This window comes from Apodemus sylvaticus, chromosome 4 (genome assembly GCF_947179515.1).
Source record: "Apodemus sylvaticus chromosome 4, mApoSyl1.1, whole genome shotgun sequence".
In the NCBI taxonomy this organism is placed as follows: domain Eukaryota; kingdom Metazoa; phylum Chordata; class Mammalia; order Rodentia; family Muridae; genus Apodemus; species Apodemus sylvaticus.
The window spans coordinates 38,879,539-38,951,627 of NC_067475.1; positions in this window are offsets into that span (position 1 = coordinate 38,879,539).

Here is a 72,089-nt window from a genome sequence, read left to right on the forward strand (position 1 = left end):
AATTTTTAGAATAGAATCTGAAATACTGTCACTAAGTGCCAAATTCTTGTTTTTGTTAAAGTATTAGGTTTAGACTTCATTCAAATCATAGATAAGAATAGAAAGTATTTCTCTTATGTTAAATCACCACGAATACCAGTGTCTTGCTCAGTTCCTTATAATGTTATTGCTGCCATTAACTTGACTCTGAAGCAGGAACTGTCACCTTGTCTTATATCAGTTGTCTGAAAACACAGTTGACCACTGGAGTTGCTTTGTTTTTCTTTATTCATCACTATAGACCAGTGTTTCTCAGCCCTTTGAGATTGAATGACATTTTCACAGGGATTATCTATCACCATCAGAAAACAGAGATAGCTATATTGGAATTCATAACACTAGCAAAATTACAGTTATGAAGGAGTAATAAAATAATGTTATGGTCGGAGGTCACTACAACATGAAGAACTGCATTAAAGGGTCACAGCATTAGGAAGGTTGAGAAGCACTGTTACAGACCATTGTACAGAATACATCCATAAAACAAAAGAGCCAAAAGTATGCTAATTTCCATGCCTAATTTTAGGTAATGCATTATTCCTTGAAAAACCTAAGATATATTTGATGAGCAATAGCACATAGCCAAAAACCCTGAGGAGAAGGGGTTGGCAGTTACCTAAACGTAAGCCTAATGACAGTATCTGTCTCACTATAAACCATAATTTGACATTTCTTAATATGCCAAGCAATGCCGAGCTTGTATTTACTGTCCTTTCAGCTATCCACTGCAAGGGTTAAAAAAACAAACAAACAAAAAGCTTCAATTTCCAATTCGAAGGAAGAATATTCCATTTTGTGGGCAGCACATGCTTCTCAGACACCCTGTTATCTGCTGTTAGTTGGTCCAACACTGATTAAATCCTCAAACTATATGTAATGAATTATGAGATAGCCACTTCTAAACCAGAAGAAGAGAGGGTATATTGAAATTTAGGAAGGTAATAAAGAGTAAATTCAAACTATTGCAAGTATGAGTATAATTAAATGGATATGAATAAAGTTAAATTGATATGGCCACATTTAAGCACACTCAAGCGGTCCCTTGCATAACACCAAGCTTCTTCCTCATGAAATCCAAGGCTCTTGCCTATTTTGAAGAGAAGGAGACCTTTTGTTTGGAATTCAAAAACAATTATATGTGAATTTTGCCCTCAATAAGCTTTTGAGTATATTTACATGAAATTTAAACAATGCTATTAAGAGGACAGAGCAGGGTAAGTCAGGGAGGGAGGAAGGAAGGGAGAGATAGAGGGATGAAGGGGGAGGAGGGAGAGATGGAGGGATGGAGGAGGGAGAGAACACTTATTTTCTCTATCTTTTATAGTTACATATTTCTCTGTTCCCTAGAATGCATCTGTAACTCCCAAACCAATATTATAGTCAGCTCTAATGATATTTGCAGAGTGGCAGAAAATTTGAATTACCTCACACTCTCTCAGGTGAGGTCAACCACGGTTACACTAGCATATTTTATCAGCTGTCTATTGTACATAAGTCTTTTAATCATCTACTTAGCAGCATACTTTCCTGGTTTGTGTTTTTGTTGATTATGCTATTTAAGAGTGCCCTCAGACAGTAATAAATAGAATCTAGCACAACACTGCAATATGTCTTTCAGAGAAAATGTGTTAGATAAGCTTAATTCAGGCATGAATTATGATGATGTTCCTCATTAATTTAGCTTTAATGAACCAACCAAAAACCTTATCTAGGAAAAAAGAGAAAATGTGTTTTGTATAATAAGAATATTCTAATAATTACTAACATATAATCCGTAATCAAAACCATTGAAAATTTGAACATTTGTTAGTTCACAGGGTTTGTTTCATTAGAAACAAAAAACGCAATGAGATAAAATGTCAAAAAAATTCAGATGGTCTGCTATCTCACACCATTCCAAAGGTAATATGATAATGAAAACCATAAGCTTACAAGCAAAGCAAAGGAAACTGTAGAAAAAACTGTTGTTACATGGGGAAAGAATCATGTAGAAAACAAGTTCTAATGCTGAGACTGGCACACGTCTATGCACTTCTGCAAAAAAACTTACATAATTTACATGGTGTCCAAAGCCATGTCTGACTGTTGTTTTGGAATGTTTGAATCTCTGAATGATTCAAAGACATTACAATGATTTTTAAAAGCTATATAAGAAGCACAGCTTAGAATAAGCATTGGAGAAACAAGGACTGTCAGTCAGGTGGGAGTATTTTCTTCAACGGACAGAAGTGAATGATTCACGGTCCCCTGGAATGTCAGAGTGAAAGAGGTCCATCAACCGGGTGACTTTTTGCCATTCTATTGGGAGCCAGCATCCACCTGAATCCCCCAATATCCTGAGCATCTTTAGGCCCTGATTCTGGGGTAACTAGAGCATATCCCTATAAAAAGGCCCCATATACTCTGCGTCCTCCAACAACGGAGTCCATCTGTATCCTTATCTCAGATCTTCCCTCTAGACTCTAGCCCTGACCTCTGCTTATCAGCCAATACAATTAATTTTATTGGGTTTTTGTTTCTTTGTTTGTTTGATTTATTGGTTATTTTATTTTTTTACATTTCAAATGTTTTCCACCTTCCGGGTCCACAAATCCCCATCCCATCCCCACTTCCCTGTGCTTTTATAAGGGTGATCTCCCACCCACCCACCCTCTCATATCTCACCACCCTAATTCCTCTACACTGGGGCATTGAACCTCCACAGGAACAAGGGCCTCCCCTCCCATTGATCCCAGATAAGGTTATCCTCTGTTACATATGCAGCTGGAGCCATGGGTCCCTCCATGTGTACTCTTTGGATGATGGTTTAGTCCCTGGGAGCTCTAGAGTGTCTTGTTGATATTGTTGTTCTTCCTATGGAGTTGCAAACCCCTTCAGCTCCTTCAGACCTTCCCCTAACATCTCCTGGGGTCCCAGGGCTGGTCCAATGATTGACTGCAAGCATCCAAATCTGAATTGGTCAGCCTCTGGCAGAGCCTCTCAGGAGATAGCTACACAAGGCTCCTGCCAGTGCTTCTTGTAAAGGTCACGAGTCACAAATTCTACTACAATTAAGTGTGTTGAAGAAGTCAACCCAGAGGTCAGTCCCTGGAGGTCTTGATCAAATGACTTCAAAGATGGTACTGCCCTGAATTTCATTCTTCACCTCTTCTGTGGGTCATCACCCCACAGGCTGTGAGGCATGAGGGGGTCCCTGACAGAGCTATGTATTAAACATATCATTAAATACAACACAGAAAGCAAGATAATAAACTAATCTGCTGAGGAAATGCCAACACCAAGCACAAAAGAACCAAATCATGTTTCCCCTTGAAGCAATTGTTTCCTTTTTGCAGATGTGTTTATAATGTATTTACTTACATAGGAAATACCTACCAGAATAACACAAGAATTGACTACTCTTAACCACTGAACTTAATACTTAACTACATAAACAATTGTACTGTTATTAGAAATTCTGGACAATCTCAGTCTCAGGAGTCTTGAACATTGGGGTCTGCTCTTGAGGTTCTCAGTCTCCTTATTGAAAGGATTTATGAACAGAGTTAGATGAAAGCTTAAGAATAATTTTCTTGGACTTAAAGAGAAAGACTCCAGGGCAGGCAAACTGTAAATCTCAATAGCAGCCCAGGGAAGGAAGACGAAGAAAAGGATGAGAGAAAGCTATGACATTTGAGTTAAGTTGGCATGAAGGTCAATCATAGAGCAGATAGATAGCTACAAGGAAGGGAGAAACACTTTAAAAATGACTAAGTATAAAAAAGAAAAAGTATAATAATTAGACTAACCAGTGTTCAAAAGAAAAAAACAGAAAATAACAAAAAGGATAATAGTATGCATTTCTAAGAAAGATGGGCAGACCCTACAAAGTCTTATAGCAGTTTGTAGGGATTTAGCCAAGGGTAGGAATTCTGAGAATATCATTTATCATTTAGTTAAATAACATACATTATTTAATTAAAAAAATTGTCTTCCACTGAATGGTCCTGCCTCCTGCTATCAGGAAGAGTGGTACCCTGACATGATCATTAACCTGCCCAACTAGAATGGATGCTGGGGGTTTCACTCTCTTCACCAAGAGGAAATAGTTTCCTTTAATAGACCACAAATGCTACTTAAACATTCATGCCTCTGAAGAGGGGACCCTAAAATCATTTAGAAAACAAATCAGGGATAACCCCTCAAAACACTTGGGAATTTCTAGCTTCCACCCAAGACAAGTCAGAGGACTTTTTCAACCTAGAGATTTTCACCTGAAGAAATTCAGGTGGCTGAGAAGCACCTTAAGAAATGCTCAACATCATTAGTCATTAGGGAAATGCAAATCAAAACAACCCTGAGATTTCACCTCACACCAGACAGAATGGCTAAGGTTAAAAACTCAGGAGACAGCAGGTAGTGGCAAGGATGTGGAGAAAGAGGAACACTCCTCCACTGCTGGTGTGGTTGTAAGATAGTACAACCACTTTGGAAATCAGTCCGGCGGTTCCTCAGAAAACTGCACATGACACTTCCAGAGGATCCTGCTATACCTCTCCTGGGCATATACCCAGAGGATTCCCTAGCACGCAATAAGGACACATGCTCCACTATGTTCATAGCAGCCTTATTTATAATAGCCAGAAGCTGGAAAGAACCCAGAAGTCCCTCAATAGAGGAAGGGATACAGAAAATGTGGTATATTTACACAATGGAATACTACTCACCAATAAAAACCAATGAATTCATTAAATTTTTAGGCAAATGGTTGGATCTGAAAAATATCATCCTAAGTGAGGTAACCCAATCAGAAAAGAATGCACATGGAATGCAATCTCTGATAAGTGGATATTAATTAGCCCAGAAGCTCTGAATACCCAAGGCACAATTAGCATAACATATGACTCCCATGAAGAAGTAAGGAGAGGGTCCTGATCCTGGAAAGGCTTGATCTAGCATTGGAGGGGAGTATCAGGACAGAGAAAAAGGAGAGAGGTGATTGGAGAAGGGATGGAGAGGAGAAGAAGGTTTATGGGACATATGGGGAGGGGGGAACTGGGAAAGGGGAAATCATTTGGAATGTAAACAAAGAATATAGAAAATGAAAATATATAATAAAAAGACATAAATTAGGACCCAATCCTTTAACTGCTAATCTTATTTTTACTTCCTATCCTCATTTCCCACTCTGGAAGAGCTAAGACTTCCCCTGGTCGGGGTAAACAGATCTTGCAGGAGCCTACCTACTCCAGCAGGCCTATCTAGGTAGGGGACCTCAAAAATTCATCAATGGTTACATTAGTGTAACAACCAGGTATTGGAAGAAAACTAAATCCTTGACTGGGGCCTAGGATGGAGATGAGAGGGAGAAACAAAGGCAAAGATATTAGCATTGCAGGCAATAACTACACAGGAAACATGAAAAGCCAAAAGAACAGACATTTTTAAATATTAGTGTCTCCTCATGGGCCAGTAAGGCATTCCTTCATTGGGCCTCTTCACATTGTTTTACCTTTAGCACCCAAGACTGAGCTTTAGGGTGATGAACACCAGGAGCTTACTTCAGGAAAATCTATAGTTGTTAGAATGGCCAGAATCACAAGCTGAGGGCCCCTCCCCCAAGATGGCTTCAAAAGAAGGAGAAAGAGAAGAAATTTAACTACTACTGATTTTTTTATATTAAAGCAACAACGTTCTAATCTAAAAATTTAATGCTGACCTGGTCTAATGTCATAATGTCCTATATATGGAGAACAATTGCTTTAGTAAGAAGAAAATCATTAGTGAGAAGAGTTCTATAAATACTATGTTAGACAGATTAACATCCCGTGGACTGTTATAGAGACATATCAATCATTTAACACAAAGCAGACAACAAGAATTAACCATTTTTCCTGTCTGTGTGTATGTGTGTGTGTGTGTGTGTGTGCGCGTGCATGCACACACGTGTAGGTTTCAAGGCCAATGGAGGATCTGATCTATGGAAGTCATTTGAGCTTGGGAAAAAACCTGGCTTCTTTAACCTTTTTCTCTTTTTCCTTATTTTTTCCAGTTCCATCTATAGATAAGATTAGCAAGAATATATCAACAATTGATAAAAATATTAAGTAGAGACAAAGGTTCAAAGTTAAAAGTGAATTGTGAAATTGATGGCCAGTGAGATTCTGAAGTTTCCCAAACATTACAGACTTTTACCAGTGCTTCTGGTTACCCTCTGGAATTTGATGGTAAATAGCTCAGCCATCTCCTAGGAGAACAATGGTGTATAGAAGTTTGGGAATAAAGATATGGAGTTGACAATAAAAAAATAAAAATTAAAAAAAAAAACCTTCCTATGCTTAACCTGTACATAAGCCTGGGCATCCTAGAAAAGTCAGCATTTTCAGGACACAATAATATAATCTGTATCACTTGAAATCTTAAATGCTTTTGAATCTGTATAAATAATGAAATTTTCTAGTTGCCAGTCAGTTGGAGTTGCAAAGCATTGCAGTCTTGGTGTGTGACTTAGCCTTCTCCTTGCCTGATCCGTACCTCCTCTCTGGAACCCATTCGCTGCTGGAACTGGCCCCTGGCAATAAGACTCTATTGCTGAAGACATTACATACTTGAGTCACAGAACACAAAGAAACTAAGGCGCCACTGACAGAAAGGCAATATTTTTCTGCCAGTTTTCATAGTATTGAAAGTGCTATGCATGATACTGGAAGAGAAAAGAAATTTTCAAGCTTATCCAAACACGAATGCTGCAAACTACAATAATGAGTACTCTGGCAAGACAAACCCACAGTGCAATTGTGACATAAATATCATGGGGACAACAGACCCCTCTTCTACTGAATTTAAGGCCAACTTCATATGATGAAACCCTTACCTTGCACCATTATCATCAGCCCAAAAACCATGGCTAACATGCTTATAGATCATAAGAGATACACTATTACTAATATTCTGCTAAATAAACATATCATAAAACCAACTTCTAATGACTTGTTATACTCATAGATTACTGCATCTCTCAACCCTCACCAAAGAATCTTATATTTGTAGTAAATGATTATCAGTTCAGAGACCTACAACTAGCCAAGGACTAGAAATAAGGCCCCAGAATGCCCATCCCTAAATTTAATGTATTTGTTACACAATCTCCTCCAAAGGGTCAGCGATCATTGCTGAAGGAAGGCAGAAATGCTATTAGACCAAGAGGTAGCAGAGAACTATAAGGTAACAGTGTCTTATAGGCACAGCAAGGCAGCTGAACATATGAACTCATAAAGGTTGTGACAACACGCACAAGATCTGTCACACCCATGTCTCCCCAAAACCTGGCATGGGAAGGAGAGTTGCAAACAAAATCCCAATGCTTGCAGCTTACAAAGTCCCATAGTTTAATAATATGAACACAGATAATTATAATGTATCATATCATGCTATGTATGGAGTTTATTTTTAACTTTTTCTTAATAAAATGTTACAGTTATTTACTAATGCCAATAGTCAAAGAGCCATTGGCAAACATTAGATGCTTAGGAATGGAAGAGCAGCATTCTCTAACAGTATATTCCCAAGTAAGGTGACCATACCCGAGAATGTCATTCAAGAAAATTTGAGCAGTATGAATTAGTCTTGGTGGGAAAAATGAATACAGAGTTGATTTGGAAAGCTCTTTTGTTCTTGTTTCTCCCTGTCACAGATGCAAGACAGCAGTTAGACTCAGATCAGGTAGCTTCAAAGGAAACCTTGGGACTTGATTGGGTATGAAGTGAGAACGCTAATTCCCAGCTCTAGTGTGAGCGGCTCGGTGAACTGAAATAGCACATGACAGTTTGTCAATATATTGTACTCACAAAAGCATTTCCTCCTCTGTAAAGGTGAATATACCTAACTAACAATTACTTTTTAAATCATCAGGAAAATGGAGAATGAGCTTAGTAGTTTACACTGGACAGATTTACTGTGGATCCATGACTGGATCTAAAACACCTGTTCTTCTTGTAAGCTGTATATCAAATATTCTTATTGACCTTATAGATTTGTCCAGATGAGTCTTATCATCTATTGGACCACACACCAAGAGTGGGATTGACTAGAGACAGAGATCATTTTTACCTTTGGAGCAGTGGCTCTCATCTTGTGGGTCATGATCCTTTTGGAGGTCTAATGACCCTTTTACAGGGATTATTGCCTAAGGCCATTGCAAAACACATGTGTACATTATGATTCATGACAGTAGCAAAATTACAGTTATGAAGTAGCAACAAAATTAATGTTATGGCTAGGGGTTACCACAACATGAGGAACTCTATTAAAGGTTGGAAGCATTAGAAAGGTTGAGAACCACTCCAATAGAGTATTATCAGAAGTGGAACACTTCATTTTTACAGGGTGATCCTATGATATCTTTAAACTGTTTAAGGTTAAAGGTATCATAGAAGCCAGAGCCCATGTTCAAGGAGGATCAAACTGGCAAATGTAGCTATATTTACTCATATCTATCTTGAGTTATATGTTGGATATACTTGGGGTGAGAGTCTGTACTCACAGTCAGGTACCATGTGTCTGTAATGGAGGCAGACAGCTTGAAAACTTAATGAAGGAAGAACCTCTCTCCTACCATCCCCCAAAATAAAATAAGATCGACATTTCCCAGACAGGTCAATTTTTTTTTTTTTTATTTTCCCATCCAACTTCAGTCCAGGTGTGTGCATATAAAGTCATCCAGCACTTTCAAGTTCTGGACCAAAATGTTACACTTACATGGACGCTGAATGACCTAATGTAGGAGCATATATTAGAATGACTTTAGGATCTTCCTTGTTGTCCCCTCCAGAAGGATCTCTGGAGATTTGCTTATCTCTCTTTTCTCTCCTGTGAGTTACCAGAGAGGAAAAGAGGAGACTTGTGGTATGACTCTATATGATGCTAATTCCCAGTGACCTTGACGAATCCTTTCTGAAATTTGTTTGGTTAATCTTATCTTGACTGTGCAGGATTCACCATGCAAAACAAATCTTTAAAGTAAATATTGACTTTCAAGCATTAGGGAATTTAGCCAAACTTAATGAATACAGGAGTATAGGAGGGTCTCTGGTTCCTTGTGTTTTGAATATATTTTGAATGTTTACTCTTATCCTTTACCTCAAATTTATAATTTGTTAGTTCTCGTTATATTCCTCAATCTAGATAGCACATAAGAATAACAGTCCACAGAGCAAATTCTCCATTTAAACAGAGTTTTCAGGATGCATGGATTAGGAGAGATTCTTTGTAATATACTCATGTAACTCGAATTTATGGCCTCATAGTCTAGAGCACCAGTTTTCAACCTGTGGGTCATATCCATTTGGGGGGCGGGGGTGTCATATAACAGATATCCTGCATATTAGATATTTGCATTATGACTTATAGTAATAGAAAAATTACAGTTATAAAGTAGCAATGAAATAAATTTAGGAATGGGGGTACCACATATGGAACTGTACTAAAGGGTTAAAGCATTAAAAAGGTTGATTACCACCCTTCTAACTAATTATTCCCTGGACTAAACACAAATCCTAAGAGTGTATAGAAAAACTCAAAAGGATGGCACCTGAATGTTCTTTTTTCCTAACCATTTTAATAGCAACTGGAAAGGGAAAACCATGGGTATCCAAGGATACCCATTATTTATCCAGCATAAATAAGAGCAGTGGAAAGGGTTGGCACAAATGGATGCTAGATGGGAACAAGTAGAACAGAATACTCTGTCTCAGCTCAGGGCGACAAGGCAGAAGGAGCAGTCATTAAAGCCTACACTTTCCTTATGCTGATCCTACCTCAGCTGCCCCAGCCTCCTGCTGGCAGCAATTTATTTACCAACCGGCAATCCATCATTTGGGTCTCAGTGGGGACTGAACTTTTCCCACTCAGCCCTGGGCTGCAAAAAATTTACATGAGCTTCCCAAATCTCACCACCTCAAGGCATAAGCTCCCCTTGGCAATTGATCAATGTTAGAGGCACATATCAGAGGAATCTTCAAGTTCCCTTTAAAATCTAGCAAAGAACCCACCATGGAATCGGATATTACCTCCTTAGTCTGATATAAAAATGTACTGAGCTTATCTTGTGGCAATAGGACCCATAATAGATGATAGATAGATAGATAGATAGATAGATAGATAGATAGATAGATAGATAGATAAATAGATAGATAGATAGATGATAGAGAGAAAGATAGAGAGACAGAGAGATGAGTAAAGACTTATATGTGACTGAATGCCTATCGCACAGGAAATTGTAGTAAATGGTGATTGCTGTAAGGCTTGATTGTCCTGGGAAATAAATTGCTAGAATAGTGCTTCTTAATTTTATTCTGGGTCTTCTGCATCAATTAAATCACCACAAAATGTTGGTCAAGTCACATAGCTGTTTTCTGCCTTGTAAACTCAGTTCCATGACAAAAAGATGACTTCAGAATATCTCACACATTAAACGTGGACAGTCAATGCTTTTTCGTAAAAGAAAAAGAAACATGAAAGTGGGTTGGTTCATTACAGAGACAACAGGAAGAAGTGAGCAAAATAGAACTGAGGAGTAAAGAGAAGCCAGGCATACTTACATTCAGCAGTGTAGGACTCAAAACCAGGGAATACCTCTTCTTCTTCTTCTTCTTCTTCTTCTTCTTCTTCTTCTTCTTCTTCTTCTTCTTCTTCTTCTTCTTCTTCTTCTTCTTCTTCTCCTCCTCCTCCTCCTCCTCCTCCTCCTCTTCCTCCTCCTCCTCCTCCTCCTTCTCCTCCTCCTCCTCTTCTTTCTCTTCTTCTTTGTCAATGATTTTATTGGTTATTTTATTTATTTACATTTCAAATGTTGTCCACCCCCTTTCCAATCTCCCCTAGGCAAACCCCCTATCCCATCCCCCTCCCCTTTGCCTCTATAAGGGTGCTTTTCCACCCACTCACCCACTTGTGCCTCACCACTCTAGCACCCTCCTATAGTGGGGCATCAAGCCTCCACAGTAACAAGGGCCTCCCCTCCCATTGATGCCAGATAAGGCAATCCTCTACTACATATGTAGCTGGAGCCCTGGGCCCATCCATGTATACTCTTTGGTTGGTGATTTAGTCTCTGAGAGCTTGTGTGTGGGGGTCCAGTTACTTGATATTGTTGTTCTTCTTATGGGATTTCAATCCCTTTCAGCTCCTTCTGTCTTTCCCCTGGATACAGAAAATGTGGTGCATTTATACAATGGGGTACTACTCAGCTATTAAAAACAATGACTTAACAAAATTTGCAGGCAAATGGATAAAACTAGAAAATATCCTGAATGAGGTAACCCAGTCACAAAAGGATACACATGGTATGCACTCACTGATAAGTGAATATTAGCCCAAAAGCTCAGAATACCCATAATACAACTCACAGACCATATGAAGCTTAACAAGAAGGAAGACCAAACTGTGAATGCTTCAATCCTACTTAGAAGGGGGAACAAAATAATCATGGGAGGAGACAGAGAGAGGGACCTGGGAAGGAGAGCATGGGGAGGGAAAAGGAGGCAGATCAGGTATGGGAAGAAGCAGGAGAGAAGTCCAGAGGGTCAGGAAAATGAATAGAAGAAATATGGAGCGCTTGGGGGTGGATAACAGAGGGGAGTCACTAGAAAGTCCCAGATGCCAGGAATAGTGCTTCTTAATTTTATTCTGGGTCTTCTGCATCAATTAATATAATCATGATAATCTTGCTGATTTAGACAGTCTCTCATTGAGACTCAACTTTAAAAGTTTTCAGAGTCTAAAACTTCTAACATAATTCTAGGTCTGTTAACTGTTAGCTCCTATATAATAAAAAGTAAGCTATGCATTTCCAATATATAATGGCACAGAATAAGCATTCCATTTCAAAGTGAAAGAACAAAGACATAACAAACAAAAAAAGTGAACTTAAGCAAAACAAATCTTAGCAGGTTGAAAGCAAATTGATATTGCCACATCTAAAATCTAAATTCTTAATGCAATCTTCTGAGCTCCAAAGGGCATGGACAGACCTCCCACTGAGCTTGGCCACCTGCTACACAGGCAGCTTCTCTAGTAAACAGGGGGGATAGGGACTGTGGGGGTGACAGGAAAGGGGAGAAGAGAGGAGGGGAGGAGAGGGAAGGAAGAGAGGACTGAAACACCTGAAACTCACTTCTTGGTTGGGTATTCTCTTATCAATTACTATGATCCATACCATAAATAGTCCAACATCCCAATCTGATCTAGACATCCTGTCTTATATTCCTAGATTTTATCAAGTTGGCAATTAAAACTAACCATCTATTACATTAAATAATTTTGCTACTTTAAAGTCTGCTCTTAATACAACCTTAATTCTAGATACAGCTTTAATTTCCCTTGGCTTGAGCCTAATATATTGACAGTCTTTCAGTAGTAGGAAATGGAGTCATTAGGGAATCATTATTCTGTCTAAAATAGTAATAGCTAATATTCAAATTACATTTTTTTATTTCATGATAACCACAGCAAAGAGATCTTATAAATGACCACCATGCTAAATCCTATCATTAATGCACCATTTCTGTAAGATAAAAAAAAGGTTTTCTTAATAGTATTTGTTGAAAACATTTTATCAACAAGGTCTTTAGTATAAAATGGAGAATGTTATGATGAACCACGGTATCACATCACAGTTCACCTCTCCTACAAAGGGAAACTAATTATACTTCATATGTCTTTCATTGGCAGCAAAGCTTGCAAAGGCATATCATTAAACATTATTTTAAAGACTCTTCTCATTTGAAAAATGTTCTTCATGCTGAGTCTTTGCCTTACTCCAAAAACTCTTTTTGACTTAATTAGAGCTCTGGTGACAGGCTATCAATGAAGAAGCTCATTACCAACAACAAAAAAAAAAATCTCTGCCACAGAAAATTTAAGCAAACCCACTATTTTTATATACCATTTATTTATCTTTTAGCTTTATTATGTGATTCTTGTTTTTTAGATTTTCTACCCTCTTAATCGAAGTATGTCAATTTCCCCTCCCCTTTCTTCCATCCAACCCTCATGACTCCTACTCTCAAATTGATAGTCTCTTTTTCCTTTATTAATATTGCATATATGTGGGTATATGTGTATATATATATATATATATATATATATATATATATATTCCATTGCCTCTATTTTTCTTGTTTGTATGTAGTATAAGCCTAATTACCTTATACTGGATAACATTAAGGGGACTCCTCCCTGAGAGAGGCTGGTTCTCCGTCTCCCAGCAGTCATTAGTGGCCTGTAGTTCTTCCTCCAAAACTGTGACCCTCTGCCATTTTCCCCCTTTTGCCATTGTTCTGGCCTTATTCATGCAGCCATTTATAGGAGAAGCTGTTTCACAGCAGACTTTCTGGTGTTCTGGCTTTCGCCATCATTTCATCTCCTCTTTCATGATGCTACCCGCTCCATAAATACAGAAGCTCTGGTGTAGATGCATCAGCTGGGTTTGGGCTCCCTGTGATCTGCTGAGCGTCTTGTCATGGTTTCCTATGATGGTTTCCATTTGCTGTAAAAGGAAACTTCTGTGACGAGGGGTGGCAGTTATCTTTGGGTATAATGATAACAATTAGAATGTAGTTAAAGAATCGCACTATCTAGCAAAGTGCCAATAGTAGACTCTTTTCTAAGATCCATGACTTCATTATCCCCAGGACGTTGCCTAGGCTTCTAGTACCTTGCATAGTTTACCTCTTGATGAGTGGACTTTAAATGCAATTAAACAGGCTGTTGAGTATCACCAACATGTGCATAGCAGATATTTTGGAACGCGGGCCATTGTTGTGATTCATTGTCATTTGCAGGACTATCAACTGCTTCTCTCTCTCCCTTGGACTCCTCCATAGTATTTTCTGGTACCATGGAAGCCAGACCACAGAAAGGAAACTTTCACAGGTTAAATCCACATCAAATCGTCCAAGCCCCATGTTCTAAATATGCATTATCTTCAGCAATAGGGCTGAAATTCAAATAAGAACTGAAGCAATAGTCTATATTTTGAGAAAAGTCATTTGGACTACCATGAACAATCATTTGAGCGGAGGTACTGAAGTTTTTGTTAGTCTATGATTTTTTTTGGGATCATTGTAAACCTAAGTGGCATAACTTCCTTGATGCTATAAAAGATAGAGAGAGAGATAGCTGGATGAGTGGGTGGATGGATGGACAGATGGATGGATGGATGGACAGGTGGACAGACAGACAGATGGATCAATGAATGGATATGTGGATGGATGGATGGATGGATGGATGGATGGATGGATGGATGGATGGATATAGAAATATGTGTGCTATGTTTAAATGTATCTACCAACCTTGGTGCTGCACCTCATCCCTACTTCCCCTTCTGTCTTGGTCACTCTTCACCCTCCTCCCTAGCTGGTGCCTCCTCGTTTTCCTAATTTTCAATTCCATTCCTGCAGTTGCTTTCTTCCCCCTCATTCTATGGTCACAATATGCTTTCCTGGTGTCAGTGGTTACTTAATATTGTATAAAGACATCTGAAGATTTGGAGGTGTAAACCAAAGAAAGGAGATAGCATATGATGTTTGGCTTACCTCAAAGATTTTATAATGTTTTAGGCTCATTCATTTGCCTGCAAATCATAATTTCATTTTTCTCTACAGCTGGATAGTATTTCATTGTGTATATGTACCACATTTTTATTAACGATTTGTTGGGTAAAGGAAATTTAGGTTGTTTCCATTCCCTAACTATTGTCAATAAAGTGGCAGTGAACATGGCTGAGCAAGGATCTATGGAGTATGATGCCTACTCCTTTGCCTATAAGCCGAGGAGTCACATATCCGGGTCTTATGGTAGATTAGCTTAGATTTTTGAGGATAGTCACTAAGTCTTGAAATGCCTCTTTCTATTGTAAACATGTGGCAAACTCACGTTAGTGTAACTTAATCAAAGAATGTAATTTACAAAATGAAAGTGGATAAAAATTATATTTACAAAATACTATAATACAGGACTTCATTAAATGTTCCTTTTTGGTCCAATAAATGCTCTAATGTGCTGTACTGAAATTTCTTTTAATTTTTTAAAATTTATTTCTTTTATGTTTGCTGATTTTTGTCTGATTGTACTCTAAAGAAACGGTAATGATTTCCAATTTGTATCCCTTTGACCTCCTTATGTTGTCGAATTTGCAGATGACATGATAGTCTACCTAAGTGACCCAAAAAACTCCACTAGAGAACTCCTACAGCTGATAAACAACTTCAGCAAAGTGGCAGGTTATAAAATCAACACAAGCAAATCAGTGGCCTTCCTATACTCAAAGGATAAGCAGGCTGAGAAAGAAATTAGGGAAATGACCCCCTTCACAATAGCCACAAACAGTATAAAGTATCTTGGGGTGACTCTTACCAAACATGTGAAAGATCTGTTTGACAAGAACTTCAAGACTCTGAAGAAGGAAATGGAAGAAGACCTCAAAAAATGGGAAAACCTCCCATGTTCATGGATCGCCAGAATCAATATAGTTAAAATGGCCATTTTGCCAAAAGCAATATACAGATTCAATGCAATACCCATCAAAATCCCAACTCAATTCTTCACAGAGTTAGAAAAAGCAATTAACAAATTCATCTGGAATAACAAAAAACCCAGGATAGCTAAAACTATTCTCAGCAACAAAAGAAAGTCTGGGGGAATCAGTATCCCTGACCTCAAGCAATACTACAGAGCAATAGTGTTAAAAACTGCATGGTATTGGTACAGTAACAGGCAGGCAGATCAATGGAACAGGATTGAAGATCCAGAAATGAACCCACACACCTATGGCCACTTGATCCTCGACAAAGGGGCTGAAAACATCCAATGGAAAAAAGATAGCCTTTTCAACAAATGGTGCTGGTTCAACTGGAGGTCAGCATGCAGAAGAATGCGAATTGATCCATCTTTATCGCCTTGTACTAAGCTCAAATCCAAATGGATCAAGGACCTCCACATAAAGCCAGACACTCTGAAGCTAATAGAAAAGAAACTGGGGAAGACCCTTGAGGACATTGGTACAGGGAGAAAATTTCTGAACAGAACACCAATAGCGTATGCTCTAAGATCAAGAATTGACAAATGGGACCTCATAAAATTACAAAGTTTCTGTACGGCAAAGGACACCATCAAAAGGACAAATCGGCAACCAACAAATTGGGAAAAGATCTTCACCAATCCTACATCAGATAGAGGGCTAATATCCAATATATATAAAGAACTTAAGAAGTTAGACTCCAGAAAACCAAACAACCCTATTAAAAAATGGGGTACAGAGTTAAACAGGGAATTCTCACCTGAAGAACTTCGGATGGCGGAGAAGCATCTTAAAAAATGCTCAACTTCATTAGTCATTAGGGAAATGCAAATCAAAACAACCCTGAGATTTCACCTTACACCAGTCAGAATGGCTAAGATTAAAAATATCAGGAGACAGCAGGTGTTGGAGAGGATGTGGAGAAAGAGGAACACTCCTCCACTGCTGGTGGGGTTGCAAATTGGTACAATCACTCTGGAAATCACTCTGGCGGTTCCTCCGAAAACTGGGCACCTCACTTCCAGAAGATCCTGCTATACCACTCCTGGGCATATACCCAGAGGATTCCCCACCATGTAATAAGGATACATGCTCTACTATGTTCATAGCAGCCCTATTTATAATTGCCAGATGCTGGAAAGAACTCAGGTATCCCGCAACAGAAGAGTGGATGCAAAAAATGTGGTATATCTACACAATGGAGTACTATTCAGCCATTAGAAACAATGAATTCATGAAATTCTTAGGCAAATCGATGGAGCTAGAAAACATCATACTAAGTGAGGTAACCCAGACTCAAAAGGTGACTCATGGTATGCACTCACTAATAAGTGGATATTAACCTAGAAAACTGGAATACCCCAAACATAATCCATACATCAAATGAGGTACAAGAAGAAAGGAGGAGTGGCCCCTTGTTCTAGAAAGACTCAGTGAAGAAGTATAGGGCAAAACCAGAACGGGGAAGTGGGAAGGGGTGGGTGGGAGGACAGGGGGAGAGAAGGGGGCTTATGGGACTTTCGGGGAGTGGGGGGCTAGAAAAGGGGAAATCATTTGAAATGTAAATAAAAAATATATCGAATAAAAAAAGACAAAAAAAAGAACGAGAAAGCTGTAATAAATATTTAAATGGAAATTAAAAAAAAGAAACGGTAATGATGAAAAATTAAAAGTTATGAATTACTTTAGTAACTGGTCTTTGTAGGAGGACATTAGGGAATATACAAATATCATTAAAAGATATAAAAATACTTTGTATGTATTTGGATGAATAAAATTGTATTTTTATACTTAGAATAGTTTTTTTTTCTTTTTAGGTTTGTTTGGACTCTTTTTCACTTGGCAAATTGGTCCTTCTCTAACTTCACACATGTACAAAATACTAAAATACAATACTGACCATTTCCAGCCTCACCTCAATCTTATCTCCATGTTTAACTCTGTCTGTTGCCACCACCAGCAGCAGCACCACCACCACCATCACCTCTCTTCCCTACAGATCTTTTTCATACATTCATGTCTATTATTTTGTTTTTAAATCTACTGAATATAACCAGTACCATCTGTATGACAATGGGCTTATAGTTATCTGTTGAAGCCATGTGAGCTTAGAAGTGAGTTCACAATTGAAACAATAACTCTTCCTCTCCCACAGTCTAACAAGAGTCCAGCAGTAAGTTCAGGGTCCCATGAGCCCCTCCTATATCAATGATTGTTGTCAGAGCCTGACTTTTGTAAGCCTAAAGCAAGAAACTGCAGATGTTATGAATTCATCATAGTTATGCTCAGTCTAGGCTATGGCATTTCATAGCCTTTTACCCTGTCTACAGGCTTTTACATACTTTCCATCTCCTCTTCTTTAATGTCCCCTGAGGCCTAGAGGAGATGGTATAAATATCTCTGTCAAAGCCCAGCCCTCAGCTTTTACTTGGTCACAGAACCTTGGGCAGCTCTGAGTCTCAGCAGTCAGACCCATTCACATCCAGCGTTACCACCAGATATGACACTTCTGGCCTCCTCAGGCACCTGCATTCACTGTGAGTTCCTGTAAACACACACACACACCGACACACACACACACACACACACACACACGGACATACACATACACATGCACGCATACTCACGCATGCACATGCACTCGTACAATTTTAAAATAAAAAATATATCTAAAAGTGTGTTAATAAGAAAATATCTACTTTATTAAAATTTATCAGAGAGGAAGAGAAAAAAGATAGGAATAAGGAAGAAGAAACAATAGTAACCATATTGACTGGAAAGATTTATGAAGATCATTGAATTTTCAAAGGTACATTAAAAAAAAAAAAGCAGGCAAGGTTACTAATTTTAGAACATTCCTGATGAGAGGGATCGGTTCAGCAATAAGACAAAGCAATGTATAAACAGCCTGATAATATCATGCCAAGATGTAAAAAGTACAAACTGACGGAACTACAAAGATAAGTAGATGATTACAATCTCACAGCAAGAGAGTTCATCAGAATATACCCCTATCAGAAAGAGATCAAGCTAGAAAACAAAGCACCCGAAGGATGTGGATGAACCAAACAAATATCATCATCAGCCAGCGGAACACAACAAGAGCATGGAAGGTCTTTCCATCTTCAGAGATCTTCTTCAGGTTCTTTCTTCAGAGACTTGAAGCTCTGGCCATACAATTTTGCGCTTCCTCGGTTAGAGTTACACCAAGATATTTTATAATCACTTGTGGCTATTATGAAGGGTATTGTTTCCCTAATTTCTTCCTCAACCACTTTATCTTTTGTATAAAGAATGACTACTGATTTCTAAGGTAATTTTGTATCTAGCCACTTTGCAAAGGTGTTTATCAGATGTCGGAATTCTCTAGCAAAATACTTTGACATCTTCCTTTTCAATTTGTATCCCCTTGATCTCCTTTAAATTTTTTTCACCAACTCTACTTCCAACAGAGGGCTAATATCCAAAATATATAAAGAACTCAAGATATTAGACACCAACAAACCAAGTAACCCAATTTTAAAAATGGAGTGCAGAGCTTTAAAAGAAGAATTCTCAACAGAGGAATCTCTAATGGCTGAGAAGCATTTAAAGAAATGTTCAACGTCCTTAGTCATCAGGGAAATGCAAATATAACAACTCTGAGATTCCATCTTACATCCTTCATAATGGCTAAGATCAAAAGCTCAGGTGACACTGCATGCTTCCAAGAATATGAAGTAAGGGAAACACTCCTCCATTGCCAGTGGGAATACAAATTTATACAACCATGTTTGAAATCCATTGGCAGTTTCTCAGAAAATTAGGAATAGTTCTACCTCAAGACCCAGCTTTACCACTCCTGGGCATATAACCAAAAGATAATCCACCATACCACAAGGACATTTGCTCAACTATGTTCATAGCAGCTTTATTTGTAACGCCCAGAGACTGGAGAAAACCTAGATGTCTGTCAGCAAAAGAATGGATTAAAAAAAAATGTGATGCATTTACAAAACAGACCGCTAAAAGCTATTAAAAACAAGGGCATCATGAAATTTGCAAGCTAGATGGAACTAGAAAATATCATCCTGAATGAGGAAACTCAGACCCAGAAAGACACACATGGTACAAACTCACTTATAAGTATTAGTCATAAAATGTGCAGGATAACCATGCTGTAAGCCAAAAAGAGCTAAGTAACAACGAAGAGAGGATGCTTGAATCTCACTCAGAAGGGGACATTAAAAAAAAAAAAAAAAAAAAAAAAAAAAAAAAAAACAGGAAGTGGTTGGAGGGAGAAAACCAGGTGGGAGATGGGTGGGGAGGGCAGCAGGGTTGAAGGCCAGTGGTCAGAGAGCAGAAGCCGACTGGGAGAAAGAATGGAAATTGGTGGGGAATATCTCTGGGATCAGACAGAGACCTAGGATGGGGTAGGCTCCCTGGAGTCTATGGGGTAACCTAGCTGAGACTCCTAGCGGTAGGGAATGTGTAGCCTAAAGTGTCCACCTCCTGTAGCTAGCCAGGCAGGAATTCCCGTGGAGGGAGGAGGATACCAACCCACTCATAAAACCTTCTACCCAAACTGTCCTGTCTATAAGATGTGCAGAAAGAAAAATGGAGCAGAGATGGAGGGAATGGCCAACTGATGACTGCACCAACTTGAAACCCATCCCAAGTGAGAGAGCCAACCCCTGACACTATCAGTAATACTCTGCTATGCTTTCAGTAAGCCTTGGAGACAATAATTGTATCAGGCAAATAAAAATTACATTTACGTCCCTGTTGTAACTATCAGTGCAATTATTTGAAGAAACAAAGAAACGCTCTAGGTTTTAAGATAAAAAACTCAAAAACTCGTAATGTCCCAACAATTGTTCTACCATTCTGTAATTAACTAGACAGCCTTTTCAAAAATTCTCTGTTCTGTGTACAACTTAACTAATGCTCCAGAGATCCGAGCCATGTGAAAACCCAGGTGCCGGTAAAATAGACACAGCCATGTGACACCCTGCGTGAGGATCCCACCTCAAGCCTCTGGAATCAACCTGCTATGGAGCCTGAAACACAGACAAGAGCCTAGATTCCAGCTTTTCAAAAACCAGCTGAAACCATGCAAATTAGCCTGCATCACCAGGTGGAAGATTTTGAGGAAATCAGGAGTCTAAGAAGAAAAAAAAAAGTTAAAACGGGGGAAACACGAGCACCTGCACTGGCGGAAACCTTTTAACTGCTGGAGTTTGAAGGAGAGGAAACCTAATTAAATTTAAAACAACCTCGAAGCCTGGCAGTTTACTTCACTTTCTTAGACTATTGATCTCCTTTTAAGATTCATGAAAAATAACTGCCGGATATGTTTAAGGCCTTTGCTACCCTGGGAGCTGCTATGGTATTCCAAATGTGAATGGAGGAAGATGAAAGCTGGCCATGTGGTCGAGCCAAACCGGAATCAAAGCCATTCCCACAATGCACTGTGAGGAGCTTTAGAGCAGCCGTTCTCAACCTTCCTAATGCAGCAGTCCTTTAATACAGTTCCTCATAGGTGGTGACCCCAACCTTAAATTTCTTCATGGCTACTTCATAACTGTAATTTTGCTACTCTTATGAATCGTAATGTAAATATCTGATATGCAGAACATCTGAGATGCAAACCTTGTGAGAGGATCATTCAACTTCCAAAGGGGCCATGACCCCCAGGTTGAGAGCCACTATTTTAAAGCAAAGAAAAATGTTAGGATTTTGAGAACAATTTCAGGAAGGCCAATAATAACACAGGATTTTAGCAAACAAGTTCTTTCAATTGCTACTATAATTGAACAACTTCAATAAAATATTTAATGGTGTTAATTTAAAGATGCAAACAGCAAAAGCTGGAAGTAAAATAATTTGAACTCCTTATTCTATAACATATGGTAATGAAGATGCAGAGACTGAGAAAGAGAGGATGTGCTTAACAGGAAGTTTTCGCAGGTGCTGGATCATAACTCTTTTCTATCTATATTTAGGGATATTTATTAAACTTCTTCCAGGAAAGCAATGCTAAAAATTTTAACATCTTGCCTTAGACACTTGCAGATGTCTAGGGCACATGTTAATTTGTACTCTGAAATAATCACATCTCTGAGATTTTAGAATTGTATGGATCTGTGCATGTACAAATTTGTCATCTAGAGGAATGATAGCAATTTGATGAGATCAAAGGGAGAAAATGTTAACTTCAGAACTTAAGTGGAGAAAATTCAGGCAAAATAATGATGCTCCTTACGTAGTTAGCAGCTCCAAAACCAGAGAAGATGGCATTGGGAACACTGGGGAGAAAAGCATCATGCACAGATAAAGGGTACCAGACAACATGAGAATGGATGCAAATGTAAGTCATTCCTACAGACAAGAAAAACAGAGACATGTAGAGTAGAACGAAGTGGAAAGGGAATCTTCAAAAGAAAATACAGAATCAGAGAAGAAAAATACTGTGGAGCATTGGCATTTCCATGAGGGAGGGGAACTTTAAATACTGGGGAATGTTACAAAAAGAGAACAGGGAAAATAAGAAGTACTAAAGAAGACTAAGGGCAGGAACAGTTTTTGTTAAGAGTCAAGAGTCACCTAGGAAAGGCTAAGCCTAGCAGGTGGCCTTCCTGGAGCTAGTCCACCATTTTTTGCATGGCTTACAGTGGTTGAACTCTGAGAAGTAAGGTTGCATGAGACTTCATCTCAGGATTGCTTCTTGCAGCTGTTATACCTTTTCTGTGACTATTACATAGCCTAATGATTCCTGGGCATTAGACTACCTGACTGAGTAGATTTCCTTGAAGATCAACATAAAGATGATCTTTTATAAATTAATGCTGTTTAAATGAATTGATGATTGTATAGAATTTCTGATATGATTTAAATAATTTTAGGAAGAAAGGTTTAAGAGATGGTTTTAGTTGGTTTGCAAGAAAGATAAAATAAAGTTAGAATCACGTATAGACCATGCCCATTCTTCATAAAATAGAAAGTAAAATCAATACAATGAGCTTTCACAATTACACTAAATAGAGAAATGGGCTTGAGACAAATTCATGGCCAAGGAAAAACATTCATTCTAGGTTAGTTCCAAGGATGAAGCTACAATTGTGCACTATGATAAAGCAAGGCCATGTAAAACTGTTGCTTTGAACTTATACTGAGCTTACAGTGTGAAACACTGCTCTGAACTTGTTGTTGATATCATTCTGTAACTCCCCCTTTATGTAACCATTTTATTCATGAGGTAATTCTCTCTTACACAGAGAATGTTTTGTCTAAAGGCTATAAAGGGCTGGCTGAAAGAAAAAAAAAAGGTATATAGCCATTTCCCCTTCAATTTTGAATATTGTCTGTAAGAGTGACTTCTTTCCTGTCCTTTCTTTTTTTTCCCTGGTTCAGAAAGAGTTAACAAGCTCTGAGTCCCTTAGGTGACCAGGAAGTGGCTCCTGGCTGACTTGCCAGAGAAAAGAGCTCTAGCAATAAATCCTGTTACTTAATTCCCTCCTACCAAACAGCATGTGTTAATTTGCCACAATATAGCACTCATTTAAGCACAAATAATAAGAGAGTTACAGAGTAAGAAACCAGTGCCTATTTAAACAGAGTTAACTTTTCAGCACTTATTTAAGCACAGAACAGAAAGAGTTATGTTTCCATCACTTAATAAAGCACAGAGAGTTATAAAGTAGAAAATACAGTGTTTCATAAAGCACAGAGTTATAAAATAAAGATACAGCCCTTACTAATACACAAAGAGTTAAAATAAAATAAAGAAAGAAGCAAAAGCTTAATAAAGCACAAACAGTAAAACTATAAAGCCAGGGATTATTCAGTATTTGGTCTTCATCCAACTCTGTGTTCCATCTCAATTCTATCTCCTGAAGGCTAGGACAGCTTCCCCCACCTGCAGATTAGGATGGTGCATACTCTTTAGAAATAGCAGATATCAGAGACTATCATTAATCTTCTAATAATAACTACCAGCCATGATTTCAATCACTTCTTGAAAGGGGAACATGTTCATGTACCATTCTAGGTCTCCTGAGCATGTGAAGCTCCTTGTTTTCCACAGAAAGATTGGTTCTTCCTAAGCACAGTGTAAGTACACACACCTCATGATAGTTGATGAATACAGTTACAAATTGGAAGTGGGAAATAGATTTATAAACTGTCTGTCAGAGAAGTCCATCATATACATGGATAATCTACATCTTTAGATTTAATGCTCTATAACACACCAATAAAAAGGGTCCAGCAATTAAAATAACCTTTTAAAACAGCAATAGTATTTTCTTTACAATTAGTGAAACCATAAAAATGTAATTCTACTTATAAAACAAACTTCTCTTCATAAAACACACATCTAACCATAAAACTGCATAGTTATTCATATTAAAATATTAGTGTTGTAAGGTATTTTTGTCTTATATTCTCTACCAATATCTAAATTTACAGAATTCTTAGAATGAATTTTATGTTAGGAATTACCCTAGTTTGTTCCCTGTGACACACTGGGAAAGTCAACTGGTAATTGTTTCATTATTTACAATGTGCATTTGCATGTCCAATATTAGTCTTGTGGAATTTCCATGACCTAGATCTGCCTTATTTAACTAGACAAAAGTTTTGAGTTTGCTGCCTTTGAATAGAAAAACAAGAATAAGCTTGCTTGTTTTAATGCATCCCAGTTCATATATTGCTAGCAACGGCTATTTTTGCCCTATGAAGATTCTGCACAAGAGAAGGTCTCATGCAGGATATTCAGAGAAAACTAACATCTACATTTCATCCATTGGGTCAATACTAAAAAGCTCAATATCACATCCTCACAGATTGTTAGTTTCCTTAAAAACCTCAATATCATGGAATAAAAGGAAAAAAAAAATGATGGGCCCGAGTTCCTGGTCATGCGATTTAATTCAGAAAAACACAAACTAGAAAGTGAGACAAAACAGCATGTATCTTAGTTGGGATTTTATTGCTGTGTGTGAAGAGACCAGCAATTGCCAGGACCAAGGCAACTCTTCTAAAGGAAAACATTTAACTGGGGCTGGCATACAGGTTCAGGGGTTTAGTCCATTATCATCATGGCTGGTGAGAAGCATGGCAGTGTCTAGGTCAGCATGGTGCTGGAGATGGAGCTGAGAGTTCTACATCTAAATCAGCAGGCAGCAAGGAGAGACCATCCGCCTTTGCCACCTGGGCAAAGCTTCAGCATAGATGACCTGAAAACCCACCCCCACCATGACACAATTCCTCCAACAAGGCCACAGTTCCTAATAGTGCCATTTCTTATGGCCCGACCATTCACACTGATGAGTCTATGAGAGCCAGACCTATTCAAATCACTACCGCACGAAAGAGAAGAATCCGAAAGGCCTTAATGAGGTCAGTCAGATCAGAGAAAGAGAAAGAAGAACAGGTGCGGGAAGGAGCCACATCACTGAGAAAGGGAGGGATCTTGACCTTCTTGTTCCTTAATAGAAGCCAGATGATACATATTAGCTTGTACATCAACAACCTGCCCCACATCTGGCACTCCTGCAAAGCCTATCCCACTGTACTATTACTGTCTAATACAAAGGGTAAAGAAGCAAATTCACCTCTCTCTTGACAGTCAAAGTGAGAGGGGTGTGCTGGGTTGTATATGCATGGTCCAGAGCGTGGCACTATTAGGCGGTGTGGCTTTGTTAGAGAAGGTGTGACTGTGGGTGTGGACTTTAAGACGCTCATCCTCACTACCTGCAAGTCAATATTCTCCTAGCAGGCTTCAGATAAAGATATTGAACTCTTAGCTTCTGTACCATGCCTGCCTGGATGCTGCCATGTTCCTGCCTTGATGATAATGGATGGAACCTCTGAACCTGTAAGCCAGTCCCAATCACAGCAGTAAAATCCTAAGACACAGTGAACCTGCACAAACATTAAAGAACAGAGCTGTATAAGGCACGGTTTCTTGGTGTCTGGCAATCATCTGTTTTCTTGTCACCTACTCATTATATATGTAGATTGCATGCTCTTTCTGTTGATAAATTAGTGGATTCATAACAACAGAACAGGCAGACAAAAAAGCAATGCAGACATGCAGATATGCAAATCGCAAATCAAATGCATTTGTGCAGTGAAGAGAATTTCTTAAGAACTGAAAATATTGAGCTAATTATACAGGCTAATGTAATACCATATTTGTCATTGACTTGCCTCTCCCTTTTAATATTCAAGCAGTACACTTTTCCAGGGTTCTTTTCCTAACCAGCTCTGCCATGTTAGTTCAGTTCAGTCAAACAGTGATCATCAGCTGCAGCTTTTTATAAACAGATCTGGGTTTGTTCGTGCATGAACAGATTACAAAGTCATCAAGGAACCACATCATCTGAAAATAGGGTTATAAATGGGAACCCTAGCTTTGAATCAGGTTTTAGAAAATGGATGTTTGGCTTTGGATTTATAACTCTGGCATTTCCCAACACAAACAAGAGACATGTACAAAATATTTTAACTTTATAAGGACATTAAGAGGACGGACCCATGACTATGGGCTCATATGTGGCAGAGGATGGCCTTGTTGGACATCAGTGGGAGGAGAGGAAATATATTATATATATATACAAAAAAAAAAGTGTTCCCTCCTTGTCTTAGTCAGGGTTTCTATTCCTGCACAAACATCATGACCAAGAAGCAAGTTGGAGAGGAAAGGGTTTATTTAGCTTACACTTCTGCATTGCTGTTCATCACAAAAGGAAGTCAGGACTGGAACTCAAGCAGGTCAGGAAGCAGGAGATGATGCAGAGGCCATGGAGGGATGTTCCTTACTGGCTTGCTTCGGCTGGCTTGCTCAGCCTGCTCTCTTAAAGAACCCAAGAATACCAGCCCAGGGATGGTACCACCCACAGGGGCCCTCCCCCTTGATCACTAATTGAGAAAAGGCCTCACAGTTGGATCTCATGGAGGTCCTTCCCCAGGTGAAACTCCTTTTTCTGTGATAACTCCAGCCTGTGTCAAGTTGACATACAAAACCAGCCAGTACACTCCTCTATATGCAGGGAGAGCTTTCATTGCTGGGATGAGAGCTATCATCTATGTGGCAACATAAAATCAATTTCTTGGAGTCAATTAAAATTCTCTCAATCCTATGTTTCCTTTCTATTTCTATTATTTTTTAGTTACAAGTATACCTGTGCACATACATATATATACATAGTACCCCAGGAAGCCAAAAAAAAAAAAAAAAGAAAGAAAGAAAGAAAGAAAGAAAGAAAGAAAGAAAGAAAGAAAGAAAGAAAGAAAGAAAGAAAGAAAGAAAGAAAGAAAGAAAGAAAGAAAGAAAGAAAGGAAGGAAGGAAGAAAGAAAGGAAGGAAGGAAGAAAGAAAGAAAGAAAGAAAGAAAGAAAGAATGATTTTTGGATCAGCTGAAACTAGAGTTTCAGGCAGTTACAATTGTGAGCCGCCCACAGTGAGTTCTGAAGTTCAAACTCAAGTCCTTCAGTAAAGCAAAAGGAACCACTTGTAAGCCCTGAGCTGTCTCCAGCCCATTGTGATGCATCCCAGAGAGATGAAGGCTGAGACTGGCAGTTCTGTGTCAGCATTCACATTACCAAGTTAAACATTATTACTCTCCATTTGTTCTCTGAAGGAAAGGGAAGATGTGGGGTTGTCAGACACTTGGGACATAGTCATTCATTAGACAAGAAGTGCTACATCAACTCAGTGGTTTTGCCTGCCTGGAGTGACCTACAATCTACACATGAGTGTGACAGCCATAATTTCCCTGTCTATTATAATGTGATTCAAGTTTCTTCATCATGACTACTACCTGCACTCGGTCCTTTTCTGTGTGTAGTGGTTAATCATTTTCAGTTTAATGGGTTTAGAGTCACCATGGAAACACACATTTGCGTGCGTCTCTGAGAGTTTCCTGAAAGGTTTAACAGAGCAGGGAAGAGGTAGCCTGGATGGCGGTAGCCTGTAGCGCTAACCTGTGGGCTAGTCTTCTGAACAGAACAAAATGGAAGAAAGTGACTGAGGCAGTGCTGTGACTTCTGTTCCTGACGGAGAACACAAAGTGACCAGCTGCCTCATTTGCCTGCTGCTATTATGTCCCTTCGATAATGGACTATGTACCCTTTTTAAATGGGAACCCTTTCTCCTGCTGGTGCTATTTCTCAGGTAGTGGTCACAATAATGAGAAAGTAGCTGATACTCTTGTGTGTAGTTTGTATGTACATGTCACTCCCCATGTTTAAAAAAAACCACAAACAGTATTCACAACAAACATATCTCCATATCAATAGTGTTTCTAAGTGTATGAAGGAAGAGAGGGAGGGAAGGAGGGAGGGAGATGGCTGGGAGAGGGGAGGGGATAAGGGGGATTGGGTGTAGGGAGACCAAGGGAGAATGAACAGAAATCATATGCAGTGGGCAGGGATGGGGCATCCCTAGGATGTGCCAGTGACCAGAGATGCAGGGGTGGGAGGAAGGGGGCCAAGGTAACTATGGGGTCAACTCTTGCTGAGACTCCTAAAAGTAGGATACAGGAATCCTGAAGTATAGCCAGGCAGGGCTCCCATTGGAGGGATAAGGACAGCAACCCAGGCACAAAACCAGCTTTAACACAAAATGTAGCCCCTGTCTACAAGGTATACAGAGAAAAAGATAAAGCAGAGACGGAGATAATGGCCAACCAATGACTAGCTTAAACTGAGACTCATCCCGTGGGCAAGAACCAATCCCTAACACTATTGATGATATTCTGTTGTGCTTGCAGACAGGAGCCTAGCATAACTGTCCTCTGAGAGGCTCCACCAGCAGCCAATGGAGCCGGATGTAAAGACCCACAGGCAAACATTAGACGGAGCTCAGAGACTCTTGTGGAAGAGCTAAGGGAAGGGCTGAGGGAGCCAAAGAGGATGGGACTCCACAGGAAGACCAAAAGAGTCAACTAACCTGGACCCTCAGGGGCTCTCAGAGACTAAATCACCAACCAAAGAATTAGCATGTGCTAGACCAAGCCCACACCCCCACCCCTCACACATATGTAGCATGACCTTCATGCAGGTCCTCCAACAACTGGAGCAGGGGCTATCCCTGAATCTATTGCCTGCTTGTGGATTCCAGTTCCCTAACTGGCCTGCTATGTCTGGCCTCAGTAGGTAAAGATATGCCTAGACCTGCAGTAACTTGATTGGATGAGAGGTATGTTTGAAACCCAGGGTGCTCCCCCTTCTCAGAGGAAGAAATGGGGGTAGGATCTGTGTGAGGGGTATACTGATAGTGGGCTGTAAATCAAATAAGAAAATTCATATAAAAAATCTTAAATCACCAAAACAAAACAAACAAAATCCCCATAATAAAAGGAAACAATGGTCTGTGAAAGAAAAACTGATTGGGATTTTGTTATTATGCTTTATTAATGTCTTACTAGAACTTCCAGGAAAAAGTAGATAACTTTTTCCAGAAAATCATTAGAAAATTATGGGTGAAGTTCTCTGCCATATAAACATAAAATGACCAAGTGTGAATGACTTAATAGTCATTGAAAAAAATATTTTGGAGAACTGGAATATTTCTTTGGATATTCCAAACATTTTTCCCCAAATCTTTCAAAATATAGTGTTTGACATTTAAATTTATAGTTAATCATAAACAAACAGAAGTATGTTACAATGAAGTCATTCCATCATGCATGGTGATCTACGTATGTCTTTAATCCCAGCACTCCTCAGGCAGACACAGACAGGTCTCTGTGAATTCAAGGCCAGCATGGTCTACATAGTAAGTTCCAGGATGCCAGGGTTACAGGGAGACACAGCCTCAAAAAAAATTAATTAAAGTTACAGCAGTGGAATATAAAAGCTAATACATTTGAGACAGATAAATTATTAAGCTAGCTTAATCACTGACTTTATTTCCCTCCACTAATTTTATTCATAGCAATTGTCCCATTAGTGCCACTGTAACAAGTGAGTAATGGGATTTCCAGGGACTTCTTCTTATATGTATAAGAAGTCCTTCTTAAAAGGGGGAACAAAACACCCATGGGGGGAGATACAGAAACAAAGCGTAGAACAGAGACTGAAAGAACAGCCATCCAGAGACTGCCCCACCTAGGGATCCATCCCATATACAGATACCAAACCCAGTCACTATTGTGAATGCCAACAAGTGCTTGCTGATAGGAGCCTGATACAGTTGTCTCCTGAGAGGTTCTGCCAGTGCCTGACAAATACAGAAGTGGATGCTCTCAGCCAACCATTGAACTGAGCATAGGGGTTTCTGATAGAAGAGTTAGAGAAAGGACTGAAGGAGCTGAAGGGGTTTGCGGCCCCATAGGAGAAACAACAATATAAACCAACCAGTACCCCCAGAGCTCCCAGGGACTAAACCACAAACCAAAGAGTACACATGGAGGGACCCATGGCTCCAGACACTAGGGTAGCAGAGGATGGCCTTGGCAGACATCAATGGGAGGAGAGGCCCTTGGACCTGTGAAGGTTTAATGCCTTAGTGTAGGGAATGCCAGGACAGGGAAGCAGGAACGGGTGGGTTGGTGAACAGGGGCAGGGGAATAGGATAGGGGGTTTTCAGAGGGGAAACCAGCGAAGGGGATAACATTTAAAATGTAAATAAAGATAATATTTTAAAAGATGAAACAGAAAACACCAAAAAAAGGGCAATGAGTACTTGCTGTTTTTAAATAGAGGAGTAAGCATTGCAATGAACGCCTTATTCCTGTATATTCCTTTTTGCTAGCATCCCTCTTTCCAATTCGGAAGTATATTCCATAAGTGATTCATTTAGAGGCTCAACAATCCTTGTGCATGATGCTTTCAAGGAGAGAGAAACCAGTTTTTTATTTTCTTCAATGGGAAACAATGTGCACAGTCAGTGGAGACTGGATTTCCCCATGAAACTTTTCACCTATAACTGACTGAAAATCTGTTCCTTGCAAGTCTCTCACAGCTATCTGTAGATAGCTGGGAAAGAAACCTAAAGAAAACTGGGATAGATGGAGTGATAAGCACAGAAACATGGAAAGCAAACTTCAGAAATCATGAGTTCTAATAAGTAGCCTATGGGTTACATATTGACCCAAACAAGGACGTGGAATGTAGCTTATTTGACTCTCTACCCTCTGCAACCTTAAAACCTAGATCCCTGGGAGCTACCAGAGACTGAACTACCAACCAAAGAACATACCCAGGTTGGCCCAAAGCCTCTGGCATATATGTAGCAGAGGGATGCCTTGTCTGATGTCAACGGAAGAGGATGCACCTGATCCTGCGGGGACTTGATGCATCAGAATGGGAGGATGCCCATGGTGGCAGGGCCACCCTCTCAGAGGTGAAGGGGAGAGGACATGGTGGGGAGAAGGAAAGAGGCATGTAAAGGGGGATGGGGACAGAATTTGTGATATAAATACATAAATAAATTTTAAAAAATGAAAAGGAGTCTGCTTCTACTCCCAGCACTCAGGAGGCAGAGGCACTCTGTGAGTTCCAGGGCAACATGGTCTACACAGAAAATCCCTAGCGATCCACAGGTACACAGTGTTGGTGGTTTGAATAGGTATGGCTCCTATAGATTCATGTATTTAAATGCTTGGCCCAGATGGAGTGGCACTGTTAGGAATAGTGTGGCCTTGTTGGAGTAGGTGTGGCCTTGTTGGAGGAAGTCTGTCACTGGAGGAGGATTTTGAGGTCATATATAAGCTAGAGTTCTGCCCAATATGGGCCACATTCCCTTTCCACTGCTTGCAGATCAAAATGTAGAATTCTTGGCTCCTCCAGTGCTAAGTCTGTGTGCTTGTTTCCATACTTTCTACCATGATGATAATGACCTAAACTTCTGAAACGGGAAGCCAGTCCTAAATTAAATGTTTTTCTTTAGAAGAGTTGCCTTGGACATAGTGCTTCTTCACGGCAATAAAACTGTAACTAAGGCACACAGTGAGACATGTGTCAAAAAGGAAAGTAATAAATGAATATAGTCCTATAAATCACCATGTCCACCTGTCTGTCCAAGTTCACTGCTTGTACATAAATGTGGTCACCCTCTTAGCAGCAAACAAAATCACCAGATATATAATACTAAAATTGCTACTTTTGATATCATACCTTTACTTCCATTAACAATTTCCATTTTGTTTTTGTCATTTTTTCATCCTCCATCGAGGACTAGTTGAAGGTGTGATTGCTGACGTTCGTACATTTTTAACACCTGTCACCAAAAATAAATATTCTACAATCAAAACTTAACTGGCCTAGCAATTTTGTTGGTGATACATGAGGCACAATGGAATTCAAACTTTATTCTTTCTCAACAGAATTGATTTTGCAGAGCAGAGAGTAGTAGAGATTTATGTGTTAGTAAATTAAGAAAGTTGGTCAGAGACTTCAAAAGATGCAAATGCCAGGGAGCCCAGAGAATTCTTTCATATTTAGGTTTGCTCTTGTGTAATGCACTGTATGCTTTGACAAGCTGAAAACATGCAGATGAGATAATGCTTCTTAAAGTGAATCTGAATTTTAGATGTATGCTGTTTTAATGACTGAACAATGTGCTATCTTTTCTTACGAAATTAAGGATTAAATTGTCTTCATAATTATTAGTTAACAGTAAGAATTATTAAATATCTAGCATATTTTGTGCCACATAAAAATATCCTTGCATTGTTCCTGTTATAGTATTCTCATTTATAAAGCAATGGTACATATGTTTGTTTTTGTTTTTTTTTCCCCCCGCAATCTGGAATTGTCTTCTACACAAATGGGAAAAATGTGTCTAGAAGTTGAGTCAGGATGACCAACTTAAATACAAGTACAATGGTAGCCTGGGGAAGGCCTTACAGCTTTCTCTTCCATAAAACTTACTCTTGTTACTCATAAGTTTTTATGGTGTTTTAAAGTCACCATAAAAACTCCTCAGAAATCACTGAAAGATTGCTGCTCCCCCCAAGCAAGGCAGAATTAGATTCCCATAGGTGTGTGATTGGGATATTTTTGTCAACTGATCCATAGATGACTTGACTTTGCATGAATTTCCTTAAGGACATGTATTTAATAGGGTATTATTAATTAACATTAAACTAGCAGACACTACAGTTAATGTCAGTATGAAACGTGGCCAGTCAGCCTGCCTTCTCTACACATGTGGCTGGTCCTCTTGCACATTTCAACACTAGAAAGCTCTTCAAAATGATTACAGGCCAACTCTAGCAACAAAATCATTGACACCCTAGCATGAAAATGCAAAACATGTGGGGCTAGCTAGATGCCAATTAAAAAACTTCTGGGATACAGAGAAAAGGTAGCATATGTTTTTGTTGGACTCAGCTTAGAAGATGTGTGTCACCAACTCAAAATATTCCCCATACCTACATATCCATGCTTGTCCACAAATTTCTTAGTAAGAAACTTTAGTAAAGAAAAAGAGTGAAAATAATTTCACCTATGAATACTCTCAATGTTAGCAGCCATGCCATAGCATTTACTAGAAACACATTGGTGCACAGTGCAAGGGCAGAAATCCATGAGGATGCTACATATCTTTAACTCTATCTTGCTATTTGACTATTTTATATTTAGAAAAGTCTGGAGATCATGGGTATACAGACACAGAGAAAAGGAATATTTAGCTTGGATTTCTCCCATTGAACTCTGACTATTGAGGACTGATTCTAAATAAAATAAATATAGTCTGAATTATCCAGAGGAAGTCACACACACACACACACACACACACACACACACACCACAGTTGTGTGGTTTAGTGTCTGTCAACTTGACACAAGCCAGAGTTATCAGACAAGATGAACCTCAGCTGAGGAATTTCCTCCATCACATTTGCTTGGAGGAAAATTTAGGAGCATTTTATTGATTTATGAATGGTGTGTGAGGCTCCAGGCCACTGTGGCAGTGCCAATGCTGAGCATGAGGTTCTGGGTTGTATAAGAAAGTTTTAGTGAACAAGCTGTGGGAAGGAAGTCAGTAAACAGCATTTCTCCACTGTCTCTGCCTAAAGTTCCTGCCTAAAGTTCCTGCCTTGAGAGTTCCAACCCTAATTTCCCTTTGAAGTGGAATCCAATTTGGCCATGAAAGCAAATAAGTCTTTTCCTCCCCAAGCTGCTTTTGGACATGGGGTTTGTCACAGCAATATAATCTATGACAATGGCATGTGTGTGTGTGTGTGTGTGTGTGTGTGTGTGTGTGTGTGTTTTACATATCTAGAAAGGCAAATTTACTGATATAAAAATGGGTACAGGAATATCTGTCACATATAAATAGATGAAGAATTGCTCTGAGGAATTAATTCCTTCAAGTAAATGCTGAGCTATGCAAAATATCCACATTTAACCAACTAAAGACCCAGGAGAGGAGATGGCACAGAGTTCTAACCCGAGTTCAAAGTCCTGAAGTCCAGGAGGTCTGCTGGTTCGCAGGCCTGAAAACAGTGCAAAGTAGAAGAGCTCTGTCCTACTTGCAATAGTCAGTCATAATTTCTGTTCTCACTTCCAGTCTTCAGCTGGCCGGACAAGGCTCACCCACATGAGCCTGTTTCCCTCCATCTGCTGACCCAAATGCTAATCTTATCCAGCAACACCTCAAACACACCGATCCAGAAGGTTCAAACAAATATTTCAACACCGCATGGCCCAGTTAATAAGTAAAATTAACCATCATAGATTATATTCTCTTTTCCATAAACATATAAAGTAGATTCAAATCAGTCTGTAAAGAATAATAAACAAGAAAAAATGAATCAAGAAGCTGGAATCCACATCTTTTACTTGTTTTTTTAAAGATTTTGATAGTTTAATCAAAACAGCACAAAATACATTTAATGTAAATTTACTTAAAGTATAACTTTGTTTCCTCTTCTGATAGACAGCTACTTCAAAGTGTAAGCAGAAAAGGTGTTCAACAGCATTTTATGAGTTGGCAAATAAAGACCTCAGCAAAAAAATCATCTAGTCCATGACCAAATATCATAAAGAATTAACACCTCAGGATCCAATATAGTCCTTTCTCTCACATAATTGTCATAATTACAAACCAAACACAGGTTAGAGAGACACTAGAGGAACATGGAGTACACAGTGAGTACTGTCAGCACACATCTCACTAGTTTCACAGCTAGTCCCTGAGTCAGAGATGACAAGCTGAGGGTGACTTGTTCAAGGACAATGATAACTAGTTGAGGTTGATTTTGATCCTAGACTACCATATTTCTCCTAGAATATCTCATTACTCTTTTCCCTCAGCTTAATAAATCAGTTCAAGGTCTGTTCTGAATCTCTGTCTTACTGTGGATTTTGAGATCTCCAAACTGGCCTTAGGGCCTCGTGTTCTTGGGTTTTGTATTTGAGAGTGAGCTCCAGAGGTAGGGGAGGCAGGAAAGGGAGAGTGGGAGATGAAAACACTGGGCATTCCTTTCTGTATCCCTCTTCTGGTAACCATGAGAGTTCTTAAGGAGTGATGCCAGTCTACAGTTTCAGAGGATTAGTCCATGATCATGGCAGCGGGAAGAATGATGGAGGCAGGCATGGTGCTGAAGCAGTAGCTAAGAGCTTATCTCTGATCCACAGTAAGGAGGCCAAAAGAGGGCAAGATTGAGTCTAATCTTGAGGGCATTGAAACCTCAAAGACTACCCACCAATGGCACACCTCCTCCAGCAAGGCCACACCTCCTCATCCTTCCTAAACATGTCTTTCATGTCAACAAAGTCAGGAACATTTCACATTCCACGTGAAATAGTGTGCATACTCAGAAGGCAGAAGCAGCAATTCGTGGGGTCTGAGGATGTAGTTCAGGTAGCACAGTGGTCGCCCACCCCCTCCCCACCCCACCCCACCCCACCCCACCCCCGCAGCATGCATGAAGTTCTACATTTAATATCAGGCACTGCAAAAACCATGTGTGGTGGCACATACCTGTGATTTAATCACTTGGGATGTGAAGGCACAAGGACAAAACATTGAAGGCCATCTTCAGGTTTGTAGGGAGTTCCAGACCAGCCTGGGCTGCATAAAACTTAGGAAGGTGAAGAGAGAGAAAATGAAGGGAGGATAGGAAGAAAAGGGAGAGGGAGAAGACTGAGGTAGGAAGGAGGGAAGGAAGGAGGGAAGGAGGGATGGAAGGAGAGAAGGAAGGAGGGAAGGAGGGATGGAAGGAGGGAGGGAGAGAGAGAGAAGGAGGACAGAGGGAGGAAGGAGGGAAGAAGGGGCAGAAAAAAAGAGCAATTCACAATGTACCACAATCATACACTGCTTTCAGCGGTCCATTTAGAGATATTCCTTCAATATGTTGCAATAGTCTTGTTCTTAAACTGGAACTCTCCTTTGGCCATTGTGATTTATAGTAGCCTTAAATATTCATTTAGCTTATGAAGAGAACCTGCTCTGTTTAAGTGTTCAAAATTGAATTCAATAAAATGTATGTATGTGTATTGCTGGCAAAGCAATCTTTGTAACTTTTTCTTAGTAATCACAACAACCACTTAACAAATATGTCACATGTTTGTGTGATTTCACACTTTAACAAAAGTACAGTCTGACAAATTCTCCAAGAGGTGATGATCGGTGTGACATTACTTCAGTGATGAGGAAGGGGTAAGCTTCCAGCTTCAAGGTCTTCCAAGTTGGGGGGGGGGGTGGGAGATATTGTTTTACTCTGAAGCAATCTTCTTCACATCTGGATTACAGAGCCCTACTACATTCAGCTTCTAAAGGAATTTTGAACCTAAATACATTCAGAGACCGATACTATAGGAAAAGTCTCACTTTCTGTTCAATTAAAGATGTTGTTAATTTAGGATCGTCAGTAACAGCTCATTATTTTGTTTTAGAAATCACTCTTCTTAGAAATTTAGGGTAGGAAAAAGAGAACAAAATCCCAGGATCAAAGAAATATCTTTTCAGTGACACTGTTGCTTGAGAGAACAGAATTATACTATCTGTGAAAAATGAGACTTGACAGGTGAGAGCATCTGTCTCAAATGACCCAAACTGCAAAGAGAGAGAGAGAGAGAGAGAGCGCGCAGCTGTACGAGAAGATGCAGACACCACCCAGGACATAAACTATACAAAAAGCTATACAAAAGGCAGAACTGCAGCTGAGATGTGCAAGCCACAGCAGCAATCACATGTGCTTGTGTGGTCTCAAGCAAGACAGTGAGACCTGAGGTGATCAAGCATGACAACGGTGGCCAGTGGATCCTGACTAATTGGAATGTTGGTAGCATAAGACACTATTTAAATGTCTTTAGCATGGAGAGAGTGTAATTAGGGGTGAATATGTGAATAGTTTTTCTATTTAAGTTCATGCATGAAATTATATAGGGTCAACAATAATCTGTTAGTGTTGAAGGAGAACTTTGAGTCAATGCCTTCATCCAATGGCAAGTGAAAATGGTACCTGAACTCCCATCCACCTCTCCCCTCGGGAAAAAGGGTGAGTAGAAATTCTTCAACAAGTTTCCACAAACATCTGGATTCACTGCAGGGATTTTTCAAAGAGTTCCTCAAAATTATTATTTTATAATCTAGTAATGGCAAAAAATAAAGCAAGTTCTTGAGATTTCCTTAAGGATAATTGCTGAAATGTTACGATTTTAAAAGTCATTGTTGAATCAAATTGTAAAGTTTAGCACTAACTTGCTAACTTGCTTACTCGGAGCTCTTGTGAAGCATACCAGACTAAAACTAAAGCCTTCTAAACACAACCTGTGTGTGAACAACCAACGGAAGTTATGTATAAAGTAAGCAAAGTGATGTCTAATCATATATTCCCATTGACTCGCTTTTGAAAACTGGCTTTCCCTTACTCTCTAGGCATTCGCCAATACCCACACAGATTAGAAAGACTTACTTGACTCAAAAACAGAAGCACACTGGGATGACTGAAGAGGCACACTTCCATCCATGGCCGGTCGGTGGTAGAAGGTATTGCCATACTCTGTAATAGTAAGTGAAGGTCAAGTCCGTCATCACCTCATAGAAGGATTTCTGCATGAGACACGGAAATGAGCTTCTAGTCTTCAGAAAACTTATGAACTCTGTCCAGTTGTGACCTGCTTATCTCACATGTGATTCCTTCTGTGTCTTTCGTCATAGTACCAGTTGTCATCAAAACAAACAAAATTAGCAGAAGGCTCCTTTTCACAGTGACTTACTGGCTGGATAGAATGCATCCCCACAAGGTTCAGTCTGTGCATGCAGCATCTGCTACCCTTAGCTTATCAGAGCTCTGGAAGGTCAGATAATTATGTTGTTTGACTCGGCCTTAGACCAGTGAAGCATAATGCTTATTAATAGTAACTCTCTAACGAGTTTTTACATTCATGTTTATGTATACCATATTGTATACATGCAACATGATTTACAAACGTGAATTTAAAGGTCTTTAAATTTTCTCAAAATAATTTTTGAATGATACAAGTTTTTATAGGCTTTCCAAGTACTCCATTGCATAATTCAGAAACAGTGGCTCTTTTATCCCTTGTCTTTTCATCAAAACAAAATACACTTTCCATATGCTATTGCAAAACACAATCACCTACCTTACCAAACCTGTTTATACAAATGTTCTTATAAGGAGTGAGAGTGAAGTAAAAACATTTGGAATTTTTAAATCGTTGGTAAATTCCAGAGAATCCTGACTCTCAAAGAGAAGCCTGTGTTCCAAAGTCATATTCTAACATGTGATACTATCTGGATTTACTGCAAAGAAACCTGAGAAAAGTTTCTCTTCAGGTCTTGCTTCTAGAGTGCTGATCAGACTTTTAGAACACCTACATTGTTGTTGTTGTTGTTGTGGTGGTGGTTGTTGTTGTTGTTAAATTGTCTAGTAGGACTACATCATAACATTATTAAAGTTTAGCTTTCTCTTCACAGGATATCTTGAGGTCCACATTCTATGGAGCTACTGAAAAAAAAAACATCTTTATTTTGACATTCGGACAGAGCAGTGGCAAAAGTGTTAGTCTGATCATAGGATTTGGAGAGAAGAAGTGACCATACTGATCAATGAGCTTGTATCAAAAGTCAGCAATAGTAACTAGAAACAATGATCTTCCCCACTCCAATAACTTCAAGGACTTCTAAAAGGATAAAAGAAACTGTTAAATGAAATAGATATATAAATAAAATTTTAAATAAAGCAGTAACAAGAATAGCAGAAAATTAAAAATGAAGAAGAAGAAGAAAAGAAAACTGATGTCCTGTCTCTCAGGTATGCCACTGCTATAAGCTGGTACCAAGTCTTCACAAAACTAATAAATATATGCATGAACTAGAGTGGCTTATAGGATGTGACCCAGATTGTCCAACACTAGTTGTCTTCTAATGGAGAACCCAAGGTCAAGTAGTAGACTGGATGTCTTAGCAGTCCAAATCTGATGCTAGAGTTCCACAGAAGTCCCAGAGAGAGGCTGTTCTGACTTTGTTTGCATCATGAAGATGTAAGTTCTAAGACCAGGGAAGGATTGCATCAACAACAGGAGAGATGTACTTTCTAGCAAAAGTGAAATCAAGCAGCAAATGGCAAATGTTTCCTTCTCTTCTCTGTCTTCTTATAATGGAGTACCATCACAAAGTGTGGTGTCAGTTCTGGATGGGTCTTCTCACCTCAAATGACCTAATCAAGAACATGCCTCCCAATGCTTTAGTTGATTACTTATGTGGTCAGCCTGACAACCAAGGTCACTCACACCATATGACATGGGAGGGATTTTCCTGATTTGAAGTGGCAAGAGAGTGAAAATTTTGTCTCAACAGGATCACTCCAGCTAGAGTGCACAGTCTTTACTAGGCTGCCCTACTTTTCCTTCTCTGGCTACTTGGGTGGGTATCTCCCAGTATCAGCATACCCTCTATGCTGTTACACCTTCCATGTTGTTTGTCCCACAAACAGCCAGAGGGTGCAGATTCTGAGCCAGGCCATAGTGACTCTGATTGCTGTTTCAACCTCCTGGTGCTCATCAGAGTCAAAAAACTTTCCCGAGGCACATCTTCCCTTCTCCAGGCATTCACTTAAGTCAGAGAAAGTCAATGACCATACCAGTTTCATTTTGAGAATGTGTAAAATCTTAGACGTCTATATGGACATAGAAGTCTTTCTGGGCATTTGGTCTCCTCAAATGTCAAACAGCAGGAGAAACACAGGTGGGAGAGTAGAATTTGTCCACATGTGCAAACTCTCAGAAGCAATACCATAAACACAACTTTACATGTGTTTCAACAGTGTGTTGTTATGATTTCCTTTTGAGATGCATCTATGGTTTTTAAGCAAAATACAGTGTATTGTTATGAAGTTCAAAATGTGATTTTGTTGCAAAAGACTTTTGGTAAAACTGGATCACAATCAATGCATGTATAAAACCAGTGGCTCCCAGTGGAGAAACCAGTGCTGCCAGCTCAAGGCAGAAGCCCAGTCCCAGGGATTAACGAGGGAAGCAGCAACATGGGCCCTCACCCTCTGCAGTCTCTCTTGCCAGAGGGACCTTCACTCTTATGCAATAAAAAAATCACTGAAGTCCAGAAGTTAGAGACTTTCCCCAAAAATGAATGATCAGATATCCACTAGAATTAACTGTAATGATGTCTTTAAACGTATGTGTTGGCAGGAGAGACAGAGATGTGATTCCATGAATTCTTTCAGAAATATTTGTTCCTTTCTCTGTGGTCTCACAGAAATATAAATCTGATTTTAATCTGGACTCTTAAAAATGTTACCCACAGAGAAGAAAAGCATACGGGTAGATAAAGATGGTGATACTATGTTTGTTTGGGATCAGCAACTCAAACTGCAAAATAAATGAGAGAGAAAGTAGTAAATATGATTTTGTTTTAAAACATCACATAAGACCCTTACAAGCTATTGAACTTGGAAGCAATAGTATACCAGAAGTCATGAAAAGATGTCTAACATACCTGTTTGCTTATAGCATGTGGGAACCATGGTTATTAATAAACCAATCCATTCTAAGTACATTTATTGATAATTTGATACTTCTTGGGCATTAAAATATAAGGTCTCATATTAGATTCCAAGTGCCTGAGAAGGCCATCCATTTTCATTTCAAGTGTTGAAATATTCAGGTCATTGAAACAGCTCAGTGTTTGAAGTCAACTATCCTCTGGCTATAGTCTCTGCCTGTCAACCCAGTTCTCAGGATATAGAAGCAGGAGGATGATGAGTTCAAAATCAGCCTGGCAGTACATGCTCAAAATTAAAAAATTAAATTAAAAAATTAAAGGGAAGAGAGTATATTATAAGCACATACTCATTCATGTGTTATTCATCAAATAATTTTGGAGGTGTTACATGGTTTGCAATTTGCCAGGTAACTACTGGTATACTAGTAATACCATATCAACAGAGCACTAAGCAGGACCTCTTGGGGTACACACAACCTTGTGCTACAAGATGTGTTCTCAGCATGCAGTAAAAAAATAAAAAGAAGTCCCAAATTCTGCCCATTCAAAAGTTAAATTTTGAAACTGGAATGAAGGATGAGATACTCCACTTGGTAAAGGAATGAAAGACACACACACACACACACACACACACAACCGCAGAAAGGTCCTTGTGAAGAAATACTTGGTAAACGGGAACACAGCCTGAACCGAAGCAGATGGCATGACATCAGACTGGGCAAGGTCTTAAACGCCACACATGAATTCTACTCTCTTCACTGATTCTTAGCAAGGGGAGTAGCATGGTCAGAGTTGTATGTTAGACAAACTAAAGTACAATGAAGTGTTTACGTATTTGGATCAGCAGAACGCAAATGACAATAGATAGCATTAGAAGGTGATAGAGAAGGGACAATAAAGGGAAAATTCTTTTCAGGGTATCTGGCCTGGCTCACTGTTCCTCAGCACTCAACATGGGAACAAACTGTCTGATGCTGCTCATGAAGGGTAAGCCCTTTATCTTGCAGTTTTAGAGATTTAAATGGTGACATTGGACAGGATGGCCCCTGTCCCCGACTGATTTGGCTTCTGATGAAAGTAGCAGGTGGTGGCACAGCATGGTGGGAGCATGTGTGGAGAGAAATAGTCACATCTCAAATAGATACAGAGAGGGCACATCCCTGAACCTAAGGGCCTTGTGTTAGATCCCACTTTGTAAAGGTCCATGCCCAGCTGTTTTTGTAAATATTACAATATACTCCTACTTTCTATGCCTGTATATCTTGAGTGACAGAGAGATTTCTTGGGCACAAAAAAGGAACATTTGGAAAATGCAAAAAAAAAAAAGTGTTTCCTTGACTAAAATGGCATAGCATTTGCATACAGGCTGGGCACACACTCGTGTGTACCTTAAGTAGATGCTTGTTATGTTTCATTTCCCTGGGCATGATGCAAAGAAGAGAGTTTCTCATTTCCAGTACATGCACATTTTCTCTCCCCATTCCCTATCCCCAACATAATTTGTGTGTGTGTGTGTGTGTGTGTGTGTGCACATTATGTGCAAGGTGGAGTCAGAGCACAATATAAGGCATTGATTCTCAGACTACACAGGGGTGTTTTTGGTTTGTTGGTTCTGTTTTGGTTGGTTGCTTGGTTGGTTGATTGCTTGGTTGGTTGGTTGGTTGGTCGGTTGTTTGGTTGATTGATTTTGAGATAGGTTCTTTCTTGACTGGAATGCACCAAGTAATGAATTTGGTAGGTTGTGAGCCTCATGAATCCGCCCATCTTCATCATCCCCGCACAGGGATTATAAACACACCACTGCAGTCCCTAGTTTAAAAACATTTTTATTGTAGTTTAGCAGGCCAGGGAGGGTCCATATGTGTATGTGCATTGAATCCCAAGACTCAAGCTCAGATATCCAGGCTTGATAATTATTCCATTTCCCCAACTTAGTTTGTGTGGATTTCCTGTATTGAACTTGGCTCCTCATCTTTGAAAGACAAACACTTTCATGGATGAGTTATCCCTCTGGTACATTCCCCCCCAAATATATGCAATTTTTTCAATTTGAGAATATGGAAATTGCTAATATGAAGGTATTAGTGTGTTGTGCATTTAATAAAAGAAAATAACAGCATTAGATGGATATACAAATTTTATTGTGCTGAGTTAGCTTAAGATTATCATGTATTTATTAATATATTTCATTATGACATATGAAAATGGAGCAAATTAAACTTAAATGATGCTTAAGATCCAGAGATTGATTTGGTTTTCCTTTATTTGCCAATACACACATCTCCAAGATTAGTGTATAGATAATTTAGGCTTGCAAACATCAGACACACATTAAGTATATTGTAGGAATCACCATGATATATTCTCTGTCCTTGTAAATGGACATAAAAACTGTGTAGTTGCCCCTGCAGGCTAGATTTTGGATGTCCCCTAAAGGACCTTATGTAAAGATTCTTTTCCTAAAGCATCAGGATTTGAAGACATTTACTAAAGAAATAAACATTTACTGATAATGAAAAACAAATTTATTTAAAACAAGCTTTGGTATACATAGGTTTTAGAGCATTTGTTAAAGATGAAAGCCAATTTGCATACTAATGAGATGGATAAGCACTTTTTTTACATGAAGAATTAAATTTTAGCTGAATATTTGACACATGGGACATAGCGCACAGTCAACATTTTCCAAATTATTTGCTGTCTGATTTTATAACTGTCAATATTGAGAATACCGTTTTACATAAATACACAGTGTAAAATGGCACACGTGTCTATGGGTCATTTTGGGAATTGTTGGAGATTGTGCCCTAATGTCAAGCCAAAATTCATTTAATGATTTATTTTATGAAACTGAAGTCAGTAACTCAAACACCATTTTGAAAATCAAACATTCTAATATAATACAATCCAAAGATACACTAACTTAATATTTGCATACTAAAGAGCAATAGCAGGAAAACATTAAAAAGTCTGAAAAGAGAAAAAACATTGTATGTAGAGCTAAAAATCCATACCTATAGTACTGTAAAAATAGAGCCTCACCTCTGCATCATTCCCCAGACACTGGAGCACAGGTAGTTAAGTAATGAGGCCAGTCCTCTGTGCTTTTGTGTTATTAAGTCATTATTGCTGCTGTTTTAAAAGGAGAAGGAGGAATAGGAGGAAGAGAAGAAGGAGGAGGAGGAGGAGGAGGAGGAGGAGGAGGAGGAGGAGGAGGAGGAGGAGGAGTGGCTGCAGTTTTCGATATATTAACTCTCACTGGCCTAAAAAAATATGGGTACCCTGGAAAGAATAGTCTGCATTCTCACTGGGGTTCGGATGAGGAACTGAGACCATAGAGCTGTTTCAGAGACATCCAAACTCATTTTGCAAATGAAACCTGGCACCAGGTTCAATTGAATAGTAAATAAACACCCTGGTGATGGTTACAAAGTACTAGGAAGATAACTGAAATGCTAACCTCCATGGACACACCATTCCAAGTTGTTCTGAAAAGAAGCGTGACTTGATCCAAAGCTCCCTGAAGTTAGCATGGAGCTAATGCTATAGGGAATGGTGGCCAACAGACTCTAGAGTAACCCAAAGGTTTCCTTACCCCATTGCTGAGCTCTGTGAAGTCCCTACAACTTGCTTATAACAAACATTCCTACTATGTTTTGAAGTATAGGATTCCATCCAAAGCAATGGAGCAGAAGTAGTACCCTATTGCCTTAAAGCAAGCATGCCTATGTAGATTGTCAGCTAAGTGACTGTTATGGGAAATAGCTATGAGTTGCATCTGAGATGGGAAGGAAGCTTTCCGATCAACAGTCAGTTAAACTGAGGTTCTCATTCTATAGTCATGTAGAAATGAATTCTGCTAAGAACCCAAGCTCCTAAACCTAACTTAGAAGTTTCCAACCACCTATTATCAAGATAACCAATTAACTAAAAACACATGAGAAGTTCCCAATCACCTCGCATGAGGAAACAAAATTTAAAAATCAAAATTCCATGTCATCAAAATGGTTAAATTTAGTCAACTATGGCTATGGTGGTGGTACATTCCTGTTATCTTGACCCTTGAGACATAGAAGTTATGAATCTATTCAAGTAGAGTCTGAGGTGCATAGTAAGTTTGCAGTCTGCCTGGGCTACCTTACTTCAAACCCACCATCACTCTCCAACAGAGAATGGAAATGACTAAAATTTTAAATCAATGACACTTCTGGAAAGAAAAATTAACAAGTTAGAAGCCTATCGAAAATGTGTACATGTCATTTGTACATGCATACTTCATCAATAAGAAGTAGATGCTAAAGAGAAACACAGGACACTACTGTCAGAGAGCAACTTACTAATGAACATAGGCAAAAAATACATACTACCATATAAGCAAATACTGTCTCTGGTGTAACAACTCAAGACAACATGTCAATGAATATTCTCCACTGTTAATCACAATGTGAGCACACACGCACTGGCTCACTGGTCATAGAAATTGATTCCACTTTTCTGAAGAACAATGTGAGCTTTATATTTGAATACTATTAAGCTAACAAATCAAATTCTAAGTTGATAAAAATATAATCAGATCAACACCTTAAAATGCATATACCAAATTTACACTGCTGATACTGACACTTAAGCAATTATAAATACAACTCAGAAAATATTATCTGTCTTTTTAGCTGTAGATACAAACTATTTTTATGGAAATACATACTTTTGCACAAACACTGCAAGGAGATGAACCAATATATTGGAAACATTTAACTATATGAAGAAAATTGGCTCAAAATAATTAATTGAAAATATTCTTTTTAAGCTCATAGTCCATTTGAATATCGATAGAAAACTAATATATGACTCAAATGAGCTTCATGGAAAGTAAATTTCCAATGACTTTCTTGAATAGGAAAGAACATGATTAGAAAAAAATTAAAATACACTAGGGGCCAAGAAAATGATTCAACCAGTAAGATGCTTTATCAAAGCTTAAAGACCTGAATTCAACCCCAGAAACAACATAAAAATCTATAGGCAGTGTCATCTATCTGCAATCCTAGTATGCTAAGACAAATCAGGGAGCAGAGACAAAAGAAATGCTGAAAGTTTATGAATGACTAGCCTGGAATAAGCAGTCAATCATACTACCTCAAAATCAAGGTAGAAGGAAAACAATGACTCCCAAGAAGACATTTTCTTACCTCTACATGTGAGCTGTGACACACATACACCTGCACATGTGCATATGTGTACACACACACACACACACACACACACACACACACATACAAAGAGAAGACAAGGACAGGTTGAATGATAAAAATAGTAAGTTAGCATAGTCAATGAATTTGTCCATTTTTCTTATCTTTCTTTGTTTGATGCAAATACAAAATTAATCTAGTTTTAATTTTATCATTGAAAGTGTTTTCAAGAGGGGGCTGGAGAGATGGCTCAGCGGTTAAGAGCATTGACTGCTCTTCCGAAGGTCCTGATTTCAAAGCCCAGCAACCACATGGTGGCTCACAGCCATCTGTAATGAGATCTGACGCCCTCTTCTGGAGTGTCTGAAGACAGCTACAGTGTACTTACATATAATAAAATAAATCTTTTTTAAAAAAAAAGGAAAATGTTTTCAAGAATATTCTTTCCATCTCTGTGCTTATATATCAGTGAAAGTAGCCCATGAACTCATAGCCTTCTGATGTTGAATTTGCAAACACAATTACAAGTACTCTTGTCACACTGAAATAAAGGTAATTGTAATAGGTAAACACATAGATTCCAATTCTAAATTATTAAAAAATATTGAAGATATTGACAAGAAGAACATCAAAATATCAAATAAATACTTCTTCTTATATTCTTGAAGATGCATCCATAAAGCACCTGTAAGACATTTTGACAATGTACAATAAAGACATTTTGAAAGGCCATATGAGAACCTATTACTGTAGATGCTTCCTAAAATATATACATATATAAAATGAACTTAAATAGAGTCATCATATACTGAAAGATACATACAATGATTACAGTACCAGAAATTGAGTTACACTTTGCTGGGCTGCTGATCAAAGAGAACTCATGAATACCTCCAAATATTACAAGGCTATCCACTGTTTTCTACAACCATCTACTAAGGCTCAATTGCTGAAGACAAGCATGATTTATGTCATAGAACACAGAGAAGTTAAGCTTGTGCCCAGCAAGAGACTTTACTCTGACTGACTAGTGTTCTGGATGTTAGAAGATACTCTTCATGCTGCCGGAAGAGAAAGATAATCATTATCCTTCGAAAGAAATGTAGGGCTAAAATGGACCTGAATGATGGGTTACTATTCCCACAGATCAGAATGTCATTCAGTCCTCATCAGAGAAACATCTTTTTTTTTCAGTAGATAAGAATTAACAGAGAAAACAACTAGACAATTGCAGAGTGATGGCATTGGACATTCTGTGTCTTTATCAAACTCCTCCCATAAGTGCTCAGGAATCTATGGGGAAGAGGAGGCAGGAATATTTTAAGAGCCAGAGGTGATAGATGACTATGAGGAAACAGTGTGTTCCAAACATAACAGACTTCTGTGTTTGAAGTCTGTTCTTCTTGAAGAACTATGAACTTCTATAGACTGTAGCAGCACACACAAGACCTGAATAACATCAAGCCAGACAATGACCCAGCACTGAGAAAAGGAAGTGGATGCAACGCTTCTCCACAATCAACAAACTATTTGTAACTGATGACTACTTGTCAAGAGAAAAATCAGTTATCTCCAGTGTACTACCACTGGGTATATCAATGTGCTCAGTAGAAGTTGGCAACAAACTCTATGATTTTTTTTCTTTTTTTGTATTTTTGTATTTTGTTTGTTTGGATTTTCATTTAAGGGTGAGTTTGGGGGGGTTGTGGAGTTTGTTTAGATAGAACAATTTCATTGAATAAAAATTGTTTAAATGGTAAAATAGGTTTACCACATATCCCTGTTCCAACAACTTCAAGATTCTTCCATGTCCCTACCTACATACTCCCCCCCCCTCTCTTACACACACACACACACACACACACACACACACACACACAAATGGAAAACAACAAAAAGTCAAAACAGACAGAAGGAAAAGAAGGAGGAAGAGGAGGATGAGGACGAGAATAGTGTGAATTGGATGCAGTTAGCCTTGGAGTTGTCCTTCTTGTGCCTATTGTAGAACTGGATTAGTGGGAAGAAATTAATTAGGTTTTATTCCAAAATGTTATTTTTCCTCTGTCAATTGTGATTGATAGCTTTGGGGGCAAAACTGACTTGCCATCTGTAACCTATTAGAGTTTGTAGAACACAGACCTAGGGCCACTGGCTTTCACTCTTCTCCACTGAAGAGTCAAATGTTGCTCTAATGGGTCTGGCTTTATATGTGGCATTGTCTTTTTCTCTTGCAATTTCATGATCCTTTCTACATTCTATACATTAGTGATTGATTAAGTATCATAAGGTGTGTCATTTCTGGTCCTATCTATTTGCCACTGTGATAGACATCTATTTCTTTAGACAGGGGAAATCTTCTAAGATTTTGTTAAAAATATTTTCTGTGCCTTTATTTGAGTTTCTTCATCTTCCTCTAATCCTATTATGTATTGGTTTGTTATTTTCATAGTATCCTATATTTTCTTTATGTTCTTTTCCTAAATTCTTTAAACTATAAAATTCTCCCGTGTCTTTTTATCAGTTGGTAAGGCTTACCTCTGAGGATTTTGTTTGATATCCTGAGTTTTTCATTTCCAAGTTTACTTTAGTTAGGGTTTTCTTTAATGACTCTATTTCTTTGTTGAATTCTACTTTCACATTTTGAATTGTTTTAATTATATCATTCAACGAGTTTTGTTTTCATGGTCTTCATCAAGACATTCATTCATATCCTCTTTCTTGTCTTTGATCGTATTCATATTGCTAATTTGAAGTCTTTTTCTTCTGCTGTAGCTAAGTAACTTTTCTCAGGCATAACACAATAGGAGTTCTAACTGGAGGAAGCACGTTGTCTTGGCTTCATGTTTATGTATAGGGTGATGTCATCTAAACATATGAAGTTTATGATGTTTGAGGTGTTTCTTAATATAGATATCTGGTAACATCTTTGTTTGGTGGCTGTTCTGGTACCATCTTTGTTTGGTCTGATGTCTAATCTGAATCCTAGCCAAATATGGCAGCTGTGAGGTCCATGAGTTCTAGCCAATAGTTTTAGATATAGGATCCTTAATATAGTTTGATTCCTGGATCTCAGACAATATGGTTACTGTAGTTTCTGTGGTAGAGAATTTCTGTGGGATTATAAAATAAAAAGGTACAGAAGAATAGAGATGGGCTAAAGGAAAAGCCTGAGATGGTCCGCACTGAGAAACATAGGGCTGGAGGTTGGCTCAAAAGACAAGACAGAATGAAGTTTCCCTATCTGATTCACAGACTAGTGTGGTAGCTCTTTGTTCCTGTTCGAGATAAGGTTTGTTAGAAGAAAAGCTAAAAGGAAAGCCTGAAATGTGCTACCAGGATGAACTAAGTGGACCCTGGGTCTATACCAAGAGGGGAATCCAACATTATTTATTGTTAAGGAGTAGTCATACTGATATCTACTGAGAGTTTAAAAGATTATTTATGTATTAAGGTTATCAAAAAGTGATTTAAAGTGAACTTTTGGGGAGTAGAACTATTTAATCACTCCTTATTTTCACTGTGTAAAATACAAGCTATCTGACTTAGGAATATTAAGCCCTATTACATGGTAGTATGAAAAGGCATAGTCATTATCATGGGCACATTTTTGTGACAAATATAGTTAAATTGAAACATATGAATAATCACTGGCTGCTATTCTATTTTATAATTCTATTATCTTTTATAATTTTATAATTCTATTTTATATTCTATTTTAATAATTCTTATTTATAATAAGAAAATATGAAGACCAACAATAACTAAATCTTGTAAACAGATGCGATATCATTAATCACTTTGATCCAGTTTTGATTCTCTTTCTTTGATGGCCTTGTAGACATAAACACCTAAAAAGAAGATGAAGTGTTTAGTTCATGCATTTGATAAATCTTGTCTTGAAATCAATGTTTTAATATTTTTGAGAAAGTGCTAAAATAATGTCTATGAATAAAGAGACGCATATAAACAAAGGTTAAATATATGTATTTGTACCCTGGAGAGTTTACATTGATTAATAGCATACTGGCCAAATGGAGAAAAAATTAAACACAATGTCGTTATTTATTTAACTTTCTTATTTTTCTCAAAAGGTAACATGCTAATAAATGACTAGCTTCATGGTGCCAAAATACTAAATTAATCAACACCACTAATTTAGAAAGATGCTCTATTTTGACTAAGCAAGTCAAAAGCCTTATTTTTTCTTTAGCTAGCTTCTCTATCATTAAAGATGACAAGACACTGACGATCTTTTAATTCATTTTTGTCACAGCTGGGTACATTATTCACAAGTGCACATTAAGTCACTCCTCAATTGCATCAAAAGTTAGAAACAAAAAAAAGTTAAATTAGTTGAGTTGACTTAACACTTCAAGTACTGAAATGTTCTTGGGAAATAGGTGAAGGAAAACGAAGAATTAAAAAGGAACAATGAGAGAAAGAACCTGGGTCTTTTAGATTTTCCTTTATTTAATTATATCCTAAAACTGTAAGAATAAAAGTCTTCCTATGTGCTTTGGAAATTGTAATACGTTTCTTTTAAAAATTTCAGAACACTTTTGGATTCTTCATCAAGTACACCCTTTTTTTAAAAAATAAATATAACTATTTCTTCAATCAAAATTCAAAATCCTGTGTAATGATAATTGGCTAATGGTAATCGGTTTGCAGTTGCTTGGCAATGTTCTCACTAATCAATTACAAAACATTCTTGGAGATTATTATTTGAATCTCTACAGAAGGAATCCTGGAAAAACAGACTAAGATACTGAAATATTGAAGATTCTGAATTCTCAGAATTAATATAATTGTAATGAACTATCAATGTGTGATATGTATAACGTATTGTTCTTATTTTTAGAAAATGGACTTTTGATCAAAAGTAGTTATTTAGAGTATATTTTCATTTCTTTGCATAACTACTTTTGTTTTGACTATCCAAGCTACAAATGTATTTTGTAGAAGGTAACATTTAATAATGAGTATGCTTATGTGATATTATAGACACGCATACGGGACAATACATTTTAAATGTATTCTCTCTCAGGCTCCTTTCTTTTATTTTTTTTTTTATTTTTTAATGTTCAAAAGTGCATTAAATAGCCCTTAAGCTATGAGGCTAAGAGAGCTCCTGTGTGCCTGACCATCCTTCTCAGTAACTGAACTTTAGAGTCTAGCCTGATTCAGACCGTGTTAGCAAGGAGACACAATTTATACCTGTTGTATCTGAATGGATTCCACAAGGACGGTGTGGAAAAATGTGAAGAAAATAGACAATTTTATGCAATAAAAACAATGACTTTCTAGCCTTTTGTAAGATTTCAATACTGAAATAGATTCATTCAAATTTATAAAATGAGGTATAATCCCAAGATTTTAGCATAATAGTAAAAGCCTTGGGGAATCCTTAGGAAATTGTAAAACTGTCTCAATAGTCAGATTTCATACTAATCCCAATCTTAATAAGTTTATTACAAGTACCTTAATTAGAGTTTGAATTTAAAAAAAATAGCCAAGAAAATATAGCTGGTTTATCAATACAGCCAACTAAACATATGGTAAACAGAAAAAAGGAAAATAAAAATACTAGATAATCACCCAACTACTCTCAAAAGAGACATGTAAGAGATAAAAACTCAGTATCAAGGGGACAAAGCATCCAGTACAAAATTTGTTCCAGCAGGAACTCAACAGATGAACATGGTCCTAAAATCCTTGCCCTCAAGGAAGTGCTCATGACCTGGATGGACACTAACATGCCTGAAATGTTCCTTCTGCAGTAGAGAAAGTCTTAAGGAATTCCATCTTGCCAGCACTTCTTCTCACTGCCTAGAGAAGAGAAATCAAACCTTCACTTGTGTTTTCTCCTGTCCAAGGTTCACTTCATCCATATTGGCTGGGGACTATTTGTGCTGCTTGTGTCTGGAGAGGACATAACATTGCAATTCTTGGATCTATGCAGTTATTCCTCCTTCTCCAGACAGCCTCCTCCACCCTCAGTGCTCAGAGCTAAAGAATCAATCCTATCTGCAGCACATTGTCCGTCCCTATTTTCTATATTTACTTCCTCTTTGGTTTTTTTCCCCCCTTTTCCGCCATAATTTTGTGCTGGAAATCAAACCCAGACCTTGCTGCAAACCAGCTCCTGAAATAACACATTGAAACTTTTTGGAAAGATTGTAAAAATCCTTACTTATTTCTGACCTTTAAATAGAATTGCATTCTCTCCCCAGGCTTTATCTCACATTGGCCTTATTGCCTTAGCCAGTGTCACATTTATAAATACAAAACAAGAAAGTCCTACTTACTCTACAGAAGGATAGATAGAATTTCAGATCCTCTAAAGGCTTCCCAATAAACAGTGATACCCCTACCATGGTGAGCAACCTCATATTCTACATTCATTATCTGAGAATATAGCACAGGCTTTTTACAATTATACATAATACATTAATTTGAAGAGGTATATTAGGGTATAAAAGAATATTAGACAGCTCTAGACATTTTATAACAGCCCTAACCATAGTAGCAAAAACCTATATTGGCTATAATTTCTACTTAGCTGCTTGGAGGAATAATATTATGATTTTATTTTTTAGTATTTTATTTTTAAGTATTTTATTTTTTAATTTTTATTTTTAATGGTTTTTATTTTTAAGTATTTTAGGATTAAAACCAAGAAAAGTTGAGGGAGAAAAATTAAGCAAAAAAAGTTTAAATTGATGCTTATGTAAGCTAGATAATAACAATACACAAATTCAATACACTTTAAATGTTATTTAGATGATTCAATAGTAAACAAAAGTAATGAATTAATCTAAATAGCAATATGACGATCTTTATCTATAAGGTTTAGAGAGTCTCATATCTTTAATTTCCTTCTTCTTGGCTTCCTTAGTAGATTTTTGAAAACATTTCTGAATACCTCTCAGACCAAATACATTCTGATTCTGCCTGCAGGTGCATTTCCATCCCAGAGACTGGGAAATAAATGAGATAGCAGAGAGGAAAAATCAAAGTGGAGGGGCTCTTCAGAGAAGGGAGGAAAGACAAACTTGACCAATAAACTGCCCTGGAAGGTTCTGAAACCCATTACCGCCACGTGGCTACCTATGGATAACTTCCATCCACAGTCTTAACTAAAATGTCTGCAAGTGAGTGCTATAATCGGAAGCCACCCTAAGCTTCAACAAGTTCAGTACATAAGTCAGAAGTGCTACTCAGGCCAAAACTTATGCTAAAACAATGTATGCATAGAAATCGGCAGAAACACAATGTTTTCAGCTTTTTTCAAGTGTTTCAAAATGAATATGTGCTAAGAAAATATTGAAGGTATGAAGCTCAAAGTTTAAAACATTGAAAAAATAAAGTTGTATTTTTGAAGACTTTAACACATTTGAGTGAGGAACAATTCTTCCCTTTCTCACAAAATTCATTTTAAGTGAGAGTCGGACCAAGTATTGAAAATTCTGTCGGCACAATGACTAAAAGAATTTGTATGTGTCACACTGTGAGAGCCAGAGAATCCTAGATGTCATTTCATCTCCAGCTTAACCTCTAAGTGGATCACCAGTTGCACTTCAGTCCAAGTCTATAATTTAAATAAATAACCACAGTGGTAATCTTGTTATTGTAAATATCCTGTTCAGATGCCATCTGTGAAGCTGGTAATTAGAAAAATATCGTGTCAGGAAAGTTGGTTGGTTCTTGGCAACTGGACACAAGCTAGAGTCAACTAGAAATAATTTCTACTGAGAAAATTCCCCATCAAACTAGACTGTAGGCAAGGCCATGGTGCATTTTCTTGATTGATTATTGAAATGGGAGAGCTCATCTCACTGTGAGTAACACTCCTCTGGTGGTCCTGAGGTGTATAAGAAAGCAGGCTAAGCAAGCCAAGCCAAGCAAGCCAGTAAGAGTATTCTTTCATGATCCGATCATTGCTTTAGCTCCTGCCTCTAACTTTCTGCCTTGAGGTTGACCCTGTCTTTCTTCCATGATGAGCTGCGAATGGAATGGTAAACTGAAATAAGCCACTTCCTTTCCAATTGCTTTTGGTCATGGTGTTCCAACAGAAGTCAACTATGGCAGTCAGCAATGCATCGGCATATCAGAAGCTGTGTTGCTTAGGTTTAGAGATCAGAGGTTTATACAGGAGTTTGATGGAGATAGCGTTTAGTCTCAGGTGAATGAGACATCAGGCTAATAGTGCAAACATTCTGGGGGAGTAGTAGGATTTTCGGATGCACATGCTTTTGCTTTTTGAAAAGCACCAAAGTTCCTGATTCCATAACTCCAAAGAAAGTTACTCCTTTAAATATTCATCCTCCTAGGATAATCCTAGAGCTAATCCTTCAGTCATGGAAACAAGGAGGGAAAGCAAAGGGTTACAGGAGAAGTACAGTTTTAACTCAGTAGGTGGCTCCTCCAGCAAAGAGAGGAAGAATGAGGAAGAAGAGGAGAAGGAAGAAGAGAAAGAAGAGGAGGAGGAAAGGGAGGAGGAGGGAGAGGAAGCACTTGTTAGTCGTTCAACTTCCAAGCTTGGTGACTGGAAACTGGACATAAAAAAAAAAGATGGTTTATCTAGTTTCTCCTGCATTCAACCTCATGGCTTATAGTTCATTTAGTTTAACTTCCTGATATATAAGAGACACATTAAAATTTAAGAATGTGTTGAAGGAAGAACTCTGAATCAGAAAAAAAAAACGTTAATTTTTACGAACTTCAAGTTACAACATGTAATGACTGACATTTATAAAAAAAAAATTCTGAATGCAAAGTTTTCAAAGACTGTATGTAGCTGGTCATGTTGTCAGTACTCACAATAGATCCTGTTTAGATAGACTTAATGTTTCATCAGTTTTATTTAAGTGCTAAAGCTGATAGTTGTGATTCGAATTATTAGGTGGGAGAACTTTTGCAGCACTCTGTAGTGTCTATCTGGAGTCAATATAATTCTTAAAATCTATCACTACAGAATTACACATACTTGTTTCTCTGAACTTGATATAGAACCTGACTTATCAATTCTTCATGCTAAGGGAATGTATGTGTCCTGACCCAATTCCTTCTGGTGGAGGGGAACCTGGGTGAGGAGTAGCTAGCTGTAAGGCAGTGATAGTCTGGAAGCAATGATTGAGAGGAAGGTTGTTAGATCTAAAGATACCAGTTCATCATAACACAGCAGAGGAATTATATACCAGGAAATGACTGATGTGCCAAAGTCAAAAAATACTAACTAGTTTCATGGGAAACATGGTTCCCAACACAATAGGCACCCAATGGCTACATAGAAGGGACACTGTGAGGTTCAAATTGGGAAAATCTAGGGGATCATTCAAGTGACTGTAGAGCTAAGTCCTTCTTCATGTTGACCTTAATTTGAGGAGTTTTGTTCTTTTTGTCTTGCCACCTCTGTACATTTATAGTATAAGGAGAATTTAAACAGCACTGTAATATAGTTCTTTAAGAAATATTCACTTGTATACAAATTTTTTATAACACAAATAATTATTTTGAAAATAATAAACTGATGAAAAACTCAGGATTTGATTATACTTGACACATAATTCAGTATAAAATACCATGTTAAGGGTTATCAGAATGACCCTGATACTACATGGGGGAAATGTTGTGCAAGGGAGCAGTAGCTTAGCAGGGACTCTTTGCTCTGCTACTAGGAAATGCATGTTATGAAGCCGATGTGAAGACAAGGCTATATATTGAAATCTGTCACAGAAAAAAGCCTACCAGACTAAAGTGGAGAGACATTAGACGGGAAAGCATGCAGATGATCATGAGGGTCTGGTAGTGACAAAGAAGCAAATAAAAGAGGCATTGCTGGACATATCAGACGAGGAATAAAAATGTCTCTAACAACCCAGCAAGATTTCATATCACAGCCACTCACTGAACAATCTCCAGTCCTAGAAGAATAACTGGCAACCTGACTGAACTTAGAACAACGGGAGAACATAACCTGCTACATCAAAAGGGTGATAAATATGAAGAGCAAAGACTGAGACTGCCAATCACCAGTGGTCCACAACCTAGACCAGTGGAGCAACACACCCCATAGCCGTTTCAAGCCTAGCTTCCAATTATGAAATTATATATATATATATATATATATATATATATATATATATATATATATATATATACATACATACATATACACACACATATGTGTGTGTGTGTGTGTGTGTGTAAGCATTAAAACAAGCTCTGCAGTTGTCAAGCTGTCATGACAAGACACCAGTTCTCCTTTCAGTTGTGCAGAGCAGTTTATTGTCACCTCACTGCCAGGGAGTACAGACGCAAGTCAGTGGCAGGTGTTTTTCTGGAGGAGTCTTCCCTATGCATCCTGTTTGAGCATTGCTTTTATAAGCAGGAACTGAAAAAAAAATCTAAATTCTTCTCTGTTCTATTCCTTCCATCCCACTCTTTGAAATAAATTTTGACAAGCCTTACTACCAACCAACAAGCAGAAAAGCAGACAAAAATAAAATAAAACTTAAATATATAAATGCCTGGCATAGTTCACCATCAAGGAGAAGAGATTCATGTAGAGTCCAAACTGTTAGATGAGGCAGGAAAGAGCCGTAATAGAATTAGACTTTAATGAGCTTGCATTTGAGTGGCAGCTCAGTCTTCAAGGGTTTGAGTGGCAGCTAGTTATTTTTCTGTCTACCTGAGTCAAGTAACTTGAGGAAGGCTCGATTTTATCTTCCAGTCTAAGGATCAAAAGGATCATGGAGGAACCATGGTGTCAGCAATATCTCTAGCTAAGGTGACATTAGATTAACAAACAAAAACAAAAAACACTTGATCAAGGGAATTGCATCTCTAGCCTGAGTAACGACCTAGTTAACATTCCAGTCAGGCCAATCATTAACCTTCATGAGGCAGAATAATTCATCTTAAGTCATGCTGGAGAAATGTATCCTTTAATAAAACACTGTACCTTTCCTTCCCAGAATCCTCTCTGCTAGTACAGTATCTTCCCAGGATGTGGACATGTATCTTCTCAAGACCGCCAGCTTTTCTAAATTATTCAAAAAACTCCAATTCTCTTTTCTTCTATTTCTTTTCTAAGCACACTTTTCTTAATACTTTGGGTTTTCTACTCTTTCGAGGCTCTCTTACTCTTTTGCTAAACTCTGCCCTCTCTACTTCCATGTGGCTTTATGCCGGCCATGAGTCTAACCTTCATGCCAGCTTACGTGTCATGGCTTTTCATCCATCTCTCCGCCATAGGACAGCTGTTGAGATTTGCAACGTATTTGCTTTTAAATTCAAATATAACTGTCCTTGAACTTCCTTTTGAGTCCATTTGTCTTGGTTATTTTTCTGTTGCTGTGATAAAACACCACAACCAGAGGAATTTGTAAAAGAAAGCATTTAATTTGGAGCTCATGGTTCCAGAGGGTCAGAGTCCATGACCATCACAGTGAGGAGCATGGCTGTAAATGATAATTATAATAGAAATGTATATAGTACATTAATAGAGCAGCTGTTTTTTCTTTAGCCTACCTAGTCCCTCACTAACAACATAGACAGACCAAGATTTATTTTCAAGCTTCACCTCCATACCTGGGTAGTCTATCTTAATGCCTTAAACTAATCCGGCTATATCTTAGCACATATCCCCATAATACTTGTGCTCTCATCAGCTCCTTTCACCCCTCTGCTTGGCTCAATCTCTTCTCTTCCATTTTGTGTCTCCTTCCCCTGTTTGGAGGAAATCCCACCCTATTCTTTCTTCCACCCAGCCATTGGGTAATCAGCTTTTATTGACAAGGCAGAGAATAAATGGTAAGAAATGTTTGCACAAACTTGAGATAGAAGATTCTTGACATAAGCATCACAATGCTGTACCTTGATTGAAATGTGAGGGCAGAGAAATCAGCATTTGAATAACATGAGGATAACCTTTACATAGTACACAAAAATATTCTGCATATACATGGCAACAGGCAGGCATGAAACTAGAGCAATAGTGAGAGTTGATACTAGATCCACAAGCACAAGGAAGAAAGAACTAACTGGGGAACATTTGAAATCTCAAAGCCCACCCCCAGTAACACATTTCCTCTGACAAGGCACACCTCCTAGTCCTTCTCAAGGTCCAAACATTCTAGTACATGAATCCAAAAGGACCATTTCCATTCAAGCCAGCACAGTCTTCCTTAATTCTTTTATTAATTAGACTGTGAACCCCAGAAGGGGACTTTATTGGCAAAGTCATGAGGCAGCATCACATTGCCCCACAGTCAAGAAGAAAAAATTGAGTACACAGCTCTCCGTTTTACTCTTTCTGAGACACACAGCCCATGGAACGATGAGACTCACATTCAGGGGAAACTCTCTGGAAACTCCCTCAAAGACATGCACTGAGGATTGTTTCCTAAGTGATTTCACATTTCATCACATTGTCAATCATGTTTAACCATCATGTTGCATACAGATCAAGTGATGTTGAACAGCTTACTTAATATTTATCTTCATATTAGATATGTGCAAACTATTATGTATTTATATATATAGATATGTGCAAAATATTATGTATTTATGAAGAGAATAATAACATATAAATGAGCTTGTCATAGAATAAGTGTTCAATTATCCTCAATGTTGAAATAGTATTAATCCTCTCAAGGAATAATCTCAAAACTATGGGAGTTTATGGATAGCCTGAAGGTTCTTAGATAATAAATATTGTTTGGTTTTAGACCCCTACACAAGGGACTGCGGTGCATATTTTATATATCAAAGCATACCTGACCTCCAGGTTCTCACAGTATTCCTGTCTCTACCTGACACACCCTCCCCCCAATCTTGAAATTTCCAGCCTTGAAGCTGGGCCCCCTTGCCTATATAATCCAGACATTTTGTGCCCCCCCCCCTCTCTCTCTCTCTCTCTCTCCCTCCCTCCCTCCCTCCCTCCCTCCTTACCTCCTTACCTCTCTTCCTCTCTTCCTCCCTCCCTCCTTTCCTCCTCCTCTTTTCCTTCTCTTATCTCTCTGTAGGCAAGCCCTTTCTCTCTTTCCCTTCCTCCTGACTCCTTCTCTCCCCTTGGGGCCACCTGAAAGCAACTTTCCAATAAACTTGTCTTTAATATAATCTAATATGGCTTGAATTGGCTCATTTCACCAGCAGTGGGGAAATAACTGATCAGATGATACTGAAACCAGGGAGAAGTTGAGTCCCTAGGCTGATGCCCTAGGTCTCTTCTGGCTACATCTGGACCACTTCTACCCCACAACCTGGACAGCAGTGAAACAACCAGCTCTTCCCAGGGAAATAACCTATCAAATATTCTTGAAACATTCTCTCTGAAATGCAAAAGAGGAACTTTATTCTTGCTCCAGGCTGATTTTGTTGAATATGAATATTTCTGTCAAAAGAACTTCTGGGGGAATCAGCATTCCAGACCTCAAACATTACTACAGAGCTATGATGATAAAAACTGCATGGTATTGGTACAATGACAGGCAAGTGGATTAATGGAATAGGATTGAAGACCCAGAAATGAACCCACACACCTATGATCACTTGATCTTCGACAAAGGAGCTGAAAACATCCAGTAGAAAAAAGATAGCCTTTTCAACAAATGGTGCTGGTTCAATTGGAGATAAGTATGCAGAAGAATGCGAATTGATCCATTCTTATCTCCTTATACTAAGCTCAAGTCCAAGTGCATCAAGGACCTCCACATAAAACCTGGCACACTGAAACTAATAGAAAAGAAACTGGAGAAGACCCTTGAGGACGTGGGCACAGGGGGAAAGTTCCTGAACAGAACACCAATAGCTTATGCTCTAAGATCAAGAATTGACAAATGGGACCTCATAAAATTACAAAGTTTCTGTAAGGCAAAGAACACTGTCAAAAAGACAAAACAGCAACCAACAGACTGGGAAAAGATCTTTACCAACCCTACATCTGACAGATTCCTAATATCCAATATATACAAAGAACTCAAGAAGTTAGACCCCAGAAAACCAAATAGCCCTATTAAAAAATGGGGTACAGAGCTAAACAAAGAATTTTCACATGAAGAACTTCGGAGGGCTGAGAAGCACCTTAAGAAATGTTCAACATCATGAATCATTAGAGAAATGCAAATCAAAACAACCCTGAGATTTCACTTCACACCAGTCAGAATGGCTAAGGTTAAAAACTCAGGAGACAGCAGGTGTTGGCGAGGATGTGGAGAAAGAGGAGCACTCCTCCACTGCTGGTGAGATTGCAAGATGGTACAACCACTTTGGAAATCAGTCTTGTGGTTCCTCAGAAAACTGGACATGACACTTCTGGAGGACCCTGCTATACCCTCTCCTGGGCATATACCCAAAGGATTCCCTGGCATGCAATAAGGACACCTGCTCCAATATGTTCATAGCAGCCTTATTTATAATAGCCAGAAGCTGGAAAGAACCCAGATGTCCCTCAGTGGAGGAACGGATACAGAAAATGTGGTATATTTACACAATGGAATACTACTCAGCAATTAAAAACAATGAATTCATGAAATTTGTAGGCAAATGGTTGGAACTGGAAAATATCATCCTAAGTGAGGTAACCCAATCACAAAAGAATATACATGGAATGCAATCACTGATAAGTGGATATTAATTAGCCCAGAAGCTCTGAATTCTCAAGACACAATTAGTATATCAAATGATACCCAAGAAGAGGGAAAGAGAGGGCCCTGGTTCTGGAAACAGTTGATCCAGCATTGTAGGGGAGTACCAGGACAGGGAAATGGGAGGGGGTGATTGGGAAATGGGCGGAGGGAAGAGGGCTTATGAGACCGATGGGAAGGGGGGAACCAGGAAAGGGGAAAGCATTTGGAATGTAAACAAAGAATATAGAAAATAAAAAGTAAAATAAAATAAATGAATATTTCTGTCGTAAAATAAAACAACAGAGTTTAAATATGCCCTGGAATGCCTAAAATTAATATGGTAATTTAAAATAGAACACTGGAAGTATAATATTTCTTATCAATTGTCACTTTGTTTTATGTGCATGAATGTTTTGTCTGCATGGAGGTTTAGTGCCCTTGGATGTCAGAAGAGGGCATATGATCTCCTAGAACTGAAATTGTAGATGAGTGTGAGCCATCATGTGGAGGCTGCAAATCCCACCCAGCTCCTGTAGAAGAACAGCCAATGCTCTAATCACTGAACATTCCAACGCCTTCCCACTTAAAAAAAAAAAAAAAAAGGAAGAAACAAGCTTGGGTTAAGTGTGTATGAAATATTACCAAATCAGTCCCATTGGCACTAGCTAATATCAACAGGGTATTCCTGAAAACAGTTGTTCCCCAAGCCACATGGCCACACTGCCTGGGCTGCAATGGTATAATCTCTGATATTGGAACCATACCCAGATCTTGGCAAACAGCTTGAGAGACATAATTCTTCATATGAGCATGCTGTTTGAAACAAAGAAAGGAAAGTCATGGCTTCAGAGAAGACATACTCTTTTAATCCAAGCTCCAAAGATGGCAGTAAAACAGATATCCCAGTGATGAAATCTTCATCCTGGGCTGTACTCATCCTGAGAGCTGCAAAGGAGCAGAAATCCAAGGTTTACACCGGGAACCTTTCTCATGCTCTTCAGTTTCCAGATCACATAGTGCCGGGCTGCTACACAGTGCGTGAAAATTGCATCATCCAGGGAAGACTAAATTTCCCAGCTAGTTGTCTTAACAACATTGACCCTCTATTATTTATTATGCCTAAAGAGAGTCTTCTGTGAAGAAAAAAAAAATTTCATGGTTCCCAGGAATTAAAAATAAAGAGCAAGGATTATCCTTGGAAGCAAAGAAAAGAATTTTTGTTGTTGTTAACCAAGTTGTCAGATGAGTTGCCATGGGCACCATTAGGGGCCTAGGTTTAAATGTCAGACTTCTATTCACTACTCTCTTTTCAGCATGCTTCTGCTGTCTTGTTGTTCTGTTTTCTCCACCAGAGCTTTTTTTTTTTACCTTCATGAAATAAACATCATTTTTACATCATCTTAAAGTCTCCCCTCTTTCCAAAAAGCCAACACTACTTTCGCTGTTAAGTAAATAAATTGGTGAGTTTTACAATCCTTATTGTTCCTTTGTGCCTCCAGTCATCTGATTTAATAAAAGGGAAAATGCTGGATTCCCATACCACAGGGCAGCATTAGGCAATGACTTAGCATTTAGGGCAGAGAACCATCATGTTGTTGTGGTGAGGGATGTGACTCCAAGTCTTACAGCAGGTTACAGTGTTTACTTGACCACAGAACTATGGGATGTAAATGTAAGAGAAGCATCTGTAACACACAAAAGGAGAAAGATAAAAATCTTACTTTTCCAACATGACTTACATGGGGCTGGCCATAGTACCTGAACTGATAAACTTCACGTTGCGAAAAAGAGTTAACTCCAAATTAGCTGAAAATACGGAAGAAACTGATCATGGCATGGGTAAATGCCTTTATTCTTTTTTATTTTAAGGAAAGACAGACTGTCAAATAGATGTCATTCTTCGGCTCCCATTATTGAACAAGCTCACCAAGCTCACCTCCTAGCCTGAGCACCCCTCACCTCTGGCTTCATGCCCCTCCCTTTTGCAATGTTACATTTTGCATACTGTTTGCATTAGGTTTGCTCCTTAGCATGCAAAAGGTCAGTCACTCAATGTGGAACCAAAGGCGTGAGTAAGGATTTACAGCTACTTATGCAATTGTGTAGGGTTTTCTTTTTGGCCCCTAGAGTGAGAGCTGCCATTTGCATAAGCAGTGGCTAGACTCCCATTGGAGCAAAAGGAGACATGCCTTTTCATTGAATTCTGTGAGCTAATCGTGACAAAAAAAAATGTATTGTGCAGGTGGATTTGAATAATCTTTTCGAAGGGAGTGTGTAGAATTACTAAACAATCCATTTGACTTTTCTTCTGACCAGCAACATAGTTGCCCTCTACTTTAAACCATTGAACTATTTCAAATTAATATACTTTTAGTCTTAATTGCTAGAGCACAGTTAATATCTAATAACTAAAGATCAAATGGTTCTATAGCTTTCAGGAAACATACCTTGGCCTAAATTTGAAAAGTAGTAATATTCATTTATCACCTACTGGGCAGCAATCAAAATGACACGGGCTTACTGGATTAGACTAGGATTGCACTGTATGCAAACCAAGAGTCTTTGCAAAACAAAGGACCATCATGATTCTAATCACTTCTTCTGAGTTCTGTGGGAGAAAACCTAAGGGACAGAACTCAAGAAGCTTCGGAACGATTTTTAGTTCCCTTTCCTTACAGAAAGTCTGTCTGGCAAATCCATCCTCTCTTGTTAATCTTTGGGTGTCCTCCCGAAACTTTAATGGAGAAGCAGCACGTCTTGTCCATAAATAACCTAAAGCTTCAGTCCAGCATAGAGTGAACGTTATTCTGCGATCCCTATGCTGTAAGTGAAAAATAAAGGAATGTAAGAAATAAAGTAAGGGTAGGAGCCTGGAAAAGGAAGAATATGTTTTTTTAAAAAGTAACTGTACACTACCAGCAGACCCAGCTATACCTCTCCTAGGCATATTCCCAGAAGATGCTCCTACATGTAATAAGGACACATGCTCTACTATGTTCATAGCTGCCTTATTTATAATAGCCAGAAGATGGAAAGAACCCAGATGTTCCTCAACAGATGATTGGATACAAAAACTATGGTATATATACACAATGGAGTACTATTCAGCTATTAAAAACAATGAATTCATGAAATTCTTAGGCAAATGGATGGAAATAGAAAGTGCCATCCTGAGCAAGGCAACCCAGTTACATAAACACACATATGATATGCACTCACTAATAAGCAGATGTTAGCCAAAAGCTCAAAATAAATAAGCTACAATTTACCCAGCTCAGGAACAAGGAGGACTTAAGTGAGGGTGCTTTGGTTCCTCTAAGAAAGGTAACAAAATAGTCACAGAAGCAATAAAGGAGACAATGTGTGGAGCAGAGACTGAAATAAAGGCCACCCAGAGACTGCCCTACCTGGGGAGTCATCCTATAAACAGTCAACAAAGCCTGACACTACTATTGGCAACAAGAAGTGTATACCAAAAGGAGCATGTCATGGTTGTCTCCGGAGGAGCCCTGCCAGAGCCTTACAAATACAGAGGCAGATGCTAGCAGCCAACCATTGGTCTGGGCATGGGATCCCCAGTGGAGGATCTGGAGGATGGTCCAGAGGAGCTGAAGAGGTTTACAGCCCCATGGGAAGAACAATCATTTTGGACACCCAGATGCCCCAAGACTCCCAGTGACTGAACCATCAACCAAGGGGCACACATGGTTCCAGCCAAAAATGTGGCAGAGGAAGGCCTTGTTGAGAATCAGTGGGAGGAGTGGTCCTTGGTCAGGTGAAGGCTCAATAGAGGTTCCAACAAAGGGAAATCCAGTGGGGGTAGGGGTGGGAATGGGAGTGTGTTGGGTGGAGAGGCATATATGTAGAGGCAGGGGGAAGGAGGAGGGGGATGGGTTGGGGGGTCTTAGGGGAGGGGGGATATCGGGAAAGGTTTTACCATTGGCAATGTAAATGAAGATTATATTCAATAAATGATTAAATAAATAAGTCACTGTTCAGATCATTAAAGCAGATGGTAATTGAATGGTAAGTGAAGAAGCTGTGGAAGGATTCTGGAAGGAGTGATCACTCAATGCATGGCTATTTATATTTAGGTTCACATTAAATTAAAGTTAAATAATATTTACATTCAACTTCCTCCCCTACCCCGTTCCACATTCCTGATGGCTACATGTGACAGTAAGGAGAACACAGACCAGATCGGTCCTCACAAAAAGAGAAAAAGCAGCATCTGTATCCTCCAGCAAGGGACAAGAGCAGAGTGAAGGGCAGGATGGCAGAAAGCATATGGGAAAAGAAGAGATGACGATGACAGGACCAGAGATGCACTGCCCAGGTGGGCCTGGACTGAATAGAAAAGAGAGCTGAGCAAGCCAGAAACTCAGAGGCCTCTGGATTCTGCGTGAAGTTCCTGCCTTGAATTTTTGCCTTGGCTTCCTTCAATGATACACGGTGAAATAAATTATTTTGGTTTTTTTGACTCAATCATTTTATATTTTATTATTTATCATAGCAAGAGAGAACAAACTAGAATACCTACTGTATGTAGAAACTTTTCTAGACTGATTTTTAATCGTTCCCAAGCTGGACTGTTTTACAAGACTTTTTGGAGCATCCTGCATATGTTAGGTGCTTATGCAAACATTGCTGCCAGTAAGGTCATGGTTCCTTATTGCATCAATAACTTGCAACGAAAATGAAATACAATAGAGTAAGAACTATAATGTTCATTTGTACCTGTGCAGATTTGAAAAGACCTAATGTTAAAAATTATTTAATATTGTAAAATTACAAAACCACTACACTCAAATAAATCATGGACGCAGAGATCTGTCTCATTCCTGGAGGACATAACATAAGCCACTTTTACTGTCACTGTACCCATGCCCTCTCCAAGGGTGCTAAACCCTAAGGGTGTCATTACAATCAATAAGGCTTAAGAACATCTGGGGAGGGGTACCCGAAGTCCACTTTAGGCTGTAAATTATGCAGGCTCACAAGCAGACAGGTCACGATCTGATGAAGTGTCCTATCTGGAGGCTCTATCTCTAGTTGGCTTTAGTATAGGAACTTTCCATTGCCTATGCTATTGAACAATACTCTTGGGATTGAGCTCTCAAGGATTAGTTTTCTGTTTCCTAAGGGATAGATAGACTCTTTGCTTCCAGCTGTGCAGTTGAAGATTAGAAGTTTTATGGAGCTGGGCAATGGTGGCGTATGCCTTTAATCCCAGCACTTGGGAGGCAGAGGCAGGCAGATTTCTGAGTTCAAGGCCAACCTGGTCTATAGAGTGAGTTCCAGGACAGTCAGGGCTACACAGAGAAACACTATCTCGAAAAACCAAAAGAAGAAGGAGGAAAAGAAGGAGGAGGAAGGGAGGAGGAGGAGGAGGAGGAGGAGGAGGAGGAGGAGGAGGAGGAGGAGGAGGAGGAGGAGGAGGAGGAAAAGTTTGACACTTTGATGGATGCAGCCTGGAGCAAGCACCTGTGTAGTCTTGCCTGGCACTCATTCCATAAGAGGAGGTAGGCCTGACACAATCTCAAGTCTAAGGCTGTATTTAATTCTTGCCTGTCTCACAAGTTGTAGGCCTCTCTCTCCAGGAGACTTGGAGGTGGGAACCTTACTTTCTCTCCTTGTTTATGTAATCTTCTCTTATTATTAAAAAACCAAGTGCCAGCCAGGCTGTGGTGGCACATGCCTGTAATCCCAGCATACTATGGGCAGCAGAGGCAGGCAGATATCTGAGTTCGAGGCCAGCCTGGTCTACAGAATGTGTTCCAGGACAGCCAGGGCTACACAGAGAAACCCTGTTTTGAAAAAAACAAATCCAAAAAACCAAAAAAAAAAAAAAAAGCCAAGTGCCAAGGCCTCACCCCTCACTCCCTTAGCTGCTGTGAAGGGAGTTTGTTGTGTGAAAAGCTGTTCTAATTAGTGTGTCTAAGGAGAAAGAGTCACAATGGGATCTTAGTCATTATCTTTTTCTGCCTTGAAAAATAACTATGTTTATGCAAAACTGAAATTCCATAATTAGATATAATATACACAGAAATTTAGTGTGGTAATTTTCAAAACAGTATTGGAGGATACATTATTTAACAGATAATTCATAATACACATACAAAAATCATGTATTTCTATCTTTTCCCTGACATAAAAGAAAACATAAATGTATGAAGGATTTAAATACAAGACAATTCTAGAAGTATTAAATTGAGTCATAATTTTTTTTATTTTGTATAAAAATTTTACACTTAAAAGATAGTTTAGATGCATAAATATCTTATATTTTCTCAAAAAAAAACATAGAAAATCAAAGACAAATGGCAAACAGGAAAATTTGAATTTTACCACTGACATTATTTATCTACCAAAACTTTATGACTCAATTAATGAAAGTCTAATATTACTTACTGAAGTAAAAGTTAGTAAAACTATGCCTTAGCCAGCATTCTGTTGCTGTAAAGAGACTTGATGACAATGGCAGCTCATAAAAGAAAGCATTTATTTGGGGATGGCTTATAGTGTCAGAGGTTTAGTCCTTCTCATCCTGCGGAAGGAATGGCAGCAGACACACAGACATGGTGCTAAAGAAGTAGCAGAGTTCTATATCTGGATCTACAGGCAACAGGAAGGGTGAGACGCTGGGTCTGAAACCCCAAAGCCTACCCCCAGTGACAGGTTTTCTCCAGTAAGGCCACACCTCCTGATCCTTCTCAAGTAGTGCCACTCCCTGCCGACTAACTGTTGCTGCCTGCAGCTACAGGTAAACCGGAGACCTGAAAGAGAATACTGACTATATATGGGGAGGCGACGAAAGAGAACTGAGTCAGGACTACATTCAGTAGCCTTCGGAAGAAATCCCTGCCCCCAGACTTCAAGGAGAGTTCCAAGAACTTGGCTCCGATCTCAGCAACGCTGAGATCAGAGCACTTCATGTCTAACAGGTCCAGGATGCTGCTTCCAGGTGAGGCTGGCCTGAGGCTGCCATGACTTCCAGATGAAAGCAGCTGCATTGTTCTCTGAAGAACAAAAGCCAGGAATAACACAAGCAGAAAGGGGGGTGGGGGTGGGGGCTGGCGGCCAGGAATGTCACAGGTTGACCAAAGAGGCTAAAAAGCCTAACTCAATGCTAGAGGGGGAAGGGACAACTAAGCATTAAAATACATGGACCTACAGGGGCCATTCTCATTCAGACCATCACAAACCATGAGAAACTATATTCTATTTATTAAAATTAATTCTATACAGACATTATCTTATTGATTTGGCAATATACTGGAAATTAGACATACAAAAAGATAATTATCCTAACGTTGTGTTAGTAGAAAGTTGTCAGGAATAAAGAAATCGACAATAAATTGATAACCTAAAAACTGATTAAATAACTGATCTTAGATTCTAATGTTGTGCTTCGTCCCACCATGGTGAATAATGAGGCAGGCATAATGCATGCACATATGGAGGCAGCATATGGTACCCCATAAATATGCTCTATGTGTGTTATTATGTATCAGTTTCTTTTAAGTTTAAAAAATGGTGACTTTATTATGCATTCTTACTGGGAAAAATTTGTAAGATATCACAAGTACAAAATTCCAAAGAGACTCAAGAAGTATGCACACTAAAATATTATAATGCTGATCATATATTTAATATATTAGTATATTCTTATCTTATAGTTTATGATCCATAGGGCCATGTACATATGCAAATATGTGCCTGTGTACATTTGTAAAACTTAGTATTATAAACTCTTAAACAACTGTGAAAGAAATTCTTTGAACTATTTGTATTATTTATGTTATAAATAATTAAAGTCATTTTAATTACAATTTAATGTTTTATTGCATGATTATATTTGGTTTCTTCCTTTATCTTTCCTGTGCTATTTCTTGTGTCTGAGTGGGTAGAGCAAAGCAAGCCCATGTGCATCGACAGTGCCCTGCCCTGGGCAAGAGAACAGTATATCTGAAGAAACAGCTGTCTGTGGTCAAATAGACATCTGTTTTTATGGCCTGGATATCATCTGAAAAACAAAAACAAAAAGCAAAACCAGATCCATAGATTATTTTCTATGAGCAATACTTATATTACTATATTAAATAAACTACCAAGTTATTGAACCATATCAATTACTTCGATAAAACCTTCATAGATTTAGTAAAATAATGAGCCTAGACATTGATGATTTTGATAAAGATGGTAAAACAGCTGTCCTCCAGGTTTTACTAAATTTTACTTTTATAAAGCATTATTGGACTTTCATCAATTGTGATGTAAACTTCTGAAATATAAACAGATTAGTTCCATATCAGGTTTAAATTGAATATTTACAAATTTGCCATTTATCTTTTTATTTCTATGGTATTTTTCAGACAATGATAGTTTTACTCAGCTAAAATATCTGACAATAAGAAAGAGAAGGGAGGAGAGAAAAGAAAGGAAAAAGGAGAGATGTGGGAGGGAGGAGAGAGGAGAAGAGTGGGGGAGCAGATAAAGTGAGAGAGGATGAGAGTGTGATATTATAATAATATCCAATCCCAGGAGAAGGCAACAAATTCAAATGCAGTGGGAAATTACGTTTGTCAATGAGCTGCCCTTCAGTGCTTCTTCAGTCTGGACTATGCATGGCAGCTAGCTATCAGCCTCAGGTGCTCTGGGAAGAAGAAAGCAGCACCGCCCACCTCCCGCTTCATTCTAAGAGCTAGAAGCAAATCTACAGGATGACTGTAGCTTTCCTTACTTTCCTTTGCACTGAGGTATACCTTACAATGTTTTGTAACTTCTGTTTAAATAAATGCAACATTCCAGCTCTTCTCATACTCATTCTACTATAAACAATGACTAATACAAGAGAAACTTCATGTTCAAAAATGCATATGAGCGTGTTATTCTTAGCAAGCCAACTGAGGTAAATTAAATTAAAATTCAAACTTTCCTGTAGGCTTAGACTTTTCTAAACCTACTTTATTTAGGGCTCTAGAATGTTTCAACCTCTCTTCTAGCCCACCAACCAGAAGTAGGGGAAGAGAAATGTTTATAGGGAAAGGGGGTTGTTTAGAAGTAGTTCTTTCAGGGCATTTCCACTCTTAGTTGTCAGCAAACCATTAGCCCAGTTTAATAGTAAACACCAAACAGGAATCGGTATCAGGGGCTTGATTCTGGAGAAACTGCAAGGTTCCACCTAATTGGCATGAGTCAGTGAAAGAATCAGTCAGAATAACATGTTCTTTAATGTCTTTCTCTTTATGAAGTGAAGACCAGTGAAGCATTGCACAGTGAAGGAATTCAAGAGCATCCTTCCATGATGTCCAAACATCATGTACCCTCTCAACAAAGCATCATCCAGAAAACCATCACATGCCTTCTCATGTGTCTACTTCAACAAAACATCTCTCACAAAACAGCTTCCAGAAAAACAGTACATGACACAACTGAGTTTCCAGAGAAACCAAAAATTTCTGCTTCTTTCTAATCACTGGTTTCTGTCTTCCCTGAACAGAAGTCTCACAAAGTAACAAATAGCACTTTCATGAAAGTAAGACCAGTATTTTATTTGGTGAGAATTTTCAAAGTTTTCCTCAAGGGAAGAAGATAAGTTAGGCCCCAGGCCCCAGTTTAGGCAATTTCTTGGGAGACTGCTAATTAGCTTTAAGTCAACTTGGCATAAACTTGAGTCATTTTGAAAGAGGGAACCTCCAATTGAGACCTCTATCAGATTGGCCTATGGGCAAGCCTGTGGTGCATTTCTTTTTTTTTTAACTGATGATGTTTTATCACAGCAACAGAAACCCTACCTGAGGCAGAGGTGTTCTCTGGAAGCAGCATTGGGACTTGAGAGTATCATAGAAAGGGGAGATGATGATGAAGGGTGTCTGCTAAGCTGATCCCCATTAAGGACAGAAGGGTGTCCATTTCAGAGAAGCACTTTTGAAAAGCAGAAAAGAACTCATTTTTGGTTTTACTGGATGGGAGACTGAGATGTCATTTGTCAATATTAGTCACTCACTTGTTAAGTTGTTTAAAGAACACCAACTTCCTACACTTCTAGAAGCACTAGTTCGGGTCTGTGGACCACCAAGTGGTATAGGGAATGCCAATAAGCACAGCAACTGATTAGGTAGTAGTCATGTACCTACATTGAAACAAAGAAGAAGAATGAGAAGAATAAGATGATGATGATGATGATGATGATGATGATGATGATGATGATGATGGAGGAGGAGGAGGGAGGAGGAGGAGGAAGAAAAAGAAGAAAAAGGAGGAGGAAGAGGAAGGGAAGGAGGAGGTGAGGAGGGAGAGGAGGAAAGGGGGAGGGGAAGAAGAAGAAGACTGTTTAGTGCAAAGAAATAACATGGAAGGCGTGAAAGCTTTAGCTAAAAGAGAAATTAACCCATCGATGTGTTCCCATCATGCCATATGCCATATCTCCAAATGTCTCTAAGCTTTTCATCTAGCAGATGGCTCCTATGATCTGGCAAGGTTTAGTGAGCAAGGCCTAGTGGAAACCCAACTCAAATGAGAACCTTATGTACTTGAGGACATATTTGCAAATTTGGGTATTTAATGAGATTGGTGGCAGTCATCAGGAAAATGTTCAATTCCAATTTTATTTGGAAACTTCCCCAAGTCAACATTGTTCCTTAGCACATAGCTGTTCCTGTTCCCCGAGTTCAGTGTGTGCCATAATGAAACAGAGACAGAGCCTCTTGCCATTTTTGCTTCTCTTCCAGCATGGCCTTCTCACAAGTGGACAGCTACAGATTCTTTACTCCTCCCCTGAGTCACCACACAACTTGAGACTTCTGCCTATCTCCATTGACTGTCCCCTCCTTTCTCTCCAGTGTCTGATGACATGGCATAGATATACTCACCTCTTTCCAGAGTAATACCATCCCCAGCTCAGTCCTGCTCACCTTAACCAGAACCCCTTTCTCAGATGTCCTTGCTATTTGGGCTTCCTAACACTTTCTAGCATTAACAGGGGGAAAAAAACCTAAACATCTCTAACTAATGCCTTATTTTTTTTCCTTTCCATCTAAAATACATGTCCATACTTAATATTTTCAAGTGAACAACCAGATGAACCATGTATGGTAAAAATCCTAAGGATCAAAGAGTCCTAAGCATAGATTTGAAGGATGAACCCTCCCAGGACATAGATGCCATCATTAACTCAGAAATCTTATTAATCTCAATATTTAAGAGATTTTCATTATTAATTGCATCATGTCCTTTCTTTCTCGAGCACCCCCCAGAGTTCCACCTTTAGCCCCAAATGCTACCACTTCTAAGGTTGTTGGTAGGAACCAAAATTTCTTTCACATGCAAGACAAATTTATTTGTCTTTTCCTATTGATTAGCTAAGCTAATTACCATTTGGACTTCTACTTAAAGGTTTGAAACTTTTATTTCTATCCCTTGCCTTTAGATGGCTGTACTAAAATTTACTTTTAGCATTTAAAAACTGGTTTTAACTTTTCAAAATGTAGATAATTGCCTTTATGTTTATTTTTCTTTCAACTCTCCAATAAAGAAAAATGCTGCTTTAGTTACAAGAAACATTCAGAAGGGGCCAGGAAAGGAAACTGCAGTCCAGAACTTATGACATTATTTCCATATGGCTGTCAACCATTCAGTCTCGGGGACAATTCAGGAAACTTAGTGTAACCTTCAAAGTTCTTAGAGTATTTCTTTCATGGAACTTCTCGCCACAACTCCGTGAAATAATCCAGAGCCATCATTTACATCA